Genomic DNA, 57,856 nt, shown 5'->3' on the forward strand with positions numbered 1-57,856 from the left:
ATCTTCAAAGTCACTGTATCCACAAAGTGCCTGTGTTTGCCTTGCTCGCTCGCCATTTTGAAACATTCGCAATCACAGGGTTGTTGTGGACATGACGGCAATCTCGCTTCCACAGTAAAAAAGCAACACGACCGACACGCATGCTCATGCGTACACACATAAACCCACACACGCTCACAGAAGGCCAGTTTGGATGACGAGGTGTTTGAGTAAACAGTGTTAGTCCATAAAGTTGTTGCTTTGTGTTTGTGGATACATGTTCCATCCAAATAAATCCAGAGCGCCTATCAGATGCAAAACCCGTAATCAGATTCTGGAATAAATTGCAAACTGCTAAAAATAACTTTCTTATTGGAGCCATGTGTGGATTGGATAGGGGGGATGTTGCTGTGGTGGGTCACAGTGAGTTGTAGTATGAATCAAACCAGTGGAAAAAAACAGTTTGTCTTTTCTGAGATAACACAGCCACGTGAGCCATGGCTGCGGCGTGTTTATTTATTCTCACAACTTAGTGTGTGTATGTTAATACACAAACGCACACTGAACACGATTATACAAACACACGCATGTCGTGTACTGGCCCCTCTTACCTACACATACACTCTTTAACCGTGATTAAAAATGCCTTGTTGCTTTGCATTCACACATCTACACATGTTAGATGGGGGTAATATATAGTAGAGGTATATTTTATGATAAAGATTGTACATTCACTTATTTAACGACTGGTTAGCAAATTAATTAATTAATTAACATGAAATAAAGATTTAAATTGCAATGATTTTATTATGTGAGAAAAAAAATCGAGACATGACACTAGATAGCACTTGCCTGGGACAAAAGTCATTCATATCATACAACAGTCGGGTTCCAGAAATAAAAATTATATTTATTTTCTCCATGGGGGAATTGATTTTTAGCGATTGTTCCTTCAATTGTTCCTTTACAGTTATAACCTTTAAAGACAGATATTTCCCTCGTCATCATTAAAGCCTTGTACCTTTTTCTTTTTGTCAGACTTTTTAAATACGGTTTTGCTTGTGGTTGGCTTCGTTCATCGCTTAGAATTTTTTAATGGATACTTTAAAAAAATCTCTATGGGGAAAATGAATGGGGCGTTCCATTTGCCCTTGGAAATGGGACATTTCTAGTTTCCTAGAAGATTTTAAACTCTCAAATCAGAGTTTCAACTGGGAAACTCGGAGGAACTGCAACAAACCGACTTCATGATCCAATATGGCTGCTCAGGGCATCAACCGTAGTGAAACAGTATAATACATTGTTTATTAGCACTTCTTTTTGTCTGAGTACTCTCCAACCTCTATTTGTGTACACAACACTTCACCATTATCTGTGCAAAATACTACTTTATATGTGTTTGTTTTCCAAAAGAACAAGCATAACAAAGGTTCACCGCGTCTATCTTAGTTTTCTGACCTGAGGTCAGCTGGAGTGTGACATCATTCCCAGCTCGACATCCCTCTTCCGAGGTAAATGGAACGCAGCAAAAGGCCCTAAAAAAGTATAGGCACTGTTGCACTTATAATTAAACCACAGCAATTTTTTTGTGAATCAAGCAGAATTCGCAAAACCCATAATGGTAAGATTTCAGTTGGATTGAAGACATTTAAACAAGTTATTCCTTTATTGAGACTAAAAGAAAAATGTGTGTGAGTGCCTTCACAAGCCTGTAAGAAGGGAAACTGTGCGCCAGGTGTTTATGATTAGGACCCCTATCAGAAAAAGACAAGAAAAGGGGGGAGTAATTGTGGAAAGGAGTCTAAAACTCTCCCTTTTAACTTTGTAGCCCATAGATCAAACTCCAGGCAGCTCCCCTGATAGGCTCATAAATACCTCCTCCAAGCTCTCATCCCTTATCATACTGTTATTTCTACACTGATTGCAGTGGTTACATGGGAAAGGCCTGATATGTCTCACACTGTGACAGCACTGACGCATATCCTCCACATTATATATGTGTGTGTGTGTGTGTGTGTGTGTGTGTGTGTGTGTGTGTGTGTGTGTGTGTGTGTGTGTCTGGGAGAGGGTTTGATGAACCACAGTGTGTGTGAGGGCATGATGGTTGAGTTACAAAGATCTGGGTCGTTTGTGTAATTTTTAAGCGGTGCGTTCAGTAATCCTTGTCCCTTAATTAGGAGACAAATATGGACTGCATGACGATGATTATTTTTTAGAGTTCAGTGGTTAAAGAATTACACTAGTACATCAACAGAGGACTAATTAAAGTTTTTTGTTGTTGTGGTTCTTTTCAGTTTATTTCATAACTAATAATGTTTGAAAACTTGATGACAACTTGTTTGTGCAGAAAGGTTTAACTTTAATTACGTGAAAGTATGACTATATGTTTGACTGTGATTTATCTGTAAGCTTCACATTTAAAGTTAAAGTTATTTATTAAATGTCATTAATTTATTAAAAGTGTATTAAATGTCATTACATTTTTAAACTTTGATTAATAATATTATGTAATAATGTATTTGAAATGAGATAGAAAACAGGATGCTGAACTGAATTTGAATTTAAGGATAATTCATCATCCTTAAATTCAAATTCAGTTCTGCATCCTGTTTTCTATCTCATATCTCAAAATGTAATGAAATAAAAATTCTGAAGTTCACGGACATTTCCATTAACAATACAAAACATAACACAATACAATGGGTAATTTAAAATATGGGGCGAAACATATGTACGAAAATCAAATACAATTTTTTTTTTCATATTTATACAGTATATTGGACTCTATTTTAAAAATACTTTTTTAGACTGTGCAGCACATTGGGTCTCCCAAAAACATTGCACTGTTCTTAACTTAGAACATTAATTTAAGTCACTGATTAAAGTAATGTAAGTGACTTAATGCTTGGCACATGTGAATTTTGTTATTGGGCTCTATTGTACCAGAATTGGTAGTATGTTAGTTCATGTGTTTATTTGTCTGAGCAGCACTGATTTGTGACACTGAGGTGGAGTCAGGGACAAAGACAAAGCGTGTGTGAAGCCTGTTGTTGGACAGCACATTGTAACTCTGTCTGCTTATTTGATAAGAACTCGTCCGTCTTAAAGGAAAATAAACAGTTGAGTTGTTTGTTGCTTAGCCTTCAGGAAGGAGCTTTTACTAGAGCACAACACAATATTTACATCACTGTTTACATCATATTAGACACCCCTCTCTCTTTCTCTCACTTCCTGTGATCTCTCTATTTATTTATTTATTTATTTCTCTCTTTCTCTGTTTTCTATCTCTAACTGTGGCCAAGATGAAGAAGAACTGTTGTATATGAACATTAGTTTGCAAATTAATTTGTCACATATCAATATTTAAAGTAAACATAAAATCAACAAAATGTGTTGCAAATGCTATTTCATATTGAATTTAACCTCTTATGTGTGTGTGACTGAGTTGGTTAAGTGCAGATTTATCAAAGACTGGCATTGTTTTAACAGATGTGTTTTTTATTAAAAACACCACAAAACTTTAATGAAATAGGTTTGAGAACTGAATGTTATGGAATGTTGTTCCGTTCTATTAATGGTTCTCACATGTGGAATATCGGCGTTTAAAAAGACAGCTCAATCAGTGCAGTCCGATTCCCAAATGACCGACTCTTGTGAACCAGTTATTTTTAGTGAATCAAATCCATACAGAAGCAACCAGAGCTGCGTTTCCCAAAAGCGTCGTAAGTAGATCGTATAGACTATTGGTGCCAATGGTTTCTACAATCTACTTTGGCATTCAATACTTTTGGAATAGAGGTACTTTTTAGTGAATCAAACACACACAAACTTTTTTGTTTGTTCAGTATTGTTGTTTGGTTATAAGAATACATTTATGCTGCCTTTGAAAGGACAATGAAAAGTCATCAAAAACTCTGTTAACATATTTTGCAAGAGTTGTTCTAAGTGTATTCATTATTGAATATGTCATAATTTAACAATGGATGAAAAAAAAATCCCAAATAATTTTTTCATAAAAGTAATAAAATAATTATTAATGTGAACATTAGGAAACCAAAGTCATTAAATTACTCATGATTCCAGGCTTTCCAGCGTTAAAAAGGAGTAATTAACAAGAGTGAATTTCTCGCTGCTAATGCATGCTATTATGCGCTGTGGTATTTTGCAATATAATAAAATGTGTGTTATTTTAACGTTTTTTAATAAGGAAAAATCCACCAAGACCACCCTTGTAAATGTCAACATAATCAGTGAGAATGATAGCAAAGATATTGTAATTATGTATGAAATGGTCTAAAAGAGGTGTGCGGCAAAACAAAATTGGTACTAAGATTGAGCCCTGTGGGACCCCACAAGTTAAGAGAATTGATGAGAAACAAATAATTCTGGTGACAATGTAATCAGTCCAAATGTTTGTCTAGGAAGTGTTTCAGGCTATTCAGCCAGTCTTTCTCTCTCTAATAGTCTCTGTATGTTCATCAAAAAGCTTTTAGTGTGTGCACTGCAAAAAGAGAGCGAAAGTCAAAAACAGGGAATGTAAGAGAAATGGGAGTTAGTTTCCATCTGTTTATTTACTATTGTGACTCCTTTCGGTAACCCTGCCTCTAGGCTATGAGTGACAGATAGAGATCAGAGGGGATCTTATCAGTCAAGTTTCTCTGGAATGGTCAGACTGTTCTACAATGCCGGGCCTCGGGAAGTCGTGCCAAGATGTTATTATGATGGTATTTCACAGAGTTCCGCGCAGAGACTTAAATATCTCAACACAAAGGAGCATTCACAATTCATAAATATTCAAAACAGATTCTAAATATGTAGATTACCTACAAACTGTAACTCCATGCCTGAAAAAATAACATTGAAACACTCACTTGTGCATATTCTGTTACAAGCTAAAGCATCGTGCGCACATTTGTAAAATAAACAGTCTACAAGCTCCCTGGGTGCATATGGCCGGCACTTAGATTGAATGCTTTGTCAAGAAGGTAATTTTGCTTGCGTGTGAGCCATTGCTCCCAGGTTGTGTGTGAGGCTCTGTGAGAAGTCATTTTCCGAGCCTGTTATTTGTAGCGGATGAGATCATGCTCCATTGCTGACACTGAACATAAAGAGGCATTGAGTAAAAAAGAAACCTAGTCCAAGAGTAGAGGTACACACACGTACGAAGAGAGGTGGATTTACAGAGGGCTGCGCACACACTTGTTCAGGTACACAACCCTACACACCGACACAGGGCTACATTTATTCACAGAGGAGGACACACACACTGGGAGTGGACCGTCAGTGTAGTGGAGAACCAGAGGACCATGGGGACTATCGTTTTCCTCGTTAATTATGACCGTCTGGCAAGCCCAGGGTCCAGGAAGTGTGAAGGGGGGGGGGGGGGGGGAGATGGAGAAAGAGTGAGGGTAAGACAGGGAGGGGCGGCACAGGAGAGACAGGAATCAAGATAGAGAGCTCTGTGTAGGAGGGCAGGGAATGTGGATGATAAAACCAGGTGCGTCAATGGAAAAGGGTAAAAGACACCTTAAATCTCCAACATATGTCGTCTTTACTCCCCTCTAATACCTTCTGCAGTCCACCTTAAATCTGCCAGACTGCAACCTCTCCAGACATCCAACCTGGAAACCAGACTTCTTCCATCCCGGACGAAACATTATTCTCCTATATCACAGCCCCCACTGAACACCACAATTTATTGTTCAACATATTTTTTTCTTTTGGATTGAACAGCAATATTGAATATTATATGTTACATTTTATGAGGGATAGTTTACAAAAAAGAAAAACTCATAATTGTTGTTAACTCATGTTTTGACTTTTGTTCTTCTGTGAAAGAATGTTTCTGATTTTGTCTACATAATAAAAGTCAGTTGGATCCAAAACAGTGAAAAAATGTTTTAATCTCTTTTTAAATATATTTATGAACCAGTGTTATTTTAGTATTGTTTATATACTATTATATAATTTATAGCTTTTATATTTAAACTTTCATTAAAGTTTGAGTAATTTTGTTATGCGCTTTTATTTGTATTACTAGTTTGTGTGTGTTTTGTAAAATATTTATAGCATTCATTTTGTTGTTTTAGTTTTAGTAATTTTAGTACTTCAACTTCAACTTATTTCAGTTTTTTATTGTTTCATTTTAAAGTTATAGTCTATACATTAAATTTTTTTTATTTGATTTTAACGTCATTTAAATTACTGAAAACTATTTTTATTTAGTTAATAGTTATTCTAAATGTTTGCATTGGCAGAATACAATTCAAAATCTCTGAAGTACATATCAAAGTGTTTTTTTTAACGATTTCTGTCTAAAAGTCAAGCCCTTGTTGCTTATAATAAAAATAACCCATAAAAACACAGTAGGAGACACAATAACAAATAAGTACCACTTGATGAACGCAACATAAAAAAAACTAAAACCACATCATTATTTTTTTGCAACTAGGCTGCAAATGAAAATACCACCTTTCCATGAAAAAATCCAGAGGTCATTAGCCCAGGTTAAGTCCAGGGCAGACCGGGTCAGCCATTCTGAAATGCTTTCCCCCATTCCTCTGCTCCGAGTCTAGTGGAGCGACACTAGGATTTGAACGGCTCCAGGTCCAATTACTGCAGTCAGCCGCATCTGGAGCGAGTTAACAGGCCGATCCAATCCAACCGCGCCAAGGCAACACGCCCCAGTTTTGACGACACAAGGAATAATAACAATAAAAGCATAACACACACACACACACACATAAACTCTCCCATCCAGAAAAATAATAACAGCAATAATACATCAGGAAATGAAGAGTCACAGAGGCCAGGGCACAGGATCACAGAGCTTTGTGCAGGCTGTACTGTGTATGTAACAGCATGAAATGCGGCTTCGTGACATGTTTCGCTGAGAGGATTGTGATTTACATGTTTTAGTAGTGTGTGTGCATGAACATTTGCACAATTTGTTTGTTTACATAACCTTTCTAAGCTTTAATAATACAAATATACAAAATATTTGAACTATTTCGACTAATAGTTCTGCTTGAGCGATAATTCACTTTGTTTTACTCATTCACTATACACAATACCGGTCAAAAGTTTGGAATATTTTTTTTTAAAGAAGTCTCTTATGCTCACACAAGGCTGCATAACAGTAATATTGTGGAATATTATTACAACTTAAAACAACTGTTTTCTATTTGAATGTATTATATTCCTGTGATGGAAAAGCTGAATTTTTAGCAGCCATTCCAAAATGTTAGTGTATTTGATGAAATAAATAGTATAATAAAGAAATATATACATATCAAATTTCATCATAGCACATTTATAAGGCCACCAAAAAGTGATTTTTGCATACACAAGGTTTTTCGTTACAAAATGTAATCATAATGTGTTTGCAAAAACATTAGCACACAGATTCCGTGCATAAATTTGTGCATATCCACATAGTGAATGAGACTTACTATTCTAAGTGCAGTGTGGCGTGCCATGAATGAATGCTTGTTCGATATGGTTTATTTTGTTAATGAATTCACTATTTGATTAATTATTAATAGTGATTAAGTCGTTCAGTAACTGTTTAGGGTGACTTGTGAGTTTAAATGTGGTGAACTAAACAGTGTTGTTTAAGCGCTAGGCAGTGACAGCGACTCATTCTTAGTTTTGTCACACTGAGGAAGTGACACAGCTGCTAAGGTCAGCGGTAGACACGGTGCCCGGGGGTCGTTGTCATGGCGCCCGTGTCGAGTAATAAGGTTAGACCCTGAGACTCTTAGCATTCCTTCAAAGGCACACGTGCACACACATGCACACTTCACAAATACACACAATCAAATGGTGCTAAACACTTTCAGACACTGCGAGAACTGTTCCCCTATACACAAATAGAAGACACACACACACACACACACACATTTATAAGACACAACTGCCTTACATACCAATTCTTTGAGCAACAAGTGTGAAAAGCCTTAGGCCACAAGAACCCTGCTATTTTAAACATATCCTCTATAATCACTGCAATCATCTACATATCAATCTGTTGGTCTTTATTATGAAGCTGTGAAGTTGATGGAGGTTTTGGTGAGAGGGAGCAATGCATGCTGGGAATGATGCATGCTGAGCCAGAGGCATTCTGGGAGGCAGCTCCCCTGCAGGCTTGGCCTCTGAAACAGCAGCATGGTTAATGGCCCTTTCATGGCTGGGCCACAAAGGCTTTTGTCTGTGCCTAATTCAGCCTATGGTGCACAGGGCAAGGAGGGAAAGTGCACCCGGATCCTAAAATCCTCCCTGCACCTCTCTCTGGGATGGGGAACCTTTTAGAGGTGTTTAAAAAAAAAAAAACGTTAATATTACAGCCATGTAAAAATGAGCCCTTTGCTAATGTGATTTATAAAATACAGAAGAAAATAATAATAAATACATAGCATTTTACTAATAAATACATAGGATTTGTGTATACAGCAGCATATATACAAATGTTGTAATCCTTTGCATAAACAACCTCAGACCACAGATGCACCCACATGTATTTGCGCTGCGACTGTGCCAAATGAATCCGCACATGCCGAACGTGAACCATAAATTGCAGTGTAACGTACACACTTCCAAACATCCGCGTCTCCAGCGTCAGAGAGCCGAGCCGTGTACATCACCTATAAACTTCATAAAAACCCCACAAAAGACAAGCCACAGACATCCCTTTTTTATGGCTGCCTCTCAGTTGTGGATTTATTTATGTAAAAACAGCAAACATTGTACATTATCATAGACTACATATGACATCAGATAGCTCATATTAAAAGTTACCTGAGACAAATCTAATTAGCAGAACAGGACAGCAAGCTTGTCATCACTGCACCCTAAATTCTGTACGGATGCGTATTCATTTGATTCATTTGAACTTTTGATTGCTATATTCAAATTATATGACTGTTCTCAGAGGGAACCAGTAAAATCAAATAAAATGTTGAGGCTGTGGTGGGAACCCTGCATGCCATTCACTGAATATTTATTTTGCACATTCTGTTGCAAACATGTGTTTAGATGTGTGATTCCACGGTGTCTCATATCATCATGTCATTGAATTTCTAGTGTCTTCTAATGTTATTTAATTGACAGGTGCAAAAACTAAAACATAACATTTTGTCTTTGCTTTATTTGGAGAAGAAAAACAACAACAACAACTTTGGAACAATGTACATTTATGCATTTGGCAGACACTTTATCCTATATATTTTTATTGTATCACCCCATCTTGGAGTTTAGTTCTACTATTTGAAGTAGCACATCTTTTGACTGATGATTTCATTTTTTGCAGTCATTGTGAGTAGCCCCGCCTACTATGACATCTCATTGGTCTAGAATCCAACTCCTCATAACTGTATAGGCTACTACATTTTCAATTATTTTGAATCAAGAGATGACTTGTGAGGCTATAAACGAAACTATGGGTTCTCTATCACCACGGTAACTTGAATTTAAAAAGCTGTGTTATGGCAGACAGGCAGAGTATATAGGTCCTTAATAATTTTTTATTATTAGTGGTAACAGCTTAGACCCACCTGCATACTAAGACTGATGACATGATTTAGAACAATGAGCAGCATTGAGGTTCCTGTAATTACTGGAGCAATTACAGCATGTGTGCATGCCAGCAGTGTGTGTGTGTAAATTGGAGAGGGTCTGATTGTTGGTGTGTCAACTGCAGCTGTGTCCACATGGGCAGAGAGCCTGCACAGCTAATAAGCATGCAAGTCTAATTCATCCTCTGCTATAACACCAGCTCTCATGCCAAGCAAACCAAAAAGAAAAACATGTGGCTCTGACATGGCATGCAAAAAACCAGGCAAGACCAACCACACACATCGCCATATAACAGGCTCATGCACGTCAACTTTCACCTGAGGAGCAACAGGTGACACGCAAACAAGGAATTTAGTAGACTTAGTAGTATCTTGTTACTATTAAAACTGTTAAAAAAACTTTTTAGGTACAATCAACTTGGCTGTTTAAGTCATTTAAAAAATGAGTAGAAGAATATGTATAACTTAAAATAAAGTTTAAAATGGCTTAACTTATTTTGATGAGTTAAAGTAATGTAAAATCATATGTTATCATGACTACTTTATCATGTCTTTTTTTACAGTGAAATACAGAAGTATCTTTTTCAGTTTTATTGAAACTATAATGCATTAGACACTACTTATTCCAATAGAGGCTATTAAACAAAAAGAATAGTTGTATAATTTTTTTTAAATAAAAAGGATTGCCATTTAACATACAAACAACTGTGATTTTAAGCTATTTGATTAGAAAAAAAAACTATTGTAACTTGATTGTTGTAAAGTGATTTTTAAGCTACTTTGGGATAGGCACTTGTGTCTCATTAATAGGACTATAAGAAAATTACAGTAAGAAAAAGCATACTGTAATACACGTTATAGTGGTCATTTTAAAAACGAATAATTATAAGTAAGCCTAACATTTGTAATAATTATTTATCATTTTAGTTTTAAGAACTAACTAGCCTACTAAAACTGTTTGCCATAGTTTCAATGCTGAAATGCCCGTTCAGGTAAATAGTGTGGGAGGTCTTTTAGTACCGCGTCTGTTCTCGTGTGATGTGTGCCCGAATGGCCGGTTATTAATGAACCCAGTGGCTCTGAGAGACCCATGCGGGGGTCCTCACGTTTCACGGTGAGGTTTTCCCGCACAACACGGCACAGCTGCGCCTGCGGGACTGTCGCTTCAATAGACGGGGGTCAATGCGAGCCCTGCGGGTACGAGCGCATACCAAATCAGGGAGAACAGAGAAGCAACGGGAGGGGGAGGGGCTCCTTATCCTGCGCACATAACTTTGTGAACGTTTAAGTTTCGCACGCAAGATAACGCAAAGTTCTCGTTACGAACGTTCCACTCAGTCTTTAAAGCGTATTTCTTTAGGCGAGACAAGCGTGAACTGCGCTGAGATTTGGGAAGGAATCTTTATTGTTCTGATCCCTCCTCCTTCTTGGGAAGTGGGCGGACCCGAAAAGTTCCTCGCAAAAGGGAGAATTGTTCCAGGACTCAGTCATCCAAAAACGTCCTTTCAATGCAAGAAGTTGGGGAGCCGAAGAAAATGTCGGTGCTGCAGTAGTAAATTACTAAAGCAGTAGCGGTTTGCGGAGAAAAGGAGGAGAGGAATTGCAGTTTTCTTGGATTAAACAGCGAGAAACGCTGGGAAAAGTCGACCAACGAAAAACTAGTGGATTCAACTGCAAACTACTGCACGTTTTTGGTAAGTCTCTCTCTCCTCCCCCCAAAACATCTCTTGTTTTTAGGAACCCCACCATGCTATTCTAATAGATTTCTCGAGTTTTCTTCACTTTGCATAACATTTCCTACATTTTGTACTTTTGCGAACACTCTACCTATAGAAATGATTGCTTGTTGTTAATCTCAAGAAGATGTATTTTTACATATTTTTGGTAAAAGCATGCGGGTGTTAGCAAAAGAGCTATTTTTTTCCGACGTAACGTTACTCTTATCAGATTGCTGTAAGATTTGAGGTTACGTTTGCTATTTTTTCTTCTATAAACACGGTTTAGTAATCGTATTTGTGACGGTATTTCAGTAAAAAGTTAGTTAAATGGGCTTTGGATGCGAGTGTAATAATCATTGTTCCCCAATGCTAATCATAGGCAAAATTCTGTATTTGTCTGTATTTATGAGATCATATTGTATGCTTATATCGATGTATTATTGCTATAATTGTCAGTATTATGATGTGTAAGAGCATCTCTACATGAAAACTTTTGGCATAGTTTTACAGGCCTCATTCAGATGTATAGTAGTTGACATTACTGTGCTCAACGCAATTTTACAGTGAAAAAATATATATCAAAGTTTAGTATTCTATATATTTTGTTATTCTATTAATATTTGGACTTCTGGATATCTTAGAATAAATGTTTTTTATGAAAAAAAAAATCAAATGATGATTGTTGGTCAAACATATATCAAAGTTGTTTGTAAACAATTACAAATCAGTGTTAGGCTATAGCAGTTACATTGAATTATTTACAAACTTCATAAGGGCTAAAATAGTGATTAGTATTTTTAACCGATATGAACACATTTTCTTCTTAATCTGTTATCAATTTGTCAGACATAGCTAACTGTTAGAACAAAAATAAAATTGCCACTATTTAGATTGCAAAACAACTTAATAAGCACATAATAGATGAATAATAAATAAATGGTAATGCATAAATAATAATTAACAAAATATTCCTAATGCATATTCTGTTTTATTCTAGTAGTCTAACGATTTGGTTAATATAGGCCATAAAAAAATATAATGTTGGTCTATAAATGTAATTTGCTTATTGTATGCTTTAATGTGGGAATGAAACCGAACCTAATTGAGATGAACCACAAGAGGAGGTTTGATTTCTCATTAATTTGTGCACACCTCTTCTGCGTGTAAAACTTCATACAGTCCGTCATGGTTGTCATAGAGTAATAAAAAGACAATACTGATACAATGCTGGTAATGAAGTTTATCAGCGCCTCAAAATGTCCGAGCCCAGGTGCTGCATTGTTCTCGAAAAAGAAGGAAAACTGTCCAACTGAGAGGAATGCTGGCCGACCTTGCGTTTGTTTCAAACTAGTTGATAGATTCTTGTGAGCCAGATCGCTCTGCTCGGAATCGCATGCCAAGAATTCAATCTGAGGAAAAACTGTGGTAGCTGGTTTTTGCTCAAGATGATTGGTGGTCGGGTGGATCAAAAATGGTTCCATAATTGATTCCAGTCTGATTATCTTTTTGGCTTTCATAGTGCCTCTGACCTTATTTGGTTATAATGCTGGGAAGGCCTATTAGCTGTGCACAGATGGATGCACAGATTTCAGATGACATGCCCTCACTGCTCCGCATTCTTTCAGTGTAACAGGTATCCCATAGCTGAGCCAGAGAGGCCCGTCTGGGGATTTGGAAAGCTTGATAAAGGCATATTAGATGGGAGGGATGAGGCTGATCGGGTATCACTGTGGTAGAGATGTCAGGGATGTGACATATGTCTTGTTTTCATAGAAAAATAGACAACGAGGCTGTGGACATCAGCATAATGAACTGATTTCTAGTGTGTGACCAAATGAGAGCTGATTAGTCTTGTTGGACGTGAACGTTTATTGTTGCCTCAGAGGTTTTTGGACCGACTTATTGTTTGCTTAAAGGGTGTAACTTTTCTGTTAATTTGCAGAAGAAGGCTGCGTAAAAAAAAACTCCTTCAGGACGGCTTTCATGTCTGTTTCAGCGGGTTTATTCATGCAGTCATAACAGCCCGAAGGCAACAATCTGCGGGTTTGTGTGTGTGTGCGGGTAAAAGATGCTCTCCAATCAGGATTATCTTCTCATTGTGGAATGCACGGGGTGTCAGTTTGCTATTTCCAAACGCTCTTTGAATTATCCAAAGCTCAAAAGTATGGCAGCTGTCAAGAGGCAATTTTTAGCCCGCAGTGAGGAATAATTGCCTCTAAAGTATAAAGTATCTTTTGGGACCGCACCTGGCCGAGGTAATGTCGTTTCAGAGCTTTCTCCATTTCATTAGGGCCATGATAACACCTGGACATCCAGGTGGCTTGTTGGCTTTCTCACTTTCTCATGTTTTCTTGGAAAACTCGAGCATGTTTAATTTGACTCTAAAACCTATGAAATCTCGCTAATGTGTTACCTTGTCATTTCACCAGTCATTGTGATAACTGTATCGTGTCAAGCGCTTGTTTGACCAGAGTTGTCTCTGACATCAAGGAGACGCACAAACATAGCGGCACGTTGCTGTTTGTGTCAGTGTGTCTGTTGCAAGGCGGTGAGATCATTGATAAACTCCAGACCCTGGTAAGTAAGCAGCGACTGTTTGCAGACAAACAGCTCAGTGTGTGTAAAGCTGATATTTGTACAAAGATTAAGGATCGTTTGACAAGCATGGAGTAATGGAGACGCACAAGACCGTTCACACTCTCTCGATAACTCGCCTTCAGAGAGCTATAGCTCACTGTCAGTCACACACATGCTCTGAAACACACACACACACACACACACACACACACACACACACACACACACACACACACACACACACTCTATTAGTTGTCTTCATTATCTGTCGAGTATAGATTACACGCCACTTTCATGTTCTGAATAATTCTTATAAATTAGTCAAAATCACTTTTGATGCAAAATGCTAATCTGAAAATATACTTTCAAATTTCCAAAGCAAAATTGTCTCTGTTAAACATAGGGAGGCCTTAAGAGCTGTATACTTGTGTATTATGATTTTTGCCCTGCAATAGCCTATGTTCATTCAAAGTGGTTGGTAACATTTTTCATATGCTGACCAAGGCTGCGTTTATTTGATCTAAAACAGAGTAAAATAACTGTTTAGTCTTTGAATAGGCTATATTTTAAAATGTAGGCCTAATTTATTCTTGTGGTGGCAAAACTGAATTGAATTACACCAAACTTTTGAAAAGTTGTGTGTCTGATGTAGGTGAGTTTTGTTTTGCAATAAGAGTATTTTTTTCTTCATCTTCATGATTTTTGGACACCATTTTCAAAAGCCAAAGGCTACTGTATTGGTTTGCAGTGTAGGGTTTGTTTATTATGCGGTTGGTGTTTCTTATGATGTGTCTGCAAACTGTGTGGTCATGGATGTTGCAGGTGTTTACAGTTGACAAGGGCTTCCTCTGCCAAAGCCAGACCTATGGCTCTGAAAGACCGAGTCTTTTGACCCTTAACCACAATAAACCTTTAAAAAGACATTTTAGACTTTTTCAGCTTTAAATGTCCTTTTTTGTTTGCTTTTTTACTGTTTTCAGCCATTCACTCAAGCAACAGAGCATTATTGCATGAGTACTCTGTATAAAAAATATTATTTTAATTTCCTCTCCCTTTCTGCCTGTTTTTCCCAATCTTTGGCTCTGGACTCTTGCTGGCGAGCACGCAGGCAGTCTAAGCTCACTGAGTTCCTGTTGAATAATGTGGAGAAATTGCTTTAGATTTATAATTGGTTCCATTCACTATGATGGAAAAGCTGCCAGAGCAACAGGGGCCCCTCCGTTCTTCCATCTCTCTCTCTCTCTCTCTCTCTCTCTCTCTCTCTCTCTCTCTCTCTCTCTCTCTCTCTCTCTCTCTCTCTCTCTCTCTCTCTCTCTCTCTCTCTCTCTCTCCTCCTTCAGACCGCTCATCTGCTCAGCTATAAGCTTTGTCTGATTTTACAAGAAAATATGTTCTGTATTAATAGCTGTTCTTTATTTTGTAAAGAACTTTATATAGTGTTTGTGGAGCCAGAACATTTGTCCTCCCCTGTGAAGTTGTTTGTCATAATTTGAAAGTCAGAAGGTCTATGTTGGATTTTTGAATGTGTGTTAGTTTGGTCTGTATTTAAGCTATTGGTTATGAAAGTGATTATTTATTTAAATTAAAGCAACACAAACACTATCTTTGTGGGGACTCTCCATAGACTTAATGGTTTTTATACTGTACAATCTGTATATTTACACCCCCTTACACTAACCCTACCCCTAAACCTTCCCATCACAGGAAACTTTCTGGATTTTTACATTTTCAAAAAAAAAAACTCATTCAGTATGATTTATAAGCTTGTTTCCTCATGGGGACCTCAAATTAGATCCCCACGGTGATACAAGTCCCCATGAGGCAGTGTGCATTTAGGTTAAAGTCCCCAACGGGATAGAAAAACATGAACACACACACCTTACATAATTGTGCATTTATTACACATCCATCAATGACTTCTTTTTTCTGATATATCCTCATGGCATATTTTCCTCCTCACAGGAGTTGATCTGTACAGGCACAATCAACCTTTAAAACCAACTGTTTTCTTGAGCCAACCGCTCTTTCTTCATTTGTATTAAGATGCGTGTGAAGTGAGCTAAGTTCATTGAACCTGTTTACTGATTGCCTGACTTGACAATATTTTCCTAATAAGCATCTCCAAGGCAGTTTTGTAAATGGATTTTTTTGTGAACTGAACCTCTTATAATACCTGCCTTGGTGGGGAGCAGCATGAAAACAGAGTCAGTCTAATCCTAACTGACAGTTCCCATCGTCTGGCCAAACGGAGGTATGCGGTCATGTGACCATCCTACTCACATCCTAGTGCCCGAACTCAATAATTAGCGTGTGCTGGTTAATGCTGCCTTGTTATATGAATTATGCAAATATCAGGGTGCTTAATTGATTAGAGCCCCTGGACTTGGCTCGATCTTTTGCTCGTTAATCCCTTGAGTGGGTCTCATTATTGTATTTTTGGGCAGGGGTGGATGTTGCTCATTAATACACTGAAGGGTACGGTGATGGCGGGGGTATTGGCCTTGTTAGTGGCTTTTGATGTTTAATTTTCCGGCATGGGAACGACTGATGTCTGTCCGGTGTATTGTGGGAGAGGCAGTACTGGAAAATATTCTACTTTGCTTACACCTGTTAATCTGTTCTGAGAGCCATGAGAATGTTCCAGAAGATTAGTGATGGTGAAGAGCCCTGAAGGTAAAGTCATGGCTTTGGCAGCAGGTGAACTGTGCCCAGAGTTAAGGATATTCATGATGAATCTGCTGGTGACATACATGCAATGATTTCAATGCACATTTTATTTGGCTATTAAGTTCTTAAAGACCATGCTGTTAGATTAGTTTCACAGTCCTTCTTTGTCTTTTAATTGTGTCCCTGATTTAAACTTAAGGTCGTTTTGATAACAATTTTATTCATTTCTGTGAATCAGTTCAAATTATTTATCAATTCAGAACTCTGAATAAATTATTCGTTTGCATAATCAATAATTTTTATTTTTTTTTACTGAAGATTCTGCACTACATTTTCATTTATTAAATTGATTTAGGATCATCAAGAATATGTAGGTAAATAGTTATTTATGTGGTGTTTTTTAGATTAACTCAAAGAAATTAAATTCTTCCTTAGTTCCAACCAATGTGGAACATGTCTTTTTAAAATTTGTTTCAATGTTTAAATTTACTTACACTACCGTTCACATTTTTGTATATATATATATATTTAAAAAATATTAACACTTTTATTCAAAAGTGCATAATTTATCAAAAGGGACAGTTAAGACATTAATACTGTTTTAAAAGTTTAATAAATGGTGTTCTTTTGAACTTTCCATTCATAAAACAATCTAATAAAAATAATATAATAGTTTCTACAAAAATATTAAGATATTGATCATATGAAATATCAACATTGATAATACTAAGAAATGTTTCTTGAGCAACCAATTAACATATTAGAATAATTTCTGAAGGATCATGTGACACTGAAGTAGACTGAAGTAATTCAGCTTTGCCATAACAGGCAATAATTAATTAATTTTAAAATGCAATAATATTTCACAATATTACTGTTTTATTGTATTTTTTTTTTATCAAGTTAATGCAGCCTTGATGAGCAGAAAAAACATCCAAAAAATCGTACCGACCCCAAACTTTTGAACTCATCAGTGGAAGTTTGATCAAAATGGTGGTTCCTCTGATTGGAAAAATATATATTTTCTGCCAATTCAGAGCATAAATCTTTCTTGAGATGTTCTGTATATAGAATATAAAAGGGTGTAAAATAGTGAAAGATTCATTTTTAGCTGTATCGCTTAGTCCTAGTGCTAAGTGTGTTGTTAATCTGTTGGGAAGCCATAATTTCAGTGTGCTCTCCTTCTGAACTCTACTTTTTCCATTTTGGCTTCTTCAACCAAATGGCCAGCAAACTTCAACTATCCACCATCTCAATTTCCCCCCTCTACGGTCAATCACCAGTTGACATCCACTCTCTAATTTGGATCCCTAAAGCTTAGATCTCCCCCCCCACACCCACCCCCATATCCACTAACCACTGCTGGCTATCCCCCCCCCATCCTCCTCCAGCCCAAAACTGCAGCCCTTACTTGTCCATTGAGCAGCCCCCATCAGCTCTTCCTCTGGCCCTTCTGAGAAACGTCTCTCCTTTCACAAGGGGCCGTGGGGTTATTGTCCGTGCGCCGGCTCACTGCTTTACAATGACTCTCCACTCTATTAAGGTGCGTTCTGCCTGTTACCGTCGCCCAGAGCAACGGGCCTCCCGCATGGTAGATATGTGCTGTGGCATTGTGGGCCATAGGCCCGCGCGGGCAGTTGAACCCAGCACTCCTCACACTTGACACCGCATGTGTTTATCTAAAGGGGGGGTATTGTGATGTTTGGAGAATCGAGGATGGGTCGGGGGGGTCTGAAGGACATAAATAGGGTGAAGGGAGCGGGCTGATAAATATTCAGAAGGAGCTAGACCCCACCTCCTCCCCTCACCTCCTCGTTACTCTTCTCCTTCCTCTGTGTGGAAAGCAGATGGAATGTGAACGGTATGAGGGAGGCCCACAGCCGGCAGAGAGCAGTTTTATCCAATTAGTAGGGTTGTCAAAATGAATTTCACACAGGCTGGAGGACAATAGTGACCAGAGTGGCCCTAGAAGAAAGGACTCCATTTAGTGACAAAGAGGCATTATGAAGTCACTTCAGTATTATGCTTTTTGTCTCTCTTTCTCTCTCCTATAAACAGTCTAAATGCACATGCCTTTGTACAGCCCTTATCCAGATGCTCAGATCAATGCGATCTTGGTTCTCTAAAGGGGTCACGTACTTATACCGCATCCCATTTTTCACTTACAGTATCATTTGACTCCCCCTGCCCCTGTGCCCTTTGGTGAAGAAAAAGAAAATGGCAGTGCTATAAATGATTTTTCATTACAGTTGCGACTTGATATGAATGTGAAGTGTTTGTCTCAAAGACGATGACATGAGCTGGATTGCGCATGTGTGTCTGAATAAAGCAAGTGTGTTCAAGGGGATAACTTCTGACGCCTGAGACAGCTGGCTTGACAGCCAAGGAGAGACTATTGCCGCCTTTTCCAAACCTATAGGGCAGCTGTCCTGTTCCTGTTGACAGCAAAGAGTCTGATAGTCTGAGTAGTTCTAATGTTTTTTTGATGCAAACATCTAGTCTAACTTCCACAATTACATTACATCCAATTACATTTTGTTATATATATATATATATAATATATATATATATATATATATATTTTTTTTAGCTAAAAAAATATTGGCTGGGCATTGGGTACCGGTAATTATAAATCTGAACTACTTTCTCTACCAGTCTAGGGGAATTTTTTTTTTTTTTACACTGGAAGTTTGTTGAAAGATTTAATCGACTGAATGATTGATACCCAGACAACAGAACTTTTGACTATGGATTTAAATATGTGGTCAAGGCAATGCTATATCTGGCTAACTTAAATTCGTTTTTAGTTTTTTTTTATTGTGAGAATTGAATAATGTTCATTGTCATTACTTTGAGTTAGTTATTTGCAGATACATTTTTCATTAAATATTAGGTTCTCTCTGAAAAAATTTAAAATCTTGCTAAAATATATTCATTTATTATTTGTTTATTCATTTATTTTGTGCTAGTGAAAATACTGGCAGAGCAATTACAAATCTGATTCTGAACTTTGTTCTTGAGCAGCCCATCAGAAAAAATTATTGATTGATGTTTTGTCTGGGTGTTTGTCCACTGTAAGTATGTAGAAAGACATATTTTCAATATTTCATTGGCTGAATGTTTAGCAACTGACTGTACTTCCATCCCTCACAGTCACTGTCTGTGGTGAAAACACAACTGAAACAATCATCTGCACCTACAGAAGTAGTATAGATGTATCAATAGCAATGTCACGAGTTGTAGTATTACTAATCTTGGTAAGTTTGATAGTATCTGACATGGTAGTAAGTCATTTTAGCTGTAGTATTATAAACAGCAGTGATATGAGCCAATCACTGACCTGATTAAAGCTGAGGAATCGTGACAGAGCTTAAACTTAAAATAGAGAACTTGACTAAGTGCTCACTTAATGTTGTAGAAACTAGTTGTTGTTGGCCTGCTTGTCAAGTTGAGTGTTTGCTTAGGTCGGGATGATCTTAGTTACGCAGTGCGGTTCCCCGTTGTGCCTGGAATCAGTGTCATGCCCTTTCCACTTCAGAGATGAAAAACAAACAGGCTAATGTTGTATCGGACAGCAAAATCCATCGGCGTTTTAACACATACGGTAATTAAAATGATTAGTCCAACATTTCCAGATCAGTCAGACTAAATAACATCTCTCTGCAGCGTTATTCAGACAGCAAGACTTGTTTATTTCTGGTGTTGGAAACGGAAAAACATTTATTTAGGGCCAACCCCAAAGTCTGTAAATGGCACACATTCTATTCCGTCAGCAGAGTTTGGCTAATAGCTAACGGCTATGTACCTACCAGCTCCAGGAAAACAACTCTGAATCCCAAGACGTAGACTTCATTTATTTTTGTAGAGTTTTTTCTATTTTTTTTCTAGAGTTGCGTCGTGTGGTTCCCTCCCATGTTTGAGCTCTCAATCTTTCTGTGAGCTTTCATTAATCATTACTTACAATTGATGGGAGTAGAGTTGTGTGTGTGTTTGTGTATGTGAGAGAGTGAGAGAGAGAGGGAGAGATTTGCAGTCTGGGAGCAATGGACCACCCTCCTCCTCCTGACGGGAAGTTGTTAGTTTAACCTGACAGGAAAGAATTCGGGAAACTTGGCAATGAGAGCCGAGGGAGAGAAATGCTCCCTTTCCTGCATTAACTGTTAATACACTAACCATTACTCTTTTTCTCCCTCTCCACTCGCTCTCTTTCTTTCTCGGTTTGCGTCTTTGTAAGAGAACACATCACACTACTCAATATTTCCAGAAAATACAAATGATATCACCCCCACCCCATTGTTCTTTGTGTGCAGGTCTTTTTCTTTTGAACCCGCCTGTATCGGTTACACCTGAGTGAGGGGGCTCAGATTTCCCCCTCTTCTTATCCGGGCACCCGTCTCAACAGTTCGACCTGCTGTATGTGGGTTCAAGCGGATGTGTGTTTCAGCATGAGTTCTGTGAGCTTTCTGTAAGGAAAGATTGATTCAGTAGTAGAACGCCATTTTTGCGCCCTTGAAGGCACAATGGGAAAGCTATTCATAATAAGGTCATGAAAGTGAGCAAGAGAATCCCTTCATGAAGTGTACAGACCGCCATCACGTTGAGAAAGTCATTTTGCGTTTAGTGATCATATGATCCTGAGTGATATTCATTTAAACCTTAAGACCTGACATAGGATCTTAAAACACACCGGAAGAGATTTTTAGAAGAGAACTTTTTATTTTTAAACATATTTAATTTTTTTGTTGAGATGGTGCACAATCCTCACCTGTACCCAGAGGGAATAATTTTTACCAATATTTTTCACAACAATTTTATCAGCTGTAACATACATTTTTATGATGTATAAAGGTTTGCTATACAGAGTACACTACCATTCAATAGTTTCGGGTTGGTAATTTTTTTTGTTTGCATTTACTTTGATCAAAAATACAGTGAAAACAGTAACATAATTTATTTAATGCCGTTTATTCCTGTGATGGCAAAGCTGACTTTTCAGCATCATTAATCCAGTCTTCAGTGTCACATGATCCTTCAGAAATCATTATAATTATGATGATTTGCTTCTCAAGAAACATTTCTTATTATTATCAATGTTGATTTTGGTGGAAACCATGATACATTTTTTTTTTCCATAATTTTTTAAATAAAAAGTTTAAAAGAATAACATTTATTTGAAATAATTTTTTTTTAAAAACATTTTAAATGTTTACTGTCAATTTGAACATTTTAACGTGTCCTTCCTTGCTGAATAAAAATACAAATTTTCTTAAACTTGCTGACCCCCAACATTTGAATTGGTGTCAACATTTGAGAGTGCTCCATATGAGCTCCATTGAAAAGTGCTCACTTTAACTGCATTGGCCTTTGACGTAAGTAATGCATAGCATTCTTGGCTTAAATGGATTTTGCTGTCTTTTGTTGTTTTGTCAACTATATGAATGTGTATGTGTTGTTGGCTCACTGCTATATTCTCCTTATGCGCAATATAATGTCACACCAATGACATTTTCAGCTGATAACCTCTTTCTCGTTCTCTCTCACAGGGGTAGTGCATGGAAGATGTCTGGGATATTGGACTGGATACCATGGGAAAGAAAGCGGAAGTTTCGAGCGCTGTGTGCCTTGGGTGCTCTGCTGTGCTGCCTGCAGGATAGTGCTGCTGTTAGAGGTGGGTTTCTGACATCTTGGTTCTGCTCCACTAAAACTTAATAAAGCTTCATTTGAGCTGGAACAAGCTGGACTCAGATCCAGCACCTATTATAGTCCTTTTTTTAATAACTGATATATTTGTTCTGTATGCACCTAGTTTGCTTACAGAACAACCACTAGCTCTGCACCCCTATACACAAACTCACTACTTCAGACTTAAGTGAACGCACCTTGTGGTTCTACGCGTACTGTGCTAGACTAATTGGGACGTTACAGCATTTACATATTGTTACCCTACTGTTTGTTTTGATTGTTTCTATTTTTCTTCTCATTTGTAAGTTGCTTTGGATAAAAGCATCTACATTTCATCATTTAGCAATGTAAAATGTAAATATTTATTCACCATATTTGTGTCCAACTTTCTCTTCTAGATGATGTCCCAGTCTTCACAGAGGAGCCTTTTTCTGTGGTACAGAAACTGGGGGGCAGCGTGACCCTGCGGTGCAGCGCCCTGCCTAACCATGCCAACATCAGCTGGCGTCTAAACGGTCGAGAGCTGCCAGCTGGGGGCAACGAGGAGCTGGGAGTGCTGGTGTGGCCTGGTTCTCTCTACATCCCCTCCCTTACAAACCTCACCATAGGCAGATACCAGTGTGTGGCCACCACCAGCGTCGGGTCCTGCGCTAGCGTGCCAGCCAACGTTACTGCAGCTAGTGAGTACACACACTTTTGCAAGTTTTTTGCAGTCACTTGGTATAAACTTTGAAAATGTTCTGTGCTGAATTCAAAGGGCTTTCCAGTGTGCGGTTGTGTTCCAGGCCAAGGTCTGCTTGTGTGTGTGTGTGTGTGTGTGTGTGTGTGTGTGTGTGTGTGTGTGTGTGTGTGTGTGTGTGTGTGTGTGTGTGTGTGTGTGTGTGTGTGTGTGTGTGTGTGTGTGTGTGTGTGTGTGTGTGTGTGTTTGTATGCGTGTGTGTGTTTGTCCTAAGTCAGTGTTGGAGCACGGGAAGGGGTGTGTAATGTGACCCACCATAATGCCTGTGCGTGTGTGTACGGGTGAAACCACGGGCCCCATTAGCGAAGGGCCTCCTCCCTGTTCTCCACTGCTTCTGTCTTCTTACACAGAGACAGAACGGAAAAAGAAAGACAGAAAATGAAACATTGAGCAAATTTTTGTTAGTATAATGAGGTGATTGTGAGTTTGTGCATGCATATACCACCATTCAAAATACTTTTCAGCAAGGATGCAGTAAATTGAATGACTGATGATGATCATGTTCTCCAGCATGATTTAAGAACGACCCAAAGAACGTCTTGAATCTAAATGGAAGTGGGAACATATTACTGTCCGCACAAAGAAACTATTATCTGTTTGATTATTTCAATTATCTGTTTGATTAATTTAGTATACTACTAAATTATTTTCAGTTTGTGAATATGTGCCACACACAAGATTCTAAAGAACTGTGTGCGGATGCATGCTTGTTTGTGTGATAGTGTGAGGAGCGCAGGTTTGGCAGACTAGTCGAGGCAGGATATTCTGTCAAGATGAGACGCGACATGAGATTCTTGACACCATTTTCACCTCACAAAGCAGGCATGCTTTACATCATTCACCCCCCTGACTTCGCTCTCTCAAACTATCTGCGATTCTACTCTTGGCATTTAATGGTGCATTGGATTTCAGTCCTCTCACTGCTCATTTGTTTTTTTTAACTTTCAGCCTTGTTTTACTTTGACTCTCGTACATGTGTGAGATGTAATTGATAAGGTCTATGAATCGGGAGTCGAGAGCTAGGGGCTTTACAGATGCAAGCTCTTAGCTGGGGCCCCTCGTCTCTTATGAACCCACGTTGGCCCCTCACTCTAATTTAATAAAGACCTCCTCCCTAAGTCTGCCAGGGGTTGGACTGTTCTTCTGGGAGGGCGCTGCGTGTGATCGTGAGCCTGAAGTTGTCTCATGTCTCCATATTTCAAAGGTCTGCCCATTTGTTTTTGCTCTGTGAAAGAGCTTGGCTCTCCCTGGTATCCGTCTCTGTAGGAATCCTGTCTGAAGCGTCTCCCCCCGGGGAGGCCGTTGCCTGCCTGAGCATTATTTCAAACTCTCCTCTTGAATTCCTCCAAAGACAAGCGAGCCTCCCGTGTCCTTCGAGCCAAGAAACATTCCTTCGGCGCTCTCTCTCTCTCCCTTTTTCCACCCTCTCTCTCTCTCACACAAAAAGCACACCTCTTCACATATGTTTTTAATACATGGCGTAACAAATTCTCAATAAACTCTTGGGCGAACCTGTTTTTCTTTATCATCTTTTAGGGCTACGCATAGTCTGGCCAGTGATATCCCACACAATAGTTACTGTATCATCACAGTTTGAGTTTTAAATGTCATATAAACATGAGCGCTCATACGCACAGGCTCTGCGCCCCCGGACATAAAAATGATGAATGCTAAGTAACCGTGCAGCATGTATGAAAGCATTGCCAAGTGGAGTTGGAAACTCGTCTGATCTATTTTATAAATACTATTAATTCTGCACAGCTCCCAGCATTCCCTGCTCTCCATGCCTCCAGGAGACCTATAATGTACCGCACACATGCAAAAAAAAATCACATATTCACCCTTTAATACACATATAAATATAAACATATTAGAAACATAAACATGTTTTACAGTTTTTACTTATAGTCTGCCTCTGTTTTTTCGATATATTTCATTCGTTCACCATAAAACAAGTCCATTTGACTCATGTGCTATATTCCAAGTCTTCTGATGTTCTATGATAACATATATAAATTTTTTTGTAACATTGTAAATGTCTTTAGTCACTTTTGATCATTTTAATACATCCTTGCTGAATAAAAGTATTTAAAAAACGTTCTGACCCCAAAGTGTAAATGGCTTATTTAGTTTTTATTACATTAAACTTAAGATGTTTTCTCCCTCTGTTTTCCTCTCCTCTTTCTCCCCCTCACACACCTGAAGGGAGGAGGAATGTTTTGAAGAGAAGGAGGTAAATGGGGGAGTCAGTCAGAAGAGGGGTTAAAGCTGTGCACTGAGGAATTTAGAAGAGGTTTGGGGCGGTGCGGGATGCTGGCAGGGGTGGGCTGTAAAAAGACCCTGATTGATTTAGCAAATGGATCCTGGAATTCTCATCTCCCAAAAAAAATATTTCAAAAAAAACATTTCACTTCAAAAAACCAGGCGATTAAGACTTTGAGATTACAGATGCAGCTGGTGTTAGAGAGTTTATCAGATGTTGATTATTTAAGTGCTCTTCTCATCCATCATTTTATGTCTTTGCTTCCAGGAATACTTAACAAAGAGCTTTTTTTAATCTTTACCTCACGGATCTTTTGGCTCTGTTGTACATAACTAAGAGACATTTCAGACGCCAAGGAATATAACTAAACTCTGGAGAACAATGAAACAATTTGATTTGTGAGAGGAGTAATGAACAGTTGGGGAGATATTTGATTAAGTTCGGGGTTTTTCAGGACAGCGCTGAGCAATTTTCCCTGTCTGCCTTTGGAAAATATTCCCTTCACAGAATGACACACAGACTCGCTTAGGCAGAGTTATTCTGTTTTATTGCAATCCAGACTGCTTTTCCTCTCTTGAAACTCAAGAGATGGGTGACCTTTAGCCTTTGACCTCATTTTAGCCTGGGCTGACTTGAGCTTAAGGAAGCTAGACTTTCTGTCTCTGTTTTTCAGAGCTATTGGGTGTCTGCCCATTCGATATCCCAGTAAAAGTCCTAAGCATATGCACTCTAAAGCTTCTCAGTTTCCTGAATGGAATACAAAGAGGCTTTCAGCTTTGAAACGCTCAAAACCAGCATTTTGGACGTTTGAGATTTTAATTGCTTTTCCTATTTGATTAAATATGCTATATGTTTGAGAAACTTTGTATGATAACTCTGGTTTGTTTCCGTGCAGAAATGCGAGATTTTGAGCCAGATGACCAGCAGGAAATTGAGGTGGATGAAGGGAACACAGCTGTGATCGAGTGTCATCTGCCTGAGAGTCAACCTAAAGCTCAGGTCCGCTACAGTGTCAAACAGGAGTGGCTGGAGACATCTAAAGGTGTGTTTTACTGTGATTCTCAACCAAGGGTCCTGTGACCCACTAGTAGGCCCAATTGAGCCCACTTCTAACGGGGGTACAAGATGGCTTAATATTGTATGTAATGTCTTTGTGCAGTCAGTTTTCTCTTTCATTTTAACTACTGATCTTGCTGAGCAAATAAGTTTTAAAATTGTGCATGTTTCTAACTCGCTACATAGGTACTACTGAGCTAAGTAGGACTCCGGTAGCTAGTGGCTTGGCATAGGTATTGTAACTGTAGTATACTATGTAGATAGTATGCATCTGACTCTCCTGATTTATGGCTAAAATTTAAGCACACTATTATCATCATTAATCATTACATCATTGGATCTGTTACGAGCCACATTATTTGAATTCAAATATTATTTGCTTCAATCATTTATTCACATTTTTTAAACGCACACAAGCCGATTCTGGTATTTTAGTGTTCGGCAGCTCTTGTCTTGTTGGGAGACATCAAGTCTTTGCGTGTTGTCTGGTCTTGTCCACTCAACAAAGCGCTGCCTGTTAGCATGATTGTCTTTCTTGCAATTACTCTGGCTGTTCAAATATTCAGTTTAATGATGGTGAAGATCACAGCTTAGATTTAAGGAAATTACCTTAAGGAATGTTCTAGATTCTTAAATTAGATTCTGTTGAAAAATACTGGCCTAAAGATGCTAATCATTGGTTCTTTGATTGTGTCCTAGGGAATTACCTGATCATGCCATCAGGAAACCTTCAAATAGCTAATGCTACACAGGACGATGAGGGTCCCTATATATGTGCTGCTTACAACCCTGTCACCCAGGAAGTTAAAACCTCCACCTCTACCGATCGTCTCCGAATACGACGTAAGTGAACACAAAGCATAAAATGAACAGGTTCTGTCAATTTAATTTGACATAAAATTGACATGTATTGTCTTGTCTAGGTTCAACATCTGAGGCCGCACGTATCATCTATCCACCTGCATCTCGGTCCATTATGGTGAACAAAGGCCAGCGACTTGTGCTTGAGTGTGTGGCCAGCGGTATTCCCACTCCACAGGTCACATGGGCTAAGGACGGTCTGGACTTGCGAAATCTCAACAACACCCGCTTCTTACTGAGCAACTTGTTGATTGATGCAGCAAGCGAGAGCGACTCGGGCACTTACATGTGTAACGCTGATAACGGCATTGACTCTGCGAGTTCTGCTAGGGTGCTGTACGACGTGCAGGTGTTTGGTGAGTAGGATTTCAAGAGAGAAATAGTTTTTTTTTCAGGAGTCTCTGATGAATAGAAAGCTCAAAAGTGCATTAACTAATGTTAAAGTTGTTACCATTTTATTCTTGAGTCTTTTTTTCTATCCATTTAAAATATTGTATAATTGCTCTAACAACTGTATATTGTTAAAATTCACGGTTCTTAAAAAAACATTTGTGTTTGTTGTAACTGTTCAACTGGCAGACGATCAGATCATCTGGCTAGTGGCCCTTAGGTTATTTATTTGATTATTTGTTCAAGTGTAGTGGGGTATGAAAAGCAGGAACTAGGGCAGTGATGGAACATTTTACGTGTGTGGAAATTTAAATTTCCAGTCATTTAATCCTGCTTCAAGGTAATAAGCGTGTATCAGAACCAGAGGGCTTAGTGAATAAATGTGATAATAAGCATCTAAAACAACCCACAGTACATCTACTGAACAGAAAGTGTGTGTGAGAGAAGGATTGAGTTTCTGAGACATTGATGAGGTTGTTTTTGTGGGCTCGTCTCACGGCAGCTGTGATTAATTAAGCCGCTCTGGCTGTTGCTCTAATGAGCTCGAGCTGATTCACTAGCATCCAACCATCAAGTTTTTGGAGAGGGTGAGAGAACCCTGTCTATCCCAGACTCCTCTGCAGTAGCATGCCGTCGCAAACAGCACTCATGTTTTGTGCTGTTAAACCATCCAAATGCTTGTTGGTTTATGCTTTTCAACATTTTTTTTATGTTTTGACACATCTTTCCTGAAATTCCCTTCTTTGGTCTTTCAGAACCTCCTCAGGTGCGTGTCGAGCTCCAGCAGCAAGACGCTGCATGGGGCGAGACGGTGCGTTTCAGCTGTCAGGTGAGTGGCAAGCCCACTCCCACTGTGGTGTGGCTCCACAACGCTCAGCCCCTGAGCCCGTCACCACGCCATCGGATGTCCTCACAGGTGCTGCGCGTGCTCCACGTCGGGCCGCAGGACGATGGCATGTACCAGTGCATGGCGGAGAATGGTGTGGGCAGCTCACAGGCAGCCACAAGACTTCTCACTGTCCCAACAGGTATAAAACACTTCATTAAAAATGATAAAAACTTAGTATATTAATATATTGTTAAAAATGATAATACTACCGGTAATCATAATATTTGATTCTCAAGGAAAACAAGAACTTTTATATCCTTAAATGTAAATGTCAATATCACTGTCTTTTTATTATTAGGTGTTCAAGCACGAAGTGCTGAAAACCTATTGTAATTGTACAGATTTTTATTATTATTATTATTCTCCTGTAAAACGCATCGTGCAGCCCAAACCGTAAGTGCTAGAGACTTGAAACTTTGCCACAAGGTAGTACAAAAATCGAGGAGAGGTTATCAAATTATGAGCCCGATTGACCCATAGGTGGCGCTATAGCAACCAATTGCGCGAAACTGGTCATAACTCATAGACCGTATGTCGCAGAATCAAGTGTCTTATATCATTGGAAAGATGGTCACCTGGAGAACAAAACGTATATCTCCGATTTAATTTCCGTCATGATAGATTTTCCGCCATTTTGAATTTTGTCAAAAACCTACTTTTGCAAACTAGTCCCTGGTTTTTTGCCCGATCGGAACCAAACCAGTGCAGAAATGTTCTCTAGAGTCTGTCGATCAATAATAATCTAAAAAAAGTTGAATTTTTAAATCGCGGTCGCTAGGGGGCGCCAAATGAACGTTGTGGGCGGAGCCTATTTTACTAAAATGCCTCTAACTCAAGTAGTAAATGAGATAGCTTCACCAAACTTGGTACACATGTGTAGGAGGTCAATCTGAGGTCACGATAAAAACAACGCTCCGATTGGCCACATGGTGGCGCTATAACACAGAAAAAACATATAAACACCTGACCGTTTGTCCGATTGACTTGAAATTTGGTATGCAGTGCCTTGGCCCAAGGCCCCATGTATGTGTAAAAGGATATTGGCGTATCTCAAAAAACATGGCCGCCATTGGCCAATGAAGTTGAATCACCTATTAGACAAGGTTAACGGAGGCCAATCAGAACGAAACTCGGTGGGCGTGTTCAACTCATGGCCCCAGAGGTCTGTAAGAGTTTTGAAAGAAATCGGACACTAGTTGGCGCTAACGAGTTTTAAGGCTCTGTAATCACGTGGTGTTACAAATATCGTCACAATATGCATATCATTTGATAGATCTCCTCATGCTGAACATATTTGCCTCAAGAACCACTGCTGTCAATCAAATCGTTTATTAAATATTCACGAATATGTTAAAAACCTACTTTTGCGAACTAGTCCCTGGTTTTTCGTCCAATCAGAACCAAACAAGTCTAGGACAATTCTCTGGTCTCTCTAGATCAATAATTATCGAAAAAAAGTTGAACTTTTGCATTTGGGTGGCTGTAACAGGGTAATTTTAAAAAATGGGCGTGGCAAATTACACTCAAAAGCCTATAAATCCTATAAAAAAAACTCAGAACTTCACGAAAATTGGTGGGCATATGTGAAATAACATCATTAACAAGCATGCAAAATTATATGGAGATCGGACAATAGATGGCGCTATAACAGTTAGAAACAGTTAAAAACCATATATTTCCTATGGTAAATTGCCTGTATTGGCTGTAAATGGTGTTTTCCATCTATGATCAAATCATGTTCATATCATAATGTTCAAAACCAGTGCAGAATAATTATCTGGACTCTCTAGATCAATAATTATCAGAAAAAGTTGAACTCCTGCATTTGGATGGCTTCAATATGTAGCCTTGACCAAGTGTCCCCGAAAGCCTATATCTTTTCAATGAATGCTCAGATCTTCTTAAAAACATGTGAAATAACATGATAAAGAAGCATGAAAACTGTGTGTGTGTGTTTGTGTTTGTAAGCATGCAGATTACTGGTGAAACCAAGTAGTTCAAAATGAAAGTGAGCCAATAAGTGGTCTTCTACTGCCCTCTGCTGGCCATACTAATTATTAATAGTCTTTTCACATGTGCTTTTGCATTCATATATTTAGACACTAAAAAATCCCTTCTATAACAATTACTATTATAACACAATCATATTTTGTCAGAGTTTATCATTTCATTTGTTCTGATGCTTCACATAATTGCTAGCAACGTGGTAAATCATGGTAAATAACTCTAGAAACATGGTAAATCATAGTAAATAGGGTAAATCATGCTAGAATCCTGGTAAATAATTCTAGAATGTGGTATATCATGGTAAATCATCCTGTAACATGGTAAATCAAGGTAAACTAAGATAAATCATGGTAAACTATGGTAAATCATGCTAGAATCATTAAATCATAATAGAATGTGTTCAATTGTTGTAAACCATGCTAGATCAGGCTAAATCATGGTGAATCATACTAGAACTTGGTATATCATGGTAAACTATAGTAAATCATGCTAGATTCATGGTAAATCATACTGGAACATGGTAAATCATGAAAAATCACACTAAAATGTGGTATATCATGGTAAATCATGCTAAAACGTAGTCTTTTCCATCTATGATGTCAGTGATTAAATGCTTGCTAAATAAAACTTAATGTCTTAAATGCTTAAAGGCCTTAAAAGCTTGAACACCGACAAATGCTGCTTGCAGCTTTAATTAATAATAATAGTTGTAGTTAATATTTATCATGCTATAATTAATAAACAAAAGTGAATAGAATAGAATAATCCCCAATATAATAACATTAAAGTATAAATATAAAATAGTATATACGTACATAGATAATAAAAGGGATAATAATTATTATTATTATTCAAGTTTTATTTACTTTATTTGTATTTAATTTTATTAATTTATAACCCAATATATATATATATATAAAATCATGTTTTTGTGTGTGTTTTCCATTTGTAATGAATAAATACATTTTAATTTATTTCAGTGCCCTCACGGTCAGGTAAGCTGCCCATGATTCGACCGATGAGCCCAGATAAAGTGCTGCGGGAACAGCCACCTTTGAAGGCTGTGGCCACCAGTGCAGTGCTGCCTTTCGACTGCTCTGAGGTCAGAGTCTCTCCCGCCGAAGCTCCAGTCATCCTGAGTCAGCCACGCACAGGAAAGGCAGACTACTATGAACTTACCTGGAAACCCCGTCATGATGGAGGATCACCTGTGCTGGAGTATGTCGTCAAGTACAGAAAGGTACAACACTGCCCAGTTCATGAGTACAGTGTGATCTCACTCACTCTACAATATGTTTGCCTTGTGATTCTACTCCTCTGATTCATTGTGTGTATTTTTTCTGTCTGACAGGCTGGAGAGTCTCCCGGAGAGTGGACCACTAACACCATTTCAGGCTTCCAGCACAAACTGACTCTTACTAAACTGCTGCCTGCCAGCCTCTATGAAGTGGAGATGGCCGCTAAGAACTGCGCTGGACTTGGGCAGCCCGCGATGATGACTTTTAGAACAGGCAAATGTATAGCCATACAACTTTAAGATTACCTTTCTGCTTCAACATTTGAAAATTTGTGTTTCTAATGTTAAATAATCTCAAGGTCAAGACCCAAATGTTTATAGGAGGGCTCTGCATCTTCTTGAAGTATATATATATACTAGTCTACTTGGGTTATAACTAAATTAATTAGCAAGAAATATGCGTTTGAAATTAATTTGACCAACTAATGCCATGATTGACCAATCAGAATTTAGTATTCCAGAGATATTAGTATGAAAAAGAGCAATTATCAATTTATTTATAAGAAAAATATATAAAATGTAAATAAGTTAAATAAGATACATATTTCAACTGTTTATTGCTTAAAAATGCTGTTAAATGTAACAGTAAAATAATCACTATTAAAATTGACAAATAAATATGATTATTTAAAACTGTTTATTTAATTTGTTCAAAGTAGTGCTTTAGTAGCATTAGCAATCATATTCACCCCCCATATATGTCCAATCAGGATCGATAATCAAGAGATAGATAGTGGTATGTAAAAGAGCAAATGTAACTGTAAAATTAAGAAATCACTTTTAAAATTGGCAAATAAATATGCATATATAAAACTGTTTATTTAATTAGTTATAAAAAGGTAGTCAGTTGCACAATTTACAAAGGTAGTCAGTTTTATTAATCATTTACAATTTAGTGGTCATTATACAAAAATATTTCGCCTCTGAATAATTTATTCTGATTGGTCAATCATTCTGAGTTGTGTATTTTTTTCAAATTACACTTTTTTTAAGTATCTGAGTTGTAGTATGAAAAAAAGAGTGAAATGGTGAATTAAAGTGTCTCTTTAATTTTGGTCTGCAGGGCGAAGAGGAGGACCCGTAGGGCCTCCAAAAACACCAGATGCGCCACCTCGTCTCACACGTGAGTATACGTTTGCCCCTATGATTATAATATAATGAGTTTGCTGTAGTTCTTTAAGGCTGCAGTAAAGTACTGAGGAACTGTAACATTAAATATATCTAAAAATGTGTGTCATTAATTGTTCTGATTAATAATATTATGATTATTAATTATGCTAACATTACTGGGTTTTTTTTGTCTCTTCAGCTCCAGAAGCTCCAGACAGACCCACTGTTTCCATGGCCACCGAGACCTCAGCCTATGTGACGTGGATCCCTCGCGGGAACCGTGGATTCCCAATCCAGTCATTCCGTGTGGAGTACAAGAAATTGAAGAAAGGCAGTGGAGAGTGGGAGGTGGCTGTAAACAATATCCCTCCCTCTCGCCTCTCAGTCGAGATCACAGGCCTGGAGAAAGGTTAGATTTAGATCATCTTCACATAAGTCAGCTTATAGTATGGAATGAGAAAAATATGGTGAATCAGGAGTGTCATACTTAAATATTGCTTTAAAATTATCAAATAAATTTGCATATTTGAAAGTGTTTATTTAATTTGTTTTAAAAGATAGTTTAATGTAATAACGAAAACGTTGATAAATCAAATTTTTTGAATTTTAAATTAAAACGGTTTGTTTAACTTTTAATGTTAGTTAAATGTAACAAAATAAAAAATTTTAAAGGGATAGTTCACCCAAAAATATATTTTTTGGATGAAATCAAGAGCTTTCTGTCCCTCCGTTGGCAGTTACACAACTACTTCTTTTATTTTATTTTTATTTACCCTTTATTTTACCAGGTGATGTCCCATTGAGATATTCAAATCTCTTTTACAAGGGAGCCCTGGGGCAACAAATTACACAAGTCACAGAAACGGACACAACAAACAAAACAGATTTACAGTACATGTAAAACAATTTAAAATAACATAAAGGGGTCATTGAAAACATGTGCATTGTTCAAATTTGTAACATTTAAGTAATTGTTTAAAATGTTCAAGTGAGATAAAAACAGAAAGCTTCAACTACAACTTTGATGCTTCAAAGTGTTCATAAAGAGATCATAAAACTAATCCATATGAATTGAGCTGTTTAATCCAAATTTTCTGAAGAGACACGATCACTTTATATCATGAACAGATTTAATTGAGGCTTTTATTCACATATAAACATTCATCAACTCGCACATCAGTTGTGGTAAACGGAAGCTCAAGCATGTTTGCTTGACATGCGAGAACCAATGAGGTTTGTTGGATTAGTTGAGCTTGTTCGATGATCAATGTTTAAATGTGAATAAAAGGCTAAATTCAATCTGTTCATCATATCAAGCGATCATGTCTCTTCAGAAAATTTGGACTAAACTTCTCAATTCATATGGATAAGTTTTACAATCTCTTCATGAACTTTTGAAATATTAAAGTGTTAGTTGCGTATCTGTCAATGGAGGGGCAGAAATGTCTCAGATTTCACCAAAAACATGTTCATTTGTGTTCCGAAGGTGAACGAAAGTCTTATGGGTTTGCAAAGATATGAGGGTAATTAATGACAGAATTTTCACTTTTGGGTGAACTGTCACTTTAACTAATTTTTTTAAACTAAACTTTTGTTGCACATAAAAAAAAAAAGGCAAGTAGCTTTTCCTAATTAGTTTGCCATACTAGACCAAACTCATGTTTCCCATGATCTTAAAATCATGTTGAGATTCACTTGCAGTTTACTTATTTCTCGTTCTTTCCATTGCATCCGCAGGAACATCATACAAGTTCAGAGTTTTGGCCGTTAACGTGTTGGGAGAGAGTCCAGCAAGCGCTCCCTCTAAAGCCTACACAGTGGTGGGCAGTGGTCCACCAAACCGACGTCCTATCGACGGACCCTACATCACCTACAATGAAGCCATAAATGAGACCACAGTCATCCTGAAATGGACGGTAAGCACTTCCTCACTAAACATTTTTACATTGTCAATTTCAAGAAATACGACCTGTTTGTATAACTAAAAATGATTTTCTCCCTGCAGTACACACCAGTCAATAACACCCCCATTTATGGCTTCTACATCTTCTACCGACCCACCGATAGCGACAATGACAGTGACTACAAAAAGGATATAGTGGAAGGTTAGTCATGTCCTTCCTTTATTTTTTAATTTCGCAACTATATATTAAAGGAATGTAAAATGTAATGGTCTGGCGCTATTTTTAGGTGACCGCTACTGGCACTCCATCACTGACCTACAGCCTGAGACGGCTTACGACATTAAGATGCAGTGTTTCAACGAAGGGGGCGAGAGTGAGTTCGGAAATGTCGTCATTTTAGAAACTAAAGGTTCGTTTCCTTTTTCTCACACTCACATTCCGAACCGCACCTCAGCCATTTTCTAGAACAAAGATCTCTTCTGACCACACAGATCTTAAGTGTGAACATCTGTGTGTACTTACAGCTCGCCTTCACCAGAGGACCACACCTCCAGAGACATCATCGTCCAGACCCGACCATCCAGGAAACCCTGTTCCTCGGCCTGGTGATCTGCCTTACCTCATTGTGGGTGTGGTACTCGGAGCATTCGTTTTCATCATCGTAGCCTTCATCCCAATCTGTCTGTGGAGAGTCTGGGCCAAACAAAGTGAGTGCCGTTTTAGAAACATTAAAACAGTCAAAGATCTTCATTATTGAGTCAAAGATATGTTAAGACAAGGAACCCTGGATTAATTTTGTATTTCTCGTTATTTCAGAACAAACTTTAGACATGCGCTTTCCAGCGTTGGCAGCTACAGTTTCTCCATGCCAGTACACCATGGTACCCCTGCAAGGATTGGCTCTAGGTCGGCCTTGTCCTGTAGACCCCCACCTGACATCTGCCCACACTGTCTACGCTCCTAAAGGAGAATACATTCCTAATGGGAAATACACTACACAGCGCCTTCCTGGACACCGGGTAAGTTTTCACTTTGACCTTTAATGTTTTGTGATGTTCAACTTCGGCACAGGTATAAACTTCTTGGCCTGCTGTTTTAGACCAGCAAAGGATGGTATTGTATTGCGTTGATGTTCAATCTCTTGTCTCTTTTGTAGGAGGATGCTGACAATGAGTTGGAGTGTGATGCATTGTTACCTCAGAAACTTCTCAATCAGCAACCACATATCCACAATTACTGTAACGGGTAAGAATTGTACTATTGCTTCATTTTATTATAGAAATCACCCCTTTGAAGTGCCCATATTGTGCTCTTTTAAAGGTAATAATCTAATTTCTTGAGGTCTGTTTGAATACATTTCACAGAAGCCTACTTTAATGTCCTAATTTAACTAAAAGGCCTAATCCTGGCTTAATCTAAGCCATGTCTGTGAAACTAGGAAACGGTTAAAATAAATGTTTTCTGATACTGTACATTTGCAGCAGAACCTCTTTCAACCCTCTGGCTGAAATTCTCTGTTTTAGATCGTATCTCTTTAAAACACATCTTTCCGAAAAGCCCAGTCTGCTCTGATTGGTCAGCTGGCCAAGTCTGTTGTGATTGGTCAACCACTTACCATAATCGAGTTTCAGCTCCTGAGACTCACTGAGTAGCTGTAAACCGTATTATATCTATGGTAACTTTGGCGTCCGTATTGTTGTATCAGAGTCCGATAATGAGACAAAGCGACAAAGCAAAATCAGCCAACTTGTTCTTTGAGGGGCGGGCCAAAGCAGCAAGTTGGCGGGCAGTATGCAAATGTGTGACACAGCAAATTCGGCTAGACTACAAATGAGGCAGCAAGTGTTTTCTGTTGGAGAGATGAACTCTATTTGGTGTGCTTTGTTACTTTACAGATCGTTTGCATGCACAAACAGCTATATTACACACTAAAGGAAAGGTACAATAAAAAAGCAAAATACGTGCTTTTGATCTGAAAATTTCCTGATAGATAAAATCAAGTCCTGTCCTACATATTTATTTATCATTGAATATTGATCGTTTGTCACATTATGGAGTTAAAATGGGTTGTGAATGCTGTTTCATAGTGAGTGTTATACTTTTACGTTTTTTAGGGAAACCCAGAAATTACATTTGAACTTAGTGTTTTTTTCTTACTTTTAGGGTGTCTGGTTGTCCTGAAGAGGGATGCTATGTGTCTGATGGTTCCCCCTTGCAGGTCCTCAACCTATCGGGACCTATATATCCATCTCAGAGTCCTGACTCCATGCAGGCCGATCACTCCCTCACTGAAGCAGTTCATTTGGAAGGGGAGGTCACTGCTGGTGCGTTTGGTTATTTTGTGTTACAAAAAAGGCAATGTCAAAAATAACTGCAATTTTAAAATGAGACAAAAATTAATTAAGGTGAATGAATTAATACTATCTGGCCTGGGCCGGTGCACCCTGCAGCTACACACTTATTGAATTAAATGCATATAATTGATCATTATGCAGGGGGTGAAAATTGTCAAACATGATCATTCGAAAATACACCTAATATATTTTTTTTAGCGAGTAGATGAGTAATCTGAATGCATTTCTCCCCACAGACTTGCCCCTGTTAACAACAGTTGATGCGGGCATTAACCAGTTGCTCCTTTATGCTGAGCAACAGGAAGTGGGAACAACACAGAACATGAAGCAGCTTGAGGAACAAGGGACCAGAGATGATTCAAAAGATGGATGAAACTAGAAAAAAAAGAGGGGGGGGGGGGGGGGAAGAGAAAATATTTATTTTTCTATAACAGATGCTATATTTATATATTTATGTTTGTACATAGTACATTTTTTTAGAATGTATATATTGGTTGTTTATATCAGATGTTATACATATTTTGGATATGTTTGTCTGTTACCACCAGGACGTTTTTATACGTACGCTGTATAATTGATCCTCATGTGAGATAGGAACAACCTGACACCTCAACATCATACATACAGTATCAGTAATAAGCTCCAGGTTTTCCACTGGCAAGCATCTCTTGATGTTTGAAGTACAGCTGGTGGGAAATGTAATGCTTTTAGGGCATTATGACAATGATCCATTCATTAAGAATGTTGTAACTTGCAGTGCTTTGGGACAATTGACTTTAAAATGATTTGTACGCCTATGTATACTATATTGCCAAAAGTATTGGGACACCCCTCCAAATCATTGAACTCAGGTGTTCCAGTCACTTCCATGTCCACAGTTGTATAAAATCAAGCACCTAGGAATGCAGACTGCTTCTACAAACATGTGAATGAATGGGTCTCTCTGAGGAGCTCAGTGAATTCAAGCATGGTACTGTGATAGGTTGCCACCTGTGCAATAAGTCCATTTGTGAAATTTCCTTCCACAAGTAGTCCACGGTCAACTGTTAGTGGTGTTACAACAAAGTGGAAGCAATAGGGAACAACAGCAACTCATCTACAAAGTGGTAGGCCACGTAAAATCACAGAGAGGGGGTCAGCGCATGCTGAGGCACACAGTGCGCAGAAGTCGCCAACTTTCTGCAGAGTCGATAGCTACAGACTTCCAAACTTTGTGTGGCCTTTAGATTAAGATCAAGAACAGTGCGTAGAGAGCTTCATGGAATGGGTTTCCGGGCAGCTGCATCCAAGCCTTACATCACCAAGTGCAATGCGAAGTGTCGGATGCAGTGGTGTAAAGTTTGGTGGAGGGGGGGTTATGGTGTGGGGTTGTTTTTCAGGGGTTGGGATTGGCCCCTTAGTTCCAGTGAAAGGAACTCACATTTTGGACAATTTCATGCTTTTAACTTTGTGGGAACAGTTTGGGGATGGCCCTTTCCTTTTTCAACATGACTGCGCATCAGTGCACAAAGCAAGGTCCATAAAGACATGGGTGAGCGAGTTTGGTGTGGAGGAACTTGACTGGCCTGTACAGAGTCCTGGCCTCAACCCGATGGAACACCTTTGGGATGAATTAGAGCGGAGACTGCGAGCGAGGCCTTCTCATCCAACATCAGTGCCTGACCTAGGCTAACTCCATATTAAACCCTACGGATTAAGAATAGGATGTCATTAAAGTTCATGTGCACGTAAAGGCAGACGTCCCAAAACTTTTGGCAATTTAGTGTATGTGTATATGTACTCCTTATATGCATACATATTTTATGCACAGTATGTTGTATCCACGAACATTTAATAGCTTTATGGCATGTAGATGCTACTGTGAGGTTTTAACACTCAGATACACACAACAAATAAACAGTTTTAGAACTTTTTGATTGTAACTTGTTCCAGATGCGTCCTCAGTTGTAAGTTTTGGGGTTTTTGAATGGAGATACAGTGTGATACAGCTTTGTACATATGTTACTAAGATTTATCTATTTTCATCATTAACAAAAACGTTAACAAATATATGCAAAGTATAAGCTTTCTGTGTGTAGTAATATTGACTATGAAAAAGAGACCATATTGTAGTTTTTTTTTTTCTTCAGTAGCCTGGATGCGAGACATTCTTAAAATAAACACGCCTACCTGGATTATGCTGATTTTTATATTCTAAACTGGTTTGATGTAGTCTGCTTGTATAGTTGTACTTTTACTTTTGGAGACCTGCAGTTCTCCTGCATCAGTATTAGCTTCTTCCCACTGTTATAAACATGAAACATGAAGGAAACTATCAATCTCTAACATATTCTAGAAGTGTAGCTGCATGGTTACATGGATTGAGCACTATTGCCTGTAAATAAAGCTAAAGAAATCATATTTCCTGTTGTCGTTTTTTATGTTTGTGCGTCTAATAGCATATTTGAAGGCATATTGAGCATGGTTGGTGTAAAATAGATGAATATTTTTCTATGGTTATAATTCTAATGTAATGTGATGCCAAATTGCATATTTTAGTCAGGCGCAACGAACATTAATCATAACATATGTAGATCAACATATACATAACCCAAACACAAATATTTATCCATGTCTATTGTCTATCTAGGGCACCAACATGGTCTGTAAATTAAATAACAAATTTTTAAAATTGTTTGAGATAAAGTGTAAATTCTTTCCTAAATATCAAAAGCTAGAAATGAAAAATGTACAGTGTTCCCCCAAAACTTTTGGACACATTAAGTCACAATTAAAAATTAGATTTAAAAAAATGTAGGTAATCAGCTGGTTTCAAGGTCGTGCTCCCTTCAAATTCACAGGAGTAGAATTACTAGAAAAATAACCACTGGTGTATTTCATCGTATTAACTAAATGCATAAAGTAAGTATCCAGTGCCTTTTTGGAGCCACAGAACAGAATACTGTGCAGAAAACTATTTTGTTTTGGGAACAGAACTTAGCATTTAAAAGCAATAGTTTAAGTGACACAAAGGAATATTTATTTGAGCCTAAAATCAAAGGTATGACAAAATCTTTGAAAGACACTGACATCTGGTGGATTTACCATGCTAAAACAAGACAAGACACTGACAAAAGTCAGTCAGACACAAAAAAACAACAACATTTCAACTTCTTAGATTAGATAGAAACTTTAATAGCTTTTCATTTTTACAAATATCTACAGACCACACATCCATTTTCATAAATAAGCAAAAATTCTTCTGGAATGATATTCTGCAGGAGAAGAATTTAAGAAGGAAAATATTTATAAACATTTGAAAAACAACCGATACTTTACAAAACAGATCAGATATTTCTACTGTAGCATTAAATGCAAAATTATAAACTTTTTTGCTGTAACATTTTATTATTGTTGCTACAGTGTAAAAACTTAGAGACACATTATGAATTTTTCTATTAAACAATGGGAGCTGTTCTTAAGAAAAATAAAGACAAGTTATACATCATGTAGAACCATGACAGACCAAACTATCAGCAAAAAACCCAAGCAAATGAAACCTACTAAAGGCTAACAGAGATAATGCAATATTTTACTTTCCTCAGAGAGTGATCCTGACTTGGGACCTGAGAACATTCCACGCTTTATTTTTCTTTGAGGAATTAAAGCCTTTACACCATGGCCATCCACTACAAAATCTATGGCAAGGTGAGGGCAATACAATTCTCAGAAATACTAAAGTGTTTATAATTTTTGTTATCTTACACAGCAGAGGTCCCATCATGTCCCAGGATATGACTGATGTTGTGGGCTGGGCGATTAGATTGTTTATTTGAGTCCGAGGAAGTAGTGTTGGCAAGAGACAATAAAGGTGACATTGGCATAGAGGAGCCATCCGGAGGCATTGCTGTGGCAATTTCAGGGAACAAAGAGGTCAGGTTGAAGTTGGATAAATGAGGTGTGATGCCTGAAGAGTTTGTAATTGGCATTGGCATATCTGTGAGAAGCGGGAAGCTGGCCTGTGCAAAGCCCACAGGTCGAGGGGGAGAAAGAATAGAACCAAAGCGATTGTTCAGGGGTGCACTGCCGCTCTTGTCAGTGCTTGGACTTGTAAACATCTGGTTAGGGAAATACTGTAAAGGAATATCACTTGGAAGGCTAGGATGAGCTGCAGGGGAATATGAGGGGTAAAATGAAGGAAGAGTGTTCTGAGGTTCCACAGGAAGGAGGGCTGGGGTACGAGAGGCACTGGGCTGTGTGACCGGTGGGATGAATGATGCATTGGCATTAATGGGAGGTGGTGGGTTCATTCCTCCTTCAGCAATGAAAGGAAAGCCAAAGTTCTGGGTGAGATCAGACACAGAACAGCGATCAGACACCAAACTGTTGTCACTGCTGACCTGTGCACTATCTGCCATGAAGCGCACGATGCTACTTCTTCTAGCTTCACTTCCTGTTTGTGTCCGACCAGAGCTTTCTGGTTCAAAGGGATTTCCAGGTCTCAAGTTGCCTGAACGGGGTCGATCTCCTGGACGAATCTTTGTGCTTTGTGGATCTGGTCCAATATGATGGGGGCGTTGACTAACAGAGAGTGACCTGGTTGAGCCTTGAGTGCGTCCTGTGTCTGAACTGCTGTGTGGTGTTGGGGGATGGGGTGGACCTGTTCTCAAAGGTGGACCATGCAAATTTGCACTGATCTGAGAAATATGGCCTTTGTTGTTGTCCCCTAGACGTAAGGGAGCAGCTTTCTGTGCAGGGTGCAAATTAGGACTAGAAGATTTAGCCTGAAGTTCTCCAGCAGAGGTCCCGGGAACACAGTTGTATTCTATAATCCCTGGGGTACAGGCCTGGGCTGCCCTTTGGTGCACATTTTGTTCAGGAATATGAGGTGCCAAAAGACTTTGCATAAAGCTCTGGTGACATCCCTCTTGTTCTCTTGTCAGTCCTGCTCCAATGTGCATGCCTTGAGCAACAGGATGTGGACCTGAATATGTCCCACGTGAACGTACATCCCCTGTAGGCCCTGTACCCATTCTGAATCCTGTTTGCTGCTGAGGACCTCTTTGGATTTGAGGTACAGACTTACTGGACATATCACCACTTCGAGACACTTGCACTTCAAAGTTACTTAGCTGATGCCCACTAACCAAAGCCTTGAAAGGTCCACAATCTGGTATTCTTTGGGTGTCCGTAGTATTAGCATGATCAGGAGGTAGCCTGCTCTGAGAATTATGAGCAATGTTACCTTTACTACGTGACGAGTCTACATAGCCTCGTAATTCTGACTGGTCCTGTGCATTGTTTCGAGGTGTTTGCAGGTGCACACCCATACGTTGTTCACCGGTAGCAGGAGTCTTCCCTATCAGAGCCTCTGCTGAGTAACTAGAGAGACGGTGGCGCTCCTGACGTGATGAATTGCTAGCCTGAGAGGTCAACTGCTGCTCCATTGAACGAGACCCCATTAGCCTTTGCATAGCCCCATGATCCTGTCCAGGTTGACGCTCCGGCTGACCCAAATGATTGTTTTGATGTGCCCTCTGACCTGCCTGTTGAGCCTCACAGTTTTTGTCCTGTCTAGCCCCAAAGTGCTGCTGCTGAATCTGCTGCTGAAGATGCTGATGACGTGAATGTGAATTCTGTGGTGGCATCTGCTGCTGCTGTTGGTGTGATTGTTGCTGCTGTGATTGTTGCTGCTGTTGAATCTGTTGTGCCTTTTGCTGCTGTTGCTGTGATTGCTGCTGTTGATGGTGCTGCTGTTGTTGATGCTGCTGGGATTGTTGTGGATGCTGCTGTTGCTGTTGGTGTTGCTGAGGAGGCTGTTGTTGCTGATGCTGTACGCCACTCTTTTCCAAATGATGTTGCTTCTGCAAACCAATATTTGGTCCTGTCTGCCCACCACGTACCACTCCTCTCTTTTTTTGCACATGCTGGTCTTGCAGCAGGTTCCTCTGATGAATGCCATGGATCTGAGATTCTGTTTGTGTTAGGTGATGCTGAAGCTGGTAAAGGTGTCTTTGTTCATGCTGTTGTTGATGTTTGAGGTAGGGGTTTCCACCCAAGTTCTGTCCAGACTGTGGAGCATTATGTTGTATGTGTCCTTGCTGCAGGTGCACCACACTTGGCTGAGTTTGTTCATGTGTTGCCACCTGAATAGAACAGTGTCCTTCTGTAGGGCGGAGAACAGTGCTCATGAATGTATTACCAGAAAACAGAGCCCCAACACCATCAGAGTGATTCCTTGGCATAACTGCAGAAGTACTTGAGGGCATCTGATTAATCATCATTTGCACGTGATCTGTAGTCTTGATGTCTACTCTTGCAACATTCCCTGCAGGGCACGGTTTTGAACGCTTATTTGGAAGAACAAGGTCATCTCGGGCAGACCTTTTTGACATTTCCTTCTGATGACGTTCAACCATTCCAACACCAATTTGGGTTCGCATCAGAGCATTCTTTAAAGGTGCATATTCATTAGACTGAGCAGGGCCAGAACAGGTTTGGGGAACTTGTGAGGAAGACTGAGACACCATAACAGCAGCAACTCCTGACGAGGGAGCAGAGACCTGCTGTGCAAGATTGGGCGATCCTGGATAAGGTTGGTTGGAGCTTGATCCGATGAGGTTATTAACATTAAGGCTAGTGACAGAACTAGGCTGAGACTGTGAGTAAACTATGCTCTGAGGAAGTCTGATGCCAGCAGTGCTACTGGCTAAAGGCTCACCTGGAGGAACTCGAGTAGAGACCTGAGATGAAGGTTTTGACATGGGTAAATCAGCCTGCTTTGTCAGTTTTACCAGCTGGTCAGTCACAATCTCCTTGTTAGAAGGAGTTGGCTGCATTTTTGGAAGGTCCCACCCTGTAGCAGCAGTACTTGTTGGGTTGTCAACACTGCATCCAGCAGCCCTCTTGCCTGGACTGTCCTGTTCAAATATGGCTCTTGCAGCCATTGCTAATAATTCTGCCTGCTCAGAAGTGAAGGTGTATGCACCAAATGTACTTGAGGCACTGATGTTGTGGCCTGCTGGAAGCAATGATGCAACAGAAAACCCTCTCCCGCCTGAACCTCCTACCAGAGGTGAATCAGTCTGTCTATTAGTTCCCAGTGGAGGCTCAAACGAATCATTTTCCAATGTACATACTTGTGGATGAACTTTCTGAGCAAAAGCACCTTCTTCTGACACCGCCTTTTCTGTGGTGCCATCAGACTGTCCATCCTTGACAGGTTGTGTGTTCATATTTGATTCAGGCATCTTGAAGTCTGTACAGTTCCCTTGGTTATTGGTTGCCATTGACAAATTCATTGAGGATGGACGTTTTAGGGACTTGAAAGGGTCTGAAATCCTGGAAGTTTCTGGAAGCTGAACAGGTTGAGTGGACATAGAGGTGTTTGAGCCTGGAGTTGACGTTGAGGGTACACTAAATGATGCCTGAATTTGAGGAGAGTCGGTCAACTCTTCTCTTCTAGCAAACTTATCTTGTGTTTGTGAAATGGCCTGACTTGGCATGATGGAAACTGTTGGCCCACTCTCTACCGAATTAGTACTGATGCCCAATGGTTGACTTAGTGTGGATATATGACTTGGTACTGGGTGCAAATTAACAGATTTAACTTTTGAATTGTTTTGGATAGAGGTTACAGTGGTCAGCAGAGTGGAACTCTCTGTAAAACTGGGTCTTGATTCTGTTAATCTGCCTTCGTTACTTGTGCAAACATTACTGCTATTCGCCTTGTTCTGATCAGTAGTTTCACTACAAAATGTTGCACTGCACGAAGTGTTAACATGAACTTTTGATGGTGCAACTGACATAGTTACAACAGTATCCACAGAGCTACACTGTGATAAGAGATCAGCACTAACAGCTGAACAGTCAAGCTGGGGACCAATATCTGGAGTAAAGATTTCTTTAGTCAACCTGCCACAATTTGTAGAAACGACCACGTTACCCTGAGTGGAACTTACTGAACATACACTGCTAACTGTTACATTGTTATGCATGCTGACCTCATCCATAGATTTAGCTTTAGTCTTTAAAATTTCTACACCAGCAACTGGGGACTTGACAATGGATCCCTTCACTGAAGCCGTGACAGAACTGTCTGCTGATTTGTCACTGGAGGAACTGATACTAATGATTGCTGGGCTACTGCATGTGGAAATAACACTATTAGAGGCAGGTGTACTCTGCATATTAATATCATGACTAACTGTATCTTTATTTGAAGAATTTACAGAATTAACACCTGTTGTTGCAGCGGATAACTCAGAACAAGTATCATCTGCAACAAAATCATTACTCTTGAGAGCAATTCTACGCAAACTTCGCCCAGGTTTAGGTTCCTTTCGTTTAACCAGTCTGGTTCTCCTGACTAAATTTTGTCTGGTTTGATTTCCAGAGGTCCCACAAGCTTTCTTTGGCAGAATCTTTACTGAACTGCCAGCAGCAGTTGATGGTACAGGAACAGAGGAAGAAAGAAACGTTTCAGTAGGAGTGCTGACTTCTGAAGCACAGGTTGGAAGAGGTTGCACAGTACTGAGTGAAGGTGGAGTAATGGTGTATATCTGCACATTGCTTTGACTTGAGACCTTTGAAATGCTCTGACTAAGACTAGTTAGAGCACCTAAACAATTCATAGCAACATTGGCCGTGGGTTCCTCACAAGTGGGCTGAAGGATTTGAGTTACACTTTGTCCAGACTGAGAGTCTCCCTTATCTGGTGAATTTGCAGGCTGCAAAACATAAACTTGTCCATTCACAGTGATAGTCTGAGGTGCTTGTGCTTGCAATTGGGTTGAGGGACGTGGAAGAATATGTACCAACTGCTTTGTCCCAGCGGGCTGCATGTTAGCTGTACAGGTAGGGTTCAAAGTGGTTGTTTGACTGGATAAACTCGGGGTTGCAGCTGACACAATGGCAGTGTGATGACTCTGTGGTGCAGGAGTCATAGTAGGTGTCTGAATTATGACAATGTGCTGGCAGGGTGTCTGACTAGTGACGTCTTCTCTGAGAACTTGTGGTGCTGAACATGAGCTTCCCTGTTGCAGAATAACAACATGCGAGTTACTTGGAGGAGAGGAGGTCACGGCAACTGGCGTTTCATCAGAATTCACCTGCAATAACTGCATCGTCTGTAACACTGGCAGTGTGGCAGCTTGTGGTTGAGGCACAAGGGCAGGCTGAGTTGGTGGATTTATGATTGGCTGAGCTTGAGGCACCACACTGAGATGCAGTTGAGGCACGACGGCAGACTGGGCTTGGGGCACCACTGTCGGTTGAGAATGAGGCTGGCATGGCAGAGCAGGCTGAACAGGAGTTTTAGATTGCCGGTTGGGGTTGCAGGTGGTCATTAGAGCAGAGCTGAGTTGAGGTTTTGGTAATAATGCAGGTTGCACTCGAACAGATGATTGTGAATGGGTCAACTGTGCTGTCTGTGTTTCAACAGATGGCTGATGGACCACTATAGCTTGGGATACAATGCTAGGCACAGAAAAAATTGATGACTGTTGTGCTATGGCTGTCTGAGGGCACGGCACAACCGCTGAATATATCTGAGGAGGTCTTGGCCCAGATGGCTGAACAGGAATGCAAGTTGAAGTTGGGGCTTGCAGTTGAACAGGAGCCTGTGGTTGCAACTGGATAGAAGTGGGCTCTTCAAGGTGTTTTGTCCCCACTGAACATACAGAAAGTTGCTGAGGGTTATGTGAAATACTGGCACCATCTGTGATGAGTGCCTGGGAGACAGGTTGCACTGTATTTCCTGCAAGTTGTAGTGTTGTCCATGTAGTCTGTGTGCTACTAGTTGGACTGGTTCTAAGAAGAGTAGAGCTTGCTGGTAATATAGTGCTAACAGATTGGATTTCAGAATTATGTGAGAGCATGGTGGGAGCTGCAGCAACAGGAACCACTGAGTTACTGATCACAACTTGAGGCAGAGAAGATAGGTTAAGCATATGCTGAAGTCTGAGAGGCGTGGCCGGACAGGTAGCAGAAGTGAGACTGGGGGTTGGGTTATCTGGTTGAAGTTGTGGAGGGAGTGGGGTGCTGACAGCAGGCTGGGGACATAAACCTTGAACAGTAATATAATTCATAGGAGGGTTTAATGGAGTAGTAGGTGCCAGAGGAGAATATTGTTCCACAACTGTAAGACATGACTTGGATACAGCAGGAATAATAGTTGCTACAGGTATGTGGGAAGTTGCAGAAGTGACTACAACTTTGTTGACTGGTGCTCCATTCATAATACCAACAGTCTGGCCCGTGCCTAATGTAATATCACATGATGGTTGGACTGTTACAGCATTTGCTGGTTGTTTATCGAGATGAGAAACTGGATTTTGTGGAATGGAGATTTTGCTTGTTGGACAGGAGTTGTTGCCATTGGAGTATACGATTATTCCCTTTGACATTAAGTGCGTCGGAGTGACTTTGGCTACTTTTGCACAGCGCTGCTTCCCTTTCCAGTGTATAGTGGGGTCATCAAGGAAATTGATGCCATTAGCTTTGAGGAGCTCAATATAATGAGCGCTTTCCTTGCGTAGGTCCTCCACCTGGTGCCGTAAGCGCTTTATCTCCTCTGCTGCAGAGACATATTTAAAATAGATATCAAAATGAATGACTGCACAAAAGCCTACAAAGAATGCATTGGCAGGAAATGTATTCAACACTTATCTTAATAAAACCATGTCTCATAAGGAATAAGTAAAATGTTAATTCATCATCTGTAAATTCACACAAGTTATACAATTAAATTTTGTGATGATGGCTCACCTTGGACTTTGTCTCCTCCATTAAGCAGCATTTCATCACTTTGTCGCTTTAGATCAGAGATGTAACGAAAAGCCTCTCCCAGAATCATATTTTTACTCTATAAGGAAAATAAAAATATTACAGACTGAGAACTCCGTAAGAACAATAATAAAAGCGTTTACACAGCTTTTAAAATTGTGCTTAGTTTATACTTTTATTATATGCGTTTACCTGTTTCAAGGCCTGAGAGCAAGGCAAAAGCTCTCCAATCCGATTTATACCAGCATTGATTTTCTCTTTACGATGTCTTTCCACTGATGTATAAGGGAAACAAGGAATAGCATACAACATTTTTATTTAATTTTACAATGTAAAATATTTATCACATATTAAAAACAAAGATCGAAAACAGTTACTCACACTCATACTTTGTTTTTACAATAAAACTTTCTCACCTGCATTATGAATCTCCTTGTTTTTCTTCCGCCTAATATTTCACAGAAAATTAATAAATGGAATATACAACTTGAACTCAAGTGAATAAGAAATAACAGTCCACATTAGTACACTTCTACCTAGCTAATAATAATAAAAACACTATTACACAATTTATTAATTAGCAAATATATACACATAATTAAATCAAAGTATTTTAAACATAAAATAGAACCTTATGGTAAAGTGTCACCTATAAAACAAACATAGCCCTAAAATTATACATTTAATGAAAGAACACTTGGGTTCAATCAGAACTACTTTGACATTCAATATAGCCTAATACTCTTTAAACAGGAATTGATCAGTACCGTGGCGGTTTTGGGTTATTTGTTTGATTCTGTACTATCTCCGGCATCCTGGCACACTGTACAGCCTGTTAATACCAAAAAACAAACAAAATCTTATTTGAAAATAATGCAACTCATAGTATAATATGTAAGGGGATATGCTGTGGTTGGAGGTAAATGCAATATTACCTTTCAGCACTAAGCATGCAGCTATGTGTGTGTGAGCTCAATGTTGAAGTCGATAGATCCAGGCACCTCTATGCTCCATAAAAAACTGTAGTAAAGAAGAGGGTAAATAATTGATCGTAATACTAAATTATGACATATGACATAGCTTTACATCAAACACTATTACAGGATTGTGAGGCATTGTAAATGAACTTCTTGTTCTCTATATTATGTACAGTTTCACTGACCGCTTTGACATATGTAGAAAGGCTATACGCATTTACATGAAATGGACATTGTATTTACTTGCAAGTCATCAAAGCAGTGAGGAATCTGACTAAGGTCAGAGGTTAGCAATACAGACATAAACTACAGATTGCAGCCAACTAAGCTTGTTTATTAAATCTACATTTTAATACACGTATATATAGTACAAGAAAGACAGTTTGACTCGCCTGTCACCACGAGCATGTGAAGCTCTTTAACACTTGGCTAACAGACTTAACGTTAGCTTATTAGCTTTGAAACCTAAACAATCTGCATTGAGCTCAAAGCCTGAATAGATTGAATAAATAAAACACAGACTGATGAAAATATAGCTGACTGTATCTTTACACACATTACGGTGCAACTCTTTTAAGTGTCTCCTTCTGCATGCCCGTAAGGTAAGATAGCTTGAGTGGTTAACTGGCATTGAGCTAACACGACAGCTAACACATAACCATGGTTTTCGATTACTACCTGCATCACTAATATGTTTAACACAACATGCCAGCAGTTCTATCACCTGTCAAGGACCTACCGATTGCTTGTCCATTCTTTGAGCTGACGATATCCTCGTCAAAACTTTGTTGATCCTGACCAAATTACTCCATCTCTGACCTAGCATAAAACTGCCAGTCACAAAACAGTGAGGCGGGATTTCCGTTTTGTCCAATCACAGTAAAGACGAATGAGATTGCATCCAATCAGATCACGAGTCCGTGCTGAAGGGGCGTTATTGTTGATGAGGTCATCAGAAAAAGCACACAACGCAGGAGATGTGAATGTTTGTTATTGTCCCCCAGTATAGTGGACTTTGTAACCTTGTAAAATAAAATAAAGCTTTTCAAATATTCTAAAAGTAGAAAGTATGCTTGACTAGCATATTGCATACAGATTAGTATTAATGTTATGCCCAGTTGTCCACAAAAATAATGAAAAACGAAAAATAATGCAAATAGTATTTTTTTTTATTTAGAGGTTTAAAAGTCATACAATATAGAGCTCCAGAAAAAAGATAAAATTTTCCAAAGAGAGGAGGAACAAAAAACATGCTTTTACTACAATGGAGAGGGCATGTCTCCCTTGGCATGCACTGAGTCAAGGCTTTTCCTGGGATCTGGTTCTGTAAGTCCTATACAATAACTTGTAGAAATAACCTTTTACACTCCCACATTGTATATGGGAAATAGGTGGTGGTCAGTGAACATCACTGAAATGTAACTGTTGCATTGGGGGAGGATTTATTTATGCTGCGTTAACAAGTGAGAAGCTGGGATTTAAATTTAGAAACAGGCAGGTAATGGGGGAAATGAAACTTCTTTCAAATAAAACAACAACAACTACTACTAAACTCTAACTTAAGGTCCAGGTGGATTAAAAATTATTTGAGAACCACATCCACCATAAACAATGCAACCGTCAAGGCCCATAAAAAGCCATATCTTGCTATCTGAAGCTGTAACATCTCACAGGCAGCATTATTGTAAACCCCAGAAAAAGCCCAGACTCAATCCACAAATTAAAAAAAGAAAGCAAAAAGATGGGGATATTAAATAATGGGCTGAAAAACAAAACATTCACAAACAAGTGGAGTTTACTCCCCTTAACCTCCTCCATACTAAAACAGTACCACTCTCTTGTTCGAGGGGGCTCTACGCATCCATTTCCTCACTGGGTTAGCCTCAACACAGACTGAGGCGGCTGACATCACAAGGAGACATTGCATCACATGCAACCCTCCAACATTGCATATTGCCTGTATGGTGAAACAGGACGTCTCAGCTACCTGCAGATTCCCTTGCCGTGTGTCCGAGGGCTCAGATGGCGGGGTGATGAGTTCTGCGGATTCCAAGTGCCCCTAAGACGATTCAAACAATCCCTCCAAGGTTGCCAGCTGGGGCGTATCGAGTCATATTTTAAAAAGACTTTACCTCTTTTGTTCTATTGTTTTGTCCAAGCAAAGCGATGTCCCCTTACCTTAAACAAATCAAAAAAAAAAAAAAATGCAAACAGTATGCTTTGAAAACAACCTTCACCATGTCAGATCAATAAGAAGTCAGCAGCTTTTTGGAACACTTATGAATTTTGCTTGAAAACCTCCATGTAATTTCAACTCTAAATGATGAAACCAAAAAAAAAAAATTGAAGGGGGACTAAAGTTTTTGCACAATAAATGCAGCAAATACGTCATTGATTTTTTCTGTCTAAAATGTCCTCTGAAGAAAGTGGTGAGTGTGTCAACCCTGGGGCATCTGTTACAGTTCCATTTGGGGAAGAAACCAATGTGGTGTTGCGCTTCGACCCCTAGTTGGCTTTCTGCAGCTCTCCTGCTGGGGGCGCACATGGGCTGCGCAGGCTTTTCTGAAGAACGTGGGCATCTGCTGGCTCTATCCTCTTGTAATAGTTCTTTTTTGTCTCAATGATCTCAAAGCCAAATTTCTGGTAGAAGTCAATTGCAGACTCATTGCTGATCTGCACATGACTGTGAAGACATGAAAGAGAAACCGAAACCATGTGACTTTAGCATGTAGAAGACTCTTTACATATTCAGTGATTCATTTTGCAGCAGACTTTACATAGTTACTCAAGTATCAACATTAAACATTATATGAATGAGACAGAGATGGATGTTTCACAACAAATAAAGCACAAGACCGTTTTCAGACTCACAGGTAAATGTTGTCAAAAGTGCCATCCTTCTCACAAATGTTCAACACATGGTTCAGCATTTTTGTTCCTTCAAACAAACATGGCAAGATACATATCAGTAACTGGAAAATGTGCAAATAACAAAATTCAAACATCACTTCTTGTCAGGCATCGCTCAAAGACAATAATCTGATTATGCAACCATGCATTCAATCGCAGGGAATCTGACTCCTGAATGCCTTTTGAAATAAATGAGGACACACAAGCACCTAAAAACGGTCAGAAAACGAAGCTTACCTATGCCAAGTCTGCGGTAAGGTGCTAGACAACCCAGTGTCATGATGTAGAGTCGCTTCTGGTTCTGAGAGTGATCCACTCTACAGCACACGGCACCAACTGCGATGTCGTTGAAATACGCTGTAGAAGGTTCAAATGGTTAGCGGGAATCTATTTACAATACCATTGAAAAGTTTAAGCCAGTACGATTTTAGAAATGTGTATCATTTTAGTCAGCAAGGATACATTAAATTGATCAAAAGTGGCAGGAAAGAGATTTATAAATGTTACAAAAATCTTCTATTTTATATAAATGCTATTCTTTTGATTTGAACTTTATTCATCATAGAATCCTGATGTCACAGTTTCCACAAAATTATTAAGCTGCAAATGATTCTTGAGCACAAAATCAGCATATTAGAATGATTTCTGAAGGATCATGTGACACTGAAGGCTGAAGTATTATGCTGAAAATTCAGCTTTGACATCACAAGACTAAATTTCCTTTTAAAATATATTCAAATAGAAAAGAGTGATTTTAAATTGTAATAATATTTCACAATATTAACATATTTTGATTAAATAATTACAACCTTGGTGAACAGAATCTTTGTGAAACTTTTTCACACAAAAAAAAATCCTACAAACCATAAACTTTAGAACGGTAGTTTACATATAATGACAAAAGCATCATTAGGAAGTCACAGAAGCTTTGTTTCTTACCTAGCTTGGCGAGCTCTCCTACTTCAAGAACATCTTTGTAGAACTTGTCATTGTAGCTGACAGGAAAGATCACTTGGTTCAGACGCTTCAACTGTTTAATGTTGTGGGGTGTAACGTCCCCCAACTCGATCCGGCTACTAGAACAAAAGCAGAACGGTCAACTAGATGTACACAAAAAAACAACTAACTCCATCTCTACATGTCAGGAGAGCATCCAGTCTCTACAAATATCTGTATTATAGCTTTACTATTAGGAATGCAGAAAATAGTTGATATTGAAAGTACAATAATATTAAATTATATATATATATATACACACACACAGTAGCTATATGTATATAATTTTCCCTATTATTACAGAACATTTAGATTTTCTTTTCTGTCATGTAACGCTCACTTAAATTTAAAACACAAATATATATTTTTTTCCTAGTGTTAATCCTGCTTATTCGCAAGGTCTGCTTCATCGGAATTATCCGCGCACACACACACACACATTGGATTTAGCACAGATTTATGCTGGATGTCCTTCCTGATGCAACCCAGGCACACACACACGCTCCTATGGTCAATTTGGCATTTCCAATCCACATAACCTGCAAGTTTTTGGACTGTGTGGGGGAAACTGACCCGGCAGAAACCCACACTGACACCTGAAGAACATGCAAACTCCACACAGAAAGAACTCCTGGCTCAGTCGGGGTTCGAACCGGAGACCTTCTTAATGTGAGGCAACAGTGCTACCCACTGAGCCACCATGCTGCCAAAAAATGTAAAACCCCAATAAGTGTTAAATCTTCAACAGATCTCAAAAGATGAATATGCACTTTGCATACTTTATCATGTTGTGATGCTTAAAGCGACTGATTTGTTTTATTTAGACTTATTTTTTTATTTATTCCGAATATATATATATTTTTAAATAACAGTATAGAATAACTTCCTAAACAAGTGCTCAGTCCAAATTGCTTTCACATTCAAGCAAATCGCACCACAGTTCCAGTACAACCACGTGACAGCGGTCAGAGATTTGTCATGTAAACCGTGCCCCGATTCGAAATAAACTTCCAGTGTGAATGCATCTTTAGTATCAGTGTGCCTCTTTTTACTTTTTTATTTATTGGTGCCATCTAAACAGTGCACCCACCAAAAAAACGATTTATTAGCATGCATATTATCTGTTCATTAGTACTTTTAAAGTTCATATGAATGCCTTAATCTGACTGACGATATTCTACATCCCTTAATTCAACCCAATAGCTAAACTTAACTTACTAGAAACAATCAGTAATTAGGAGTTTGAGGCAAAAGTCATAGTTAAAGGAGTATTTCACTTAAATATGAAAATTCTGTCATCATTTACTCAACCTCAAGTTGTTTCAAACCTGTATGAATATCTTTCTTCTGCTGAACACAAAGGAAGATATTTTATGTCGGTAACCATACAGTTGATGTACCCCATTGACTTCCATAGTAGGAAAAAAATACTATGGAAGTCAATGGGGTACATCAACTGTATGGTTACCGACATTCTTCAAAACTTATTTTGTGCTCAACAGGTTTGAAACAACTTGAGGGTGAGTAAATGATGAGAATTTTCATTTTTAAGTGAACTATTACTTTAATAGTTAGTTAATTGTGAAAATTGGACCCTAAACTAAAGTCTGACCAAAAATGTATTGGGTTAAAGCATGATCACTGTAAAACAGCAGTGTATAAAGCAGGTATTTATAGGAAGACAGCATGCTGAAGCCCAGCACCAACACAACAGCTGCTGGTCACATGCTTACCACTGCCACTTGAACAACCAGTATGAGGTGACAGGAGAAAAACATGGATACTAAATATGTACCGGTAACCCATATTTAGTGTCCATGTTTTCTCCGGTCACCTCATACTGGTGGATGACCAGTACTACCACAAAACAAAACCTTGTGATTCCCAAACATCACATCAAAGTGCACTGGTTTCAAATAGCAAGCTTGAGTGAAGATAAAGTCTCCCATTTTGTCGTAAAGCAAGAATGACAGTTCATTCAAATACCATCAAACCACCTTCTAAACATGATCGGGGACTGTTATAGCTATGGTCAACTTTGTTACTTGAGGCTCCCTTAAAAATACATATTTTTGGACGTTTTTCTAATCAAACACACCTGATTCTCGGCTCCATAGCAGAGACCTGTAATGGGTGTGTCAGATATGTGTGCAAGTTACTATTGGAGGCCCTCCAAGAACATGGTTGGGTACCACTGTATTGAAGATGTGCATGTAAAAATTAATTGACAAAAAAATATATCACACTTAAAATGAAAAGTATTTTAAGAGAATTAGAAAGTCACTAATTTTCTTTATACATGATCAAAGCATCACTTCAGTGAAACTATCATGACGCAACATTATATATTTATTACAATAATTTCATCCACCAAACTTAAAGGAACAGCCTTCATTAAGTGTCTTAAAACCCTCTAAACGTGTTCTGTCATATTCAAAGAGGATATGCTATGTGGCTAAGCTCACTCCATCACGTGTGTCACATCTTTCAATTTTTACATAAAAATATTCACATATATGAAAGAAATCAACATGACAACAAGCTTTAATGTCAAACTAACGGCCTCGGGATCCACGAGAGCTTATTTCAGAGGAATACAAGCGTGGCTGGCTAACCAAGATAGCAACTTCAAGACTGACTCAACATTTTCGGATTTAGATTCGACACACGATCCAGTTTGGCACGGACTTAACTCGTGCCATTTGTACTGGCATTTTGATAAATCTGACGCTAGATTATATAAGGGATTTTTAAGGCGTTTTCGGAACACTGGTGAAAAAAGGTAAGGCAATGACTAAAGGCTGGGTGTGAAAATGCGGCGCAAATATTTCTCTTCTCCACATTAAGCGCGCAGAGAGCTAGCAGCTAGCATTAGACCAACTCCACTGCCCCCCTACTGGAAAAAAGAGAGAATAGAGGGGAAAACTTTACTTGAAATGAATAGACTCTTCTTAGCTGTTTACTCACCCTTTCATGTTGAAGAAAACACGTTTGTTGTGAGGGATACAGGGGCAGTTGGCGGTATTTGGCAGTCTAAAGGGGAATTTGGGCAGAGTTTGGGATGTGATCCCCTCCACATGTATGCTGCTAGCACACTAGCTAAGCAGTCCGCATTTGCCTCTGTGCTGTGGCCGAGGGTTGCCAGATCTTTGCGATTAAATCGCCGCAAACAACTTCAATCAGGATAAGGACCAAATAAAAAGATTTTATAGTTGTTTTGCAATAATTCTAATTTTCTATATCAGTTAATGTAATGTAGATAGATATGAGGACGCGTTTAATCCTTGGAAATTCACTTACGATCTCACATCAGTAACTAGTCAAAACAGAGGATTTGGCAACGCTAGTTCTGGGAGGCTGCTGCTGTCAACCTTCACCACTGACAACAAGCGACAGGAAACAGAAAACCGGGAAATTACGTTTAGGTAATTTTGTGCCCCGAAAGTCCCGCCCTATTATTTTAATCCAAATAAAATAGTGTATCGACAAAATAAAATAAAATATTAAGGCAAGATACCCAAGGTGAATATGGTAAAAAAAAATTAACTAATAAGTTAGATATCATCATACTTCCCAAGTTGATTCATTACATTAATAATTGCAATTTCTTTTTTATAAATTCTTTTGAAATGTTATGTTTAAATATGCAAATTAGGCTTTATCTAATTAAATATACACTAATTTGCATACATTTCTAGAACAAAAATCGGAACTTTGCATACAGCCGGGTTCAAAGTCCTTGTTTTACCCTTTCTTTTTTACATTAGAGTCAAAGGTTTTTAGAGAGGGTTTTGTTTTTTAAATATCAACGTCAACAGCCAGATATTTTCTTTTTTTTACTTTCACCATTTTTTTTAAAGAATAAAATGTATAAAATCAGGCAAATTATATATGACCTGTACCAACTCTGTAAAAACCTTCAGAATATAGATAGGAATTAAACTGTAAAGTCTGGTGTATGTGAGGGCTGTTGAAGTGGAGATTTTCTCAGTGCAAGAGAAACAAATCATTTTAATAGCCTAGATGTACATGTAGTCTACTGTAATTAAAATCTACAGTCACAAATAGTTAAAGTGCTATAAAAGAAACACTTAAAATTGTATTTTGGATGTTTTCTTTCCACTAGTCTCAAAATTGAGACTCAAAAATTGACAGATGCATGAAAAAACAATTTTTGCCTGTAGTGTCTCGCATCGTTGATTAGTCACTTTGATGTCATGATTGAGCAAAAAACGCTATTGTAATCCCTGCACACAGTCTAATAAAATACACAAATTAATACGATTATGTGTTAAAAAAAGAAATTAGAGGAAACATTTTACTGTTTATATTTGAGCTCTAGTCAAGGTGACTTTTACATTTAAAATAATTTTTACATTGTATCCAATTTTACACAGTAATCACAGTATTACTAGGTGAAAACTCCTATCTTATTATCATCATGGAGCTCAACCAGAGTGACCATCAGCTTATGGTTGCCGCTCTAACCCAGGCCTGTCGCCATCGGTTGCTCAGTTTGACCAGGAGGCCAGCTCTGGGAAGAGTCCTGGTTGTTCGAAACATCTTCCATTAAATATTGTGGAGACACCATGCTCCTGTGAACTTTTAATGCAGCAGACTTTTTTGTAGTCTTCCCCAACGCTATACAGGCTGTTTGTTTGACCTCATGGCTTGGTTTTTGTTCCTTTTATTGACAGGTGTGTTGTGTGTGCCTTTTTCAAATCATGTCCATTCAATTGAAATTGCCAAATAAATCCAATTGAAGTGTAGAAACATCTCAGATGATCCAGTGAAACTGGAATGCTCCCGAGCTACATTTCAAGTGTCACAGAAAAGGCTACTTGTGCAATGTAATTATTTCAGTTTTTTATTTTTAATAAATTTGCAAAGTTATCACAAATCTGTTTTTGCTTTGTCATTTTGGGGTGTGGAGTGTAGATTTATGTGGGAAAAGGTAATTTAAAGCAGTTTAGCATAAGGCTGCAACATTGAGCTCTTACTCACCATAATTTCATCATGTGCTAATTTGTATTCAGTAATCGGATTACAGTATGTAAGTAATCTGTGTATTGGAACAAAAATCTACAGAAAAGTGGACCTTGAGTGCCAGAGTTGAGAACCCTGTTTCAAGTAAAGATATGTGC

General features: G+C 38.8%; 3 protein-coding genes across 8 annotated transcripts; 1 reads left to right on the top strand and 2 right to left on the bottom strand.

The window, feature by feature from the left end:
• Nucleotides 1-10,815: 10,815 nt before the first annotated feature.
• On the top strand, nt 10,816-37,944 carry boc (BOC cell adhesion associated, oncogene regulated). 2 transcript variants are annotated; one of them, XM_079600889.1, is made up of 19 exons: nt 10,816-11,245; nt 22,057-22,181; nt 22,594-22,875; nt 26,093-26,239; nt 26,953-27,096; nt 27,177-27,470; nt 28,260-28,532; nt 31,381-31,640; nt 31,752-31,917; nt 32,761-32,820; nt 33,007-33,216; nt 34,545-34,723; nt 34,813-34,912; nt 34,998-35,120; nt 35,236-35,418; nt 35,528-35,730; nt 35,868-35,956; nt 36,875-37,035; nt 37,302-37,944. In XM_079600889.1, exons 2-19 carry the CDS (start codon nt 22,073-22,075, stop codon nt 37,436-37,438), a joined length of 3,120 nt encoding a protein of 1,039 aa, XP_079457015.1. In that variant the 5' UTR covers nt 10,816-11,245; nt 22,057-22,072; the 3' UTR covers nt 37,439-37,944. The 2 variants fall into 2 exon arrangements, with proteins under 2 accessions (XP_079457015.1, XP_079457016.1); XM_079600890.1 differs by having other exon boundaries at nt 10,993-11,245; nt 31,752-31,911.
• Nucleotides 37,945-40,217: 2,273 nt separating this feature from the next.
• Nucleotides 40,218-49,660, bottom strand: usf3 (upstream transcription factor family member 3). Of its 3 annotated transcripts, none has more exons than XM_079601058.1 (7): nt 49,546-49,660; nt 48,765-48,849; nt 48,597-48,661; nt 48,246-48,277; nt 48,022-48,104; nt 47,812-47,908; nt 40,218-47,617 (listed from the first exon to the last, which is right to left on the bottom strand). In XM_079601058.1, exons 3-7 carry the CDS (start codon nt 48,641-48,643, stop codon nt 40,806-40,808), a joined length of 7,071 nt encoding a protein of 2,356 aa, XP_079457184.1. In that variant the 5' UTR covers nt 48,644-48,661; nt 48,765-48,849; nt 49,546-49,660; the 3' UTR covers nt 40,218-40,805. The 3 variants fall into 3 exon arrangements, with proteins under 3 accessions (XP_079457184.1, XP_079457182.1, XP_079457183.1); XM_079601056.1 differs by having other exon boundaries at nt 40,218-47,620; XM_079601057.1 differs by having other exon boundaries at nt 40,218-47,620; nt 48,597-48,688.
• A 294-nt stretch (nt 49,661-49,954) lies between these two features.
• On the bottom strand, nt 49,955-56,110 carry naa50 (N-alpha-acetyltransferase 50, NatE catalytic subunit). 3 transcript variants are annotated; one of them, XM_079601186.1, is made up of 6 exons: nt 56,013-56,110; nt 55,680-55,885; nt 52,656-52,792; nt 51,954-52,073; nt 51,678-51,744; nt 49,955-51,489 (listed from the first exon to the last, which is right to left on the bottom strand). In XM_079601186.1, exons 2-6 carry the CDS (start codon nt 55,685-55,687, stop codon nt 51,312-51,314), a joined length of 510 nt encoding a protein of 169 aa, XP_079457312.1. In that variant the 5' UTR covers nt 55,688-55,885; nt 56,013-56,110; the 3' UTR covers nt 49,955-51,311. The 3 variants fall into 3 exon arrangements, with proteins under 3 accessions (XP_079457312.1, XP_079457311.1, XP_079457313.1); XM_079601185.1 differs by having other exon boundaries at nt 55,680-56,110; XM_079601187.1 differs by lacking the exon at nt 56,013-56,110 and having other exon boundaries at nt 52,656-52,789; nt 55,680-55,844.
• Between the last annotated feature and the right edge of the window lie 1,746 nt (nt 56,111-57,856).

Source organism: Phoxinus phoxinus, assembly GCF_949152265.1.
Source record: "Phoxinus phoxinus genome assembly, chromosome: 24".
Taxonomy (NCBI): Eukaryota; Metazoa; Chordata; class Actinopteri; order Cypriniformes; family Leuciscidae; genus Phoxinus; species Phoxinus phoxinus.

Excerpts from the sequence above, each read along its gene's own strand:
- usf3 (XM_079601056.1), bottom strand. The coding sequence starts at position 48,643 with ATGCCGGAGATAGTACAGAATCAAACAAATAACCCAAAACCGCCACG. Across the intron at positions 47,909-48,021 it reads GCTCTCAGGCCTTGAAACAG|AGTAAAAATATGATTCTGGG; the intron begins GTAAACGCATAT and ends TTTTCCTTATAG. Across the intron at positions 47,621-47,811 it reads TGGAGGAGACAAAGTCCAAG|CAGAGGAGATAAAGCGCTTA; the intron begins GTGAGCCATCAT and ends ATGTCTCTGCAG.
- naa50 (XM_079601186.1), bottom strand. Across the intron at positions 52,074-52,655 it reads AGGAGAGCTCGCCAAGCTAG|CGTATTTCAACGACATCGCA; the intron begins GTAAGAAACAAA and ends AACCTTCTACAG. Across the intron at positions 51,490-51,677 it reads ACTTTTGACAACATTTACCT|TCATGTGCAGATCAGCAATG; the intron begins GTGAGTCTGAAA and ends ATGTCTTCACAG.
- boc (XM_079600889.1), top strand. The coding sequence starts at position 22,073 with ATGTCTGGGATATTGGACTGGATACCATGGGAAAGAAAGCGGAAGTTT. Across the intron at positions 27,471-28,259 it reads GTACGACGTGCAGGTGTTTG|AACCTCCTCAGGTGCGTGTC; the intron begins GTGAGTAGGATT and ends TTGGTCTTTCAG. Across the intron at positions 31,918-32,760 it reads GACTTTTAGAACAGGCAAAT|GGCGAAGAGGAGGACCCGTA; the intron begins GTATAGCCATAC and ends TTTGGTCTGCAG.